A 51451-nucleotide genomic window follows, 5' to 3' on the forward strand; every position below is an offset into this window, starting at 1 on the left:
GAGTTGGAAAAGTAGTAATCAAAAAATCAGTTTATAGGTAAAAGGTTAGAAGCATCAGTTTGTTAAAGTAAAAGCGTAGCTACAGAGGGTCATGAGGAGAAGAAACGTTGCAGGCTGAGGTTTCACAGCAACACAAAGCTCAATGTGGGTACCAAAAATCCAGAGCTAATTAGGTAAAAATCCCCAAAGTCACTACATGGACAGGCTGACCCTTTCAACATTACCTTGAATACCTGTACCACATTCAGCAGCTTGGTTCCCACAGGGCTACAGTCCCAGGAAGGACTGGAAGAAAACCACTGTGAATTTATGAAGGTACAATATATATAAAATCAGACAAGTATCTGAATATTTATTTAAAATACACAAGGGAAGTGCTGAGCTTGAGGTGGTGATTAGGCAAAATCTGGCAATTGTGGCTGGCACAGTCAGCAAGAGAACTGCTGGGGGCCAGTTAAAAGTCACAACTAGAAAACACTGATGCCCAGATCCAGAGCCTAAGGACTCAGGTGATGTGGACAAGGATGCATGTCCTCGTTCCCCTGGAAGTTAAAATACAAGTTTTTCCCCTTTTGCAATAATAGGACCAAGGCAATAATCAAAGACAATGCACACTTGCAGCACTGAAAATTAACTGCAGGCCTTTTATAGGAATTCATAACGACTATGTTCAAATATTTCTTCCAGGCAATGAATCATGATTTTTCATTACTTAGAACCAGCTGAACACCATTTAAACATAACCTCTTGCACATTTCATTTACATACCCAGCTTACTGTATCAAGTAATTGTTTTTACACTTTCCTCGTGTATGAAAATTTTGCACCAAATAAGATTCCAAACTTGAGCAAGCTCTAATCCATGCATCCTTTATTCCATTACAATCACTGTGTTGCTTTCTAGCAACAGGACACAAACTGCAATCAATCGCGATCAATTTATACAACAATCTGAGGCTTACAGTACATTTAAGGCCTTTAAATTTGGAAAAATTAGACCTATCCTAGTAGTGTAACAATTTTTAAGTGTTTTGCATTTCTGATGCATAATCTGTGCGATTCCAGTGTCAAAGAATCAAATTACTTCTAAACTAAAAAGATCAGCTCAATGAAAATTTAGTTACATAATTCATCAAAACATAAATGTGTAAATTTTTTTTTTTGTCCTGGAAACTTTATAAAACTTTAATAGCAAAATAATATAGGGATAAAAACATATTTTAACAAAATGTATTCAATCATATACAAACCAGAATTTTGCAGTTTATTGTAACTAGACTTAAATTAAAACTACCAATTAAGAATCTATGCACAATGTAAATTCAAATATGTACAGTACTTTTAAAAAGTCTACAGGAATGCTTTACAGAAGGAAATGTCTGTTATGGCTATTATTCAGACAATCTGAATATTAAAATGAGTTTTCTAGTAGTAAATTTACACATTTATTTTTAAACAAAAGCAGTTTTGTCCCTAGATCCTTTAAGAATATTCCAGTTATGTTTATACAAGTAATGGAGAGGTCGTTACAGAGTTTAGCCCCATATAGTAGTTTGTTTATTTTCAGGTAAAAGTATATTTAAATAATTTACTTGGGAAGATCAGTAAGTTAACAAAAGAACACTAGAAGGGAGGAGGGGGAACTTCATCACAATAACTTTCCAGTTACAATACCACAGCTAGAAACTTCACAGAGAAAGTACTCCCTTAGATTGAACCCATGATTGTTCAGAACAAGCTGTAGCTCATAACAGTTGTGTTCTCCACTCTGAGAACACGGTGGGAAAAGAGTCTTTGTAGGACAGAATTATAAATGATCTGAAGTGAGACAGAGAAAACTGATCTTCAATTAATACAGCACTAGGTAAAAAGTGTCCCCATAAGCAGCTAGGATTCCCACTTCCTTCAGGGCAATGAAGCTAAAAATTGTTGGAATTACAGTAGTTGACCATATTTGTGTGCATTAGTAGAATCATTTCCAGATAGAAAAGACAAATTTCATCAGATGTTTGATTAGAACACCCTCAAGACAGGGTATTTCTTCATAGTATAAAGCTATTACAGCTATCCAGTTAAAGCATGTGCAAAACCAGGTAATTTCTTCCGTTCACAGTAACTGAGGTAAAATCAGGTAGGCTTCTTCAGGAGTTGGGAAGTTCATGAGATATGAACTGTTTTAGTCTCTCTAAGTACTGTGCATAAAGCTCTATGTCATTATGCCCAGCCCCTTCCACCCAGAGGGGCTCCACTGCTCGTGGACATCGCTCGTACATGGCCAGGCCATGGGAGAAATCGATCACCTCATCTTCGGTACCATGGATGACCAGCACAGGAGAGGTCACTTTAGAGATCTTGTCAATGCTGGGGGAAGGAAAAGAAAGACACAGCTCAGTTTGGGGCTTTCAGTTTCACATCATTAGAGAAAGCAAGCTTAACTGTTGACACCCAACCCAGTTGCCACTGCATGTTTTTAAATGGCTGCAGACCACTGGAATTGCACAAGTGATATGGGACAAGGCTCATTCCCAAAACACGTGTGTAAAAAAAGAACCTGCACTGCCATCACCACCATCCCACAAGTGCTAACAACAACAAGTTTGAGTGGGTAGCATGCAAATAAAGTTTGGGACCCAAAAAACCCTCACCAAAACAATGACTGCATCTATCACACAAAGCACTGTGAGGCAAGTGAGATTCCATGGGACATTCTGCAAGCACAGACTCTTCTCACATGACACATTATCACCTTCCAATTTAACAGCTTAGGAACTAATTAACTACATTCCAGTCATAAGATTTCATTAACAAGACAATAAAAAAGGCCTTGGCTCATGGAGCTTGAACCTGTCTTTGAACTCCCAAATTAAGCAGATTCAGCTAAAGGAAAACAATCTGTTCTAAGTACTGATTCTTTAAGTTCAAACAATGTACTAGAAAACCGTAGGAGAAGAGCATTACACAGGGCTATCTAACTGCAAACCACAGAAATTACAGGATTTTATTTTATGTAACCAGCCTGTTTGCCAGCTGTGACTGCAAAGTGGCCTTAGAGTAACATTTTTCCTTTTGTCTAGCTACCTTTAGCAGACCAATATTGCCTGAGACTGTCACAGGAAAATGGGTTCTGAGGGAAGGGAAGAGTGACAAAGGCACCTTCCCACCTAAAAGGTCAGGCCAGAAAACCCCAATTATGAAGCATCCTGGTAGCACATGAACTTGCAAGCAGTGAACAGCAGCTTTCTCTGACTTTCCTCACACAGGCCCCAGCTTTTATTTCCAGACAGACATTTCATGCTGGTAGTTACCAATGATTCCAAATCTGTGTAGAGACATCACGTGCTAATGAGCTCTCAGCTTCCTACCAGCTCCACTTCCATCAACACATGGAGGAATGTGGAAAAATGAGTGCTGGTACTACTCAATTTTATGGGAGGACAAATCTATTTCTTTATGGTAGCTAATAAAATGTGTTTGGATTTTCCTGCTGCTGAAAAACAAGAAGGCATGCAATTTTAGCATGACCACTGATTTTAAAAAATGATCAAGACTGCTTAAAATTATTTCAAAAATACAGATGCCAGCATATCCTGATTTAAAACACATTCAAAAAAGTTTTATGAAAATATAAAGTTAACTAAAAAGATGTAAACTGAAGCACTAAGCCTCACACAAACCTCAGCATTTAGTATTCTAGAGAACTGCCACTGGCATTCCAGTGAACAGCTGGGTGTAAACACATTTCTTTCTCTATCTCTCAAAAAAACCCTCATGTTTCATGCCATTTAAGGTACTATTTAAAGTTAAAATGCAGCCTTATTTCATTTTTCCTGTATGGAACTTGATCTGTGTGCAACTACACTGAATTAAAAAAAAAATCCCCAACATAAAAGTGGCATCAGAATAATGCAGATTTTGTTTTTCCCCATAATTTTAATCTCAAAATTAGTATCATAGCCAAATGTAAATACTTTATAATCAATATGCTGTATAAACTGAAGTTTTAAGCCCATGAAAGGCCTGGTGTAATAGACCTATCAGCTACATACAGCTACAGAGATGTTTATGCATAATTTTGTGGCTAGACACTAAGTTCTCATTTATTGTAGGAAACCCCTTTCACTTCAGTATTCATATAATGAAACAATTTTTTTTCACATATATTCACACACCATTAAGCCAGATAATATTTATATTTTGCAGAAATTGGAAGGCGTCCCATTGCCAACTCAGCGACTCATAAAGCAATGTTTAAACTGCACATTAGCCTTACTTAGTATTCTCAGCCACACAGCTCTGCAGCTAGAAAAATCTACTGAGACCAAATTCTCATGGAGTCCCAACATAAAATGCACATAATAGCAATTCACTGTAGGTGCACACAGAACTATTTTGTTTCCCACTGTGAAGACACAGTTGAGCTGCACACATTCAGAAAGTGCACTGCTGTTTATTTTCACTGCTCCCAGTACCACGGAAGTCAGACTGACAGCAATGAACAGCTCAGTAGGGCAAGAACAAAATACTCAAGTGCTACAGCACATCTGCTGTCACTGCTCCCCTTCCCACTTCTCTTTTTAAAACTGTTATTTGATTTGGCTGTTAACAGCTGATCACTGTTACTTCTGTAATCAGAGCTATGTTTAAGGCTTTAAGGAACACGTTTTACCTGTGCTTCCCCCTGCCCAGCTATCGAGAGACTGGCTTCCCCTCTCATATTTTTCCATAACTTAAACTGGCTCAAATGAGAAGTTCTAAAAGATTCCTAGAATATCTGCTGTTCCTATGACCTCTACCATTTCCAAATATTTGGGTACTCCAGGTCTGTTGCAATTGTTTTTCCAGTGAAAACTAGACTATAAAAGTGAATGTTTTATCTTAAAACCAGTTGTATAGTTTTCTAGAGCTTCATAAAACAAGCTTAGTATCTTCTAAAAGATGGGACAGGGACTTTGTTTTGGTCACAAAATCAGGATCCTATAAGATCCCCACCAGGGAGGAACAAATAAGTCTGGTATCTACTTACAACACCAATCCCTTTTAAACACCTACAGAGCATGGTGAGTATAGAAAACCCCCCTTGCAGCAGTGATACATACCTTGGGAAAGCATCAAAGCAATAGGTTTTCCTGGTGTCAGGAAAAGCTACCCGTAATCCAGACATCAGGGGAGAATGGAGGATCACAGCTGCACACTCGTACCGAGATGCCAGGTCTACTGTAGGGACAGTACCAATGCTCTGACCATACAGGATAATGTTCTCAGGACTGACACCATACCTGCCAAGAAAAGAAAGATCCCTTTAAAACAAAAAAGCCAAAACATAACACATTTCACATCAATTTCACATCACAGATGCAGACACCAAACCAAACCAACAGAAGTAGAGGGGGATGAAACCCAAAGCATCCCTCCTTATCCTCTGTGGATCTTTAAAATCTGTTCCTAGGAGACATTAACTTTAAATTTTAAAACACTTCAGCAAAGTAAACAACCGAAATATTACACAGGCTGAAGAAAGCTGTCCTCAAAGAAGGAATGGCAGTTTGATCATTAATCTTCACCTCTTTCAGGAACAGATCTTGTCTTTCACTCCACAGCACAGAAAACTATAAAATCAGACTTCCCCCCCTATCCAGAGTCACTCTCAGGAATTTTAGCTGGATGTCCTAGAGGCTAACAGCCCTTCCACCATTAAACAAGATAGTTACTCCTCTGTCCATCTTTAGTTCCATGCAGTTGGAGTAAGAAGACCAAACTGCCTTGTTAGTGACAGCAAAGACAACAGGTCTGTTCATTTTTCCAGTTACTGATCAGTATAAAATATTCCTCATTTTTCTTTGCCAGTTTAAAACAGGTCAAGTTTATTTTGTAACTATAAAAATACACCATTCCAGAAAATACAGGGTTCACAGCAGATCCTGGATGGTTCCCCAACATTCTCATCCAGTCTATAAAACTGTCCCAGCCTGTGTGCTGCTTTACACTGCAAAAAAAGCTGAGAATGAGACTAATTCAGTTTTCATTTAACGTATGCAAAACGGAAAGGAATTTGGAAGGGGCACAGGAGGAGGTGACAGTGGATAGGAAGAAGTGAAGAATATGTGGCCACCAGAACTTGTTAGGAAAGCTGCAAATCAAAGCTGTTACTCAGTTATAAAATATTTACCCAGAAGATTTCTCTCTGTTAACTATATCTCCCATGGCAAGCTGTATAATCGAATACAGTTGAACAAGAAGAGAACACATTTCTAGTAGAAAATAATCTGTGTAAAGCATTTTTTTTGACAATCTAAACCATCTACAGTCCTGTGGTCACTGCTGTGACAATGAAAAGCAAACCGTGCAGTTTAGGCTTTACCCCATGTATACCTGGAAGGTTTCAATTTCCTTGCAAAGCTGCTTGCAAGGTGTATAGCAGGTCTGGAGAGTACTCGATTTTCAAGCAGCTAAATGATTTGGTGTGTGCAAAAGAGAAAATTACAATAGAAGAAAGATCAATTAATAATTAAAATTAAGAATAATCCAGTACTAATTGTCCAATTACAGGCTGTCAAGACTGCCTTGTTTCATGATGAAGTATAACTAGACTGGATTGTAGCCTCTGTGAAACAAATTTTCTTAATATTTTTATACCACTGAGCATAAGGGTGCTTTTGGCATCTACAGTTATATGAATAAGCAACTGTATAAAAATATCTCTCAGGAGTAAAATTTTATCCTCTTGGTAACCAAGCAGCAGCTGATGCTGGCAGTCTGTCACCACAGCCACAGCCTGGTGTTTTTAAGCAGATGTTGTGCAGCTCTTTTAGCAGATTTTTTTCCTTTCTTAGTGTTAGATATGGTCCAGCACACAGGAGGGCCTGTTTGACTCAGTTAACAGGACTTGGAACAAAGTCTTGTCATCACAGACTTCATTCCAGCTGCTGGGTGGGGAGGGCTGGAGGCATGCACCCCAAAGGCACTACATGCACCCAGCCTATCTGCCAGCTGTTGCATCACATTAGACAGGCAGAAATGCATCAGCATCAGGGATACACAAGAAAACAGGACTGGAACATGATCACCTACATGGCATTTCAGTGGGGATGGAATGATACTGATGCTGGTAGGTTTTGCAACGCCATCCTGAACTGCAGTATCACGATAAATGTCAAGTTTCCCTTCTAAAAGGTTTACAATAAAAGAAGAATGTGGAAACAGATGTTTGAATGAGAATCACAGGATAACAGGACAGCACAGGGTGGCTGTCCAATTGCCTTAAATGATCTGCTTTATACTCATTCCTTTTGATGCCATTTTGTTTCTGAAAACATCTCATCTTCTTAGGGGAGTACCTTGCTCTTGTGGCAATAGGTACTCTAGAGAAAAATCTGTTTCACAGTATGCCAGGTCAAGTCAGATACAGTCCATAACATCATTTAAAAAGCCCAGATATGTCTAAACTTAAAGTAGTCCTTCATCACTACAACTATTCAGTATCCAACTCCACAGAAAGGAAATGTGACTAACTGGATAAAATTAATAATTGTAAAAGGGTATTAGGACACTGAGTTAGTGCACTCTTAGACAAATGTCTTTTCTGCTTTACATTCCCACTGACAATAAAAGAATCTCTGGGGCTGCTTTATTTAGGGACAGTTCCCCTTTTCAAGACAGAAGAGTTACTGTAATAGATTTATCTTTTTAAGCCCTTTACCATTAGGTCATCTCTCAGCTCTCAACTCTCATCGAGCTTACCGCAAACATCAGCACAAACAATCAAACATAAATGTAATATTTATTTATCATGAGGCCAAAGGACACAGGACAACTCATGAGTGAAGGCCATGAATAATTGAGCTGTGCAAGGTCCTCAGAGCTGAGGCCAGAGCTTGGTTCCGAGATCCTTTGCATCCTCACAAACACTGCCCAGTGGTGATTCAGCAAGCCCTGCTCAGCCCAGGTACAAACCCACCCGGAGGCTTTATCTTTAAAACATAACACTCTGAAAGCAGAGGCTGGGTCCCTCTCTGCAAACTTCCTTGTATTAGATCCTTGCACAACAGGAGCAGTGATATAGAAAGTGAAAGAGGGGAACAGCAGACATGGGTAAGAAGGTAGCAATGAAGCCTGACTGGGTGACACAGAAAAAGGGGAAGAATATGGTAGAAAAAGGCAAAAGACACTCTGGAAAAAGAGGAATCCTGTTACAGTCTGCTCTCCTATTAAGGAAGAAAGTCTTTCCACCAGCTAAACAGCAGCTCCTAAAAATAACTTCCTTGAAACACACAAGCTTTGGTCTCTGTGGAAACAGAGCTCCATCCGACAGAGCAGGAGAGCCAACTAAAATTTCTGGATATGCTTGGGCACTTCTCCTGTGAAGCCCCATCACAGAGTTCTAACACGCAGGGCAACACAGCAATGTGGAAACCAGCCTTCAGCAAAGCCACAGCAGGAAACAACTCAGTTACCATGGGCATATGCAAAACCCTGCTTTGACAGGAAAAAAAAGAGGGGAAAAAAAGAGAAGAAAAAAGGGCAGGCATGCTTTTTATCCCAAAGGGAACTCCATTACTGCAACTACTGCTGTATAAATGATGCAAGCATTTCTGCTCCCCCTTACTCACAAACACAGGTGGCAAAGCTCAAAGTTCTCCAGCCTACTGCAGTCTCAACAAGCCACAAGTACACGGTGTGGCTGACACATTCCATTTGTGTGTGCAGAAAAACCCCCAGCAACCTTCACAACCTTCACAGAGTATAGCTCTCTGTACCTAGGGCTTCAGGCCAGGTCTAGCTAAGGCTCCAAAATACCCCACAGTCTATAACTATAATAACAGTAGTTTGGGGTTGTTTGTTTTTTTTCCCCTGTATTACTGCCTCAGGAAATCCAAATGAGGTTTACCAGCAATTCTGGTCTCCCCATGCTAGCATGAACTATGTGCACAGAAGCTGGTTATTAAGAATCCACATCCCAGACTCTTCTACTTATTCCTTCACAGAGTAATAAGGGACTTCAGTCATGCCAGCACATCAGTGGGATACAGGAGAATGGGAATATTGCTGACAGGGAGCACAGCAGAGGAGGATGAGATACAGTTTCTATTTCCCCTGCTTGGCTGTGTGGCTGTGGCTCAGGCCATGTCCCTCCTCAGCTTCCTCATACAACACCGATGATGGCATCAACTGCCATGCAAAGCACCTCAGACTTTCTGGATGACAGCACTGTGCAAACTATGTATTATCTCAAAGCATCTTTAATTATGAGCCTAAGATACTGAATCCCTCCTCCCTGCAGGGCTCCAGCTCTGAGCAAGAGCTGGAAAGTTTACCATGGCTATTTTTACTCTCTCCTTGTTCAGTGGAGAGTGCCAGTGGAATGCTGCTACAGGGACTCCAGACGTGTCACAGCTGAAGCCCTGCAATGTTCATGGCCAAAGCTGCCAGTCTTCAAAAGTGCCAAATACATATTCATTAGCGAGGTCAGTACTTTTCCTGACTTACTGAATCCATGAAGTTAATCATATCTTGTGTTTTCAGTTTGAATTTTTATATTTGCTGTCCCAGTATCCCTTACCTGAACAGAAGAGCATAGAGAACAGCCTGTATAAAGCAACAACAATAACTTAGTTTTCAGAAACTGTCTATGCAGAGTACTTGGGTGGCAAAAATCCCACTCCACAACACTGTTGAGACTTAGTGTTTGACTGCTACTAAACTAAGGCAGGGACTGATGGGCGAGTTCTTCCTTATAACACAAAGTACATAAATTTACAAGGCCAGGAAAATGAGGTAAGCAGCTCCTGCATTCTCACAGGGGGACTGAGTCTGAAACTGGGCACTCCCCTCTCCAGCAAATACCAGTGAAATAAATCATTTTTAAGACACAAAGAAAATCCAGCATACATCAGGAATAACACAAATCATGCCCCAATTTGGAGGAAACAGTGACTTCTGGAGTACCTCTACTAGAACATACATGTGCTCAGCTCTTCATAAGCTATTCAAGTCTGTTTCTTTCAGTTTACACAAACCCATTTGTCACAATATACTATTTGTCACCCTTTCAAAATGCATTATCTCTCAGTTCAATAATTCAGAGAGATTTAGATCACTTGCTAAGAACCATAGATAGATATTCTTTAGCATCATGATACACTTCCATAAGATATCCATGTACATTTTCAGAAATAACTGGCTATTTAATCCTGTATGAATCTAAAAATCTAATTTTGAGGTTAGAAAGAAAAACAAAAATCCTCAGTTAAGTAATTAACACAGCAGACTGCATATACTGAGTATGATTTTATATTGTGTGACTTTTACATTAAAATAAATCAACACTATGCTGTGATTTGTAAAGATATCCTGAAATTTTTACCTGCCAAGACCTAGACAGCTTTCAATAATGATCATTGCAAGAAATTTACAATATCAGAACAAAACACTGAATTTTACATTGTGTTTCAGCAAATACCACTCCAGGATGCCAGCCAAAATATCAGAGAAATTACAGCAGATTTTTCAGTCTAAATGCCAACATAAAATGAAAAGGAAAGTATTCGATTTAGGATTTTGTGAGTTAACTGTAACAACTGTCAAATGAGAAAAATCAGATTTTGAGATTCACAGAAAACCCTGGCACACAAAAAGTGTCCCTGTGCCAGTTTCTCCAGTTTCCTTGAACTCACACAAACATAGGTCTAAAATTCTTCACTGTTTTACTGACACTGACCCTTTAAATCATGAGATTTCCTCCTTCTCTACCTTCTTCCTCTCCAAGCCCACAAGTACTATGCAATTCAAGTTCAGGTACACCACACTCTATTTCACTTCACATTTTCGTGGAGCTAAGAGCCAAAACTGGTTTATGAAGCTGCAAAAGAGAGAGACCAATTTTTCTGGTGTATGTCCCAGCACACTGTCAAAGGAGCAGACAAATAATTCCACAAATATGTTCACTCTCAAAATAATTTAAATGGCTGACAGAGAAATTTAATCAAGGACTCCACCACAGTTTTATATCACTATTACTTTTACTAGTACACCAGAGAGTCATTTGATTATGCCATGGAGAAAACCCAGTGCTAACCAATATAAGCTGATAGTGGAACTACAGAATGAACCTATGACTCTTGAAAATGCCCTCTTACAGGCAATATTGGAAGTTAATAGCAAATATCACACTCCTACAGGCTTGCTGGACCCTGTGACTGCAGCACTAATTCAGTGGTGTACCAGCTCCTCTTTTCATACCAATAATAAATGGATCAAAGGGAAGCAACTTCCAGGCACTTCTGAGGATGATCATTTGCCCTGCAGTACCTCAATTATACCAAAGCATGAAATCACTGCAACTGGTTCTTGATTACTGTCCTGGATAATCAGCAATCTGTTATCAAACACTGAGAACTGTGCTCACAGTTCAACCAAGTCCTGACAAGGATATTGAGTATCACTGGAGAGCTCAAGCATCCATGACAAAAGCAGGGATCCACACACTGCTGAGTAGCGAAGCCACTGCAAGTTTGCCCTGAACAAACAGGGTAGGTAAAAGTAAATGGTATTTCATGGCATTCTCTTGTACAAACTGTAATGAGATTACATTTTCAATAAATTGAATTACGCTAATCTGCACTGAGTGGCTTTGGGGTGACAGTTGGATGACTTTTTTTAAATCCAAATAATACTAGTATGTCTAAAAATTGTTCCTTTTTGAAATACAGCTTTAAGTCACCTTTTGTTCATCTGCCTCAAACACAGGCTCCTCAAGTTGTCATATTTCAAAGTGGGAAAGACCTTCTCTGACTAAAGTAAAACTGCTCAGGACACAGAGCAAGCCAAGTGCTCTTGAACAGTAAATCCACTCCCCTCCCTTTTTCCCCCCAGTTTCACCCTTACCAGGAAGTTCCTTTTCCTCCAGGCAAAAAATAGGCAACCTGTGTTTAGACCTGTGCAGATCTATTTATGTCTTTAAGAGACTAAAAAGTAAAACCTCCTTTGTTTTCTCTTCTACTGAGGGCTCAACTGTATTTATAACACAACTTTTCTCCACCACAATAACCCAGGATACAGATTTTGGTGTTTGGTTTATGATACATTGCTCATTTGTCTACCCATGAACTAGCAGTTTTATGTATAAACAATAAACAGATTTGCAACAGTTGCTTCTGCCTGACTGAGGGTTTGTTGTTTTTTCTTTTTTGGTTGGTTGTTTGGTTTTTTTATTTCCCTAGATAGCAGGGAAGCAGGAAATAGAGTTTTCATTAAATGTGCACTGAAATTTAAGCAGGAACTTGTGCCACAGGCATACTGATGTAATAGAATAACTTAGCCCCTACAAGCATTAATTCTTTCATATTGAGTGAAAGCAAGAAGGCCACTGACAAGCAAAAAGGAATTCTGTAAAACATCCAAGAAAAACGAGCAATGATGTGGCTCAGCCATCTGTTGAACTCCCACCTTCACCATTCCACTGCTTTATGACAAAAGGAGAATAACACTCCAAACTCAGTGCACACTCATGCAATGAGAGGGAGTGAGCACCTTCCAAAATTAATTCCTAAATAGCCATCTCTAAATGTTTGGGGCTGTTTTATTTCTCTAATCACAGGGGCAAATACAAACTAAATCCACTGTAAGTTGAAATAAAAGAGGCTAATGGAAATAGGACCTAAACACTATAATTCCCAATGTCCCCAATTTTCTTTCTTTTAGCACCCTTAAAAATCAACTGGAGTTCTGCAGACAGCACTGGCACAAAATTACAGTTTTGAATTTGAACAAACATGGAAGCTCTCTACTCATCATAGTTTCCTGCTTCTTCCAAAGTGGTTTCTTAGACCAATCTTGATTCACACCATTTAGTCCCACAACATAACAGGTAAATGGCATATAAAATTAATTTTTTACTCCAGTTATTTTAAAAATAGAGCACTAGAGCTAACTTTAATGAAGTATTTTACATTTCATTAAGATGCTCTGTAGCAAATAAACCTGGAATATAGAAGACTGGAAACTTTTGCTGGCCACTGAGCACTCTTTATGACCATAGCATCAATAATTCACAAATACTCACTCAGCTACGTCTAGTATATATTCTTTACTGCAAGCAGTGTACAAAATCTATACAGTCATTCTCTGAGGTACATTTAAATAAATAGAGACAGCAGAAAAAATTCAGCTACTTTCAAAGAGCAGCTCAGTCTATAGTATCTTCTGAATGAATCCATTATCTTCACCCTCAGTGTCTATCTCATCTCTTTCCTGCTGGGGTATTTTTACTTCAACTGCACACATACCCTTTGCTCTAACACAGCAGAGCTAAGATAGATGAGTGTACTCCTCACAACCCTTGACATAACATTAAAACTTCATCTTTTTACTATTGCAAAAAGGCTTCACTTTTGGGTATCCTACACTCAAAACTTGAAAACTAAGGTAAAACTACTCCCTAAAATTGCGTACCTAGTAAGGGCTGTTAAGAAAAGCAAGATTTGATGATATCTCCATACATTACCACATTATCTTTTAATGTAAAAACTTCAGTTAAAACAAATATGTGTCAGCTAACCCAGAAATTGATTCCCTAGAAGACATTAAGCAAACCTGAGTGCAAATACTAATACCAGTTGTGCATTCCCAAAAGTTTTGTCCTCTCTATGCTGTTTCTTCGATTTCAGCTACTTCCAAACTGGAGACCCTCTCCTTATTCCTGAGGCTGAAGTTTCACAGTGAGCCAATGCATTTTGGCTCACCTCCCAAGCCCATCACATAACCCTCCTCACCAGCCTTGGCTCAGCACTGCGAAACTGAGGGTTTACAAGCCAGGAGGAAACAATCTTGCATGTCCTCCACAGTTCTCAAAGCATTTTTGTTCAGGAGCACTGTCTTATTCTTCCAGTATTTCCACCTGTTCACTGAAGCCCCTCTGACACCTGTCTCGAGCACTGCTCTTGCCAGGACTCTCCACATCAAACCCCAACTTGCTGATGTATTTCCCTTACCCCTACACACCCAAAGCACCAGGCTGAGGTGAGGCCACCCTGCTGTGGCACTAATTAATGAGCTGCACCTTGCAAGGCTTAAGTCTCTGACTCATGAGCTGGGATTATTCATGGGAGGAGCTCAGTGGCTTTTGACCAGAGCTGCTGCATGTTCCACCCATCTCAAACATTTCTCCCCTTTCACCAGCTACAGCCCAGCTGCCCACAAAGCAGGGAATAACTCCAGTGCACAAACCAGGACAGTCAAGACGAAAAGAAATGGCTCCAGTTGAGTCTTCCTTCAATGTATCGGGCTATAGTATCTAAGCATAGAACAAAACAAGACCAGCTTAGATTGTAATGGATCAAACTGCAGAGCTCACCAAAAATGTCTCACCAGAAGGTTTGTACAGCTGGTTAGTCACACACACTGTAACTTCATAAAAAAGGTATTCCTGGCCTAAGGATCTTAAACTAGAAGTATATCTGTAAATTTGGCTGAACACAGTTGCCTGGATGCTATAGCAGCATTAAATGGTTTGTTCATGCTGGAATTAATACTTGGAGATTAATATTTGGAAGATTAGGTGAAAAAAATTCAAAGCAGAGCACTCAGAAACTGATATCTATAGATTTGACCCTTAAACTGTTCAGGTAATGAATCCCACCACTCTGAATTCAAAATATTTTCTTTTGTGTGTGGGGCTTCTGTTTTGTGTTTTGTTTGTGCCTTTTTCCATTCTTGCCTTCCTTTTGCATGCTCTTTTATCTGTTTATTGCAATTTTGTTTATATTCAGTCTCTAAATTAAAGCTACTTCATCTAGAGGTTTTACTAAGAACTTCACATTCTCAAATATTAGCAGCATTAAATGACTTGGTTTTGCTACAATTATTTGATATAGCTGACAAGCCATTAAATGTGAAATACATGGCACTGATACAGAATTTTTCTTACATCACTCACAGACAACTGTAGCTGTATCTAAAACAGAAGCCAGTAAAAAAAAAAAAAAATCCAAGTGTTACCTCCCTAATACTAAAAGAGGAGAACAAAGAAAAAAATTGAACTGTCTACACAAACAGCAGGTGCTCGCATCCAAAATCCTATTACAGCCGACATTTTCATACTGTTCTTCAAAGACCTCTGCAAATCTGAATGCTGTCTCTCCCACAGAGCACCAGAGCTGGAGTCCAAGAGGATTACACTGGAGCTGGAATGGATAAGGCCTTGCAGGAATGCAAGCAGACAAACTGGATGCAGCATTTCTTCCATGCAGAAGCATTAGTGTAGCTCAGGGAGTGATTTGAGTCTCCAATAGAAAAAAGACGAGAGAGCAGAAAGGAAGGATTGAGAACAAGGATGGCAGAGAGGTCCTGATACAAAAGTGATCCATGGCAGCAAATTGGTCCAGTGTTCCTAAAAAGAATCAACAGCAGATGAAAGCATCTGTCCCCAGAACATGAGTGTTTCAGCATTGTATGAAGATGACTCAGCTGGCAGTAGGATTTCTCTCTCTTTTATAAACTTTCATTAACATGCTCAAGCACTGTAGAAGAACCAAGTTATTAGGTAAGAATGAGCTCCTCTCAAAGAAATGCAGTATCCCATAAACACTGAAGGGCTCTATAGAGAAGTCCAGCACAGAAGTGTCATGGTTTGTGTTACCCAGGAGGCCATACATCCCACTTGGATAGTCCTCCTTCAATTCCCTGGAAACATTTCATGTTTCTCTGAGTTACTCTAACCATTTCCACAGACTTGAAGAAAGACAGTATTTTCTTTTGATTTAAGCATCAAAACAATAGGCACTTCCTCTGCAATGACATGTCTTGTGAATCATAAATAGGTAAAAATCCTACTTGTATAAATGACAGTGTAACCTCTATTTTTCCCCACCTCATGGTAAGTGGAGAAAACCAATTTTTTATTTGCTCAAAACACTGAGCTTTGTCACAGTGTGACTCTGCATACGTTTAAACATCTGCTTTCAAAAAGTGCCAAATTCACAGCCTGACAGAGAAACACAACTCTCCTGATGAGTCTCTCCTGTCTCTCTCAATTATCCATTTTCAAGTGGATTCGTTGAATATTCCAGCAAATACCAAGAACGATAAGTGGCAAATGGAAGATGACAGTCATTTCATGAAGGCAATTTATTACCTGAAAAGATTCACCAAGTATCTTTCCAGAGACAAGAAAACCTCAGTGTTCTGTTTTTTCTGTGCCATTTTAATATTGCAGTCTTGACTTTTAAATCAGACTCATCTATTCCTTTCTTCCCAAGCATCCTCATCTTGCACATGTTCCTTTAATGAACTTTTAGCACAATCAATGTTCAACCCCCAGTAACAGTCAATATAAACCTAAGATGATTAAAAAATATATAGCAATCACCAGGATTAACAGTACCATATGTTTTAGAACAGAAGACCACAGATAACTAGTTCAGAGCTTAAAAATCAAATTTCCTAGCCACAGCCTTTATCACCACAAACCCAGGGGCTAAATCCCTCTTCACTTCTCCCAGTAAATACTACTTAGAATTCTGTACAATAAAATTTAGCACAGAGTCGAAGTGTGTACTTCTGTTTGGTTGAAGTGCTTATAAAACCTGCCTCGTGCTCACTAAGAAACTGAAAAGATAGCACAAAAGAAGTAATTTATTACAGAAACATATCTGCATTTAATGATATGTAGAAATATTAAGCATCAGTAAACTCAACCTGTCTTAAAGCAAGAAATGTTATTCTAAAAAATGAGAAGAGTATGTCTGTACATCTAGAAAAGTACTAACTTTCTGAAACTCAGATGAGAAAATTCAGTCCTGAAACCAGGTCATTTATACTTGTTCAGCTTATCCAGCTGTCTTATCTGGGATCATGAGAGTCTGTGGAGTAAAAGACATTTTGCCCAGATTGTGTAAATAAAGAGGTTTTAACAATGATCAAACAGCACACTTGGAAGCTACGTTTTCTGCCAACACACCTAGTTAACAGGGCCAATTGCTTTTGTAGTTTTTTAGTGAAAGATTTCTTGCTAATCAACTTTATCCACTCAAAAAAGGATGCTTACCAAGCAATTACCAGCTATGCCACAAGAAGCAGAAGTATCTCAAAGTGGATCAAGGACAGCTGTTAATGTAATCACTTAAGGTCATTATTTCAGCTGATGCTAAAGGTAGAAACTGATCTGCAGCTGCATCTTAGAAATGTAAAAAAATAAAAATTAGAAGAAAAGCAGCTTCCAGATGTTATCCATGCCCCTATTTGCCTCTGTCTCTGATGCAGTCCTTGTAAAGCATGTGGGCTCCCTACTTGGCTGCATGCAGTATCACCACAGAACAACTGGTTATGCAGGAAAAAATGTCAGCAATTCCAGTCCATGCCACACCGGCACTTAACTGCCTCCCAATAAACCAGCACAGCACAAAGAAGTCTTGTACTGCTGGAGTTTCTATTTTTGAAATAACAGATAACAGCACAGTGCTTGGAAAAGAAGTGTATTAATGTCTGTGTTACTACCCAAGCTGGCATTTGGCCATGTAGGTTTTCTGCAGTTCACCATTTCACAACATGGACACTTTCAGCTACAAGCTACTACTCTTTACTCCCCCAACACACATTTTTCCTATTTAGCTCTGCACAGTTCCATTTTACAGTTCCAGTGGATATAGTGTTTCCCTTTCTCCTAATACCATAAAGCTTCCAAGAGAGAGGCAAAAGAGAAATATGAAATGAGAATTTTAAAAAAAAATTAAGGAGGCAGTCTGGCCAGTTCTACAGTGAAGAACAGGAAAGCACATACTTCACACAGCCCAGAAATACCAGGAATAGTGGAAAGATGAAAAACAGTAACAGACAACAAACAATGCCTGCTAAATCCTCCTCTGCCCCTCAAAATTTCAGTAATTAAATGAACTAAGTTTAAGCTACCTTTATTTCAAATTAACACACAAATTAAGGTACTAAAAAAGAAAAACAGAAAATTGTTGTGAAAGTCAACCAAAGAGAATAATAACCTTTAGTGCAATTTCTCCTGATGCTGAAATACAACAAATTTAGAACTATATCCAGGCAAGGAATATCCATGATACTTAGGTTTTCTGTTCTTTATTATGAACATTAAAGTGGATTTTTGGATGGAAAGAGTAATTTCCTGAAATAATTGGAAGGTGCCAGATCCTTATTTGTATCAATAGTGTCTGTTTAATGCTCTACAGATCTTAGATGAGCTTTGACAGAAGGACATCCAGTTTGGGAGGGTGGGATACCTGGCAACAGATTCCCTCATCTCAGGATAGAAAAGAACTCATAAATCAAGGAGACTTTACAATCCACTCGTTCTCTACAAAACTCTATGAACATTTGAGATTTATGACAATATTATCTTTCAAGGTCTATCAAAAATTCAGATCCAAATTATCTTCAAGTACATTCCATTACCTTCATTTTTTATTAATGTAAATACAAATCAGAACAAATTCTTTCTCTAAAAGCCAACTTTGTGCCTGTATTCCTTTACAGATAGTAATTTCTGCATTACCAGATTGATTTTCAGTACAAATTTCAAAGAGAGGATAAAGAACTGATTGTACTGGGCCTATGCACAGCAGTCTTTCAGAAGCGAACATCACATTACACGAATAATTAGCAAGAGTTCAGGGGAGAGGGCAGAGGGTGCTGCTATCAGAGAAACAGAAGGTTGGAAGCTGGCAGAGATAGAGCAAGTCAAAACTTTTCAGGCACACTGGACAGGCTTCAGGTTGAAACCTCACTTAATATGTTAACCTGCTGCACTGACTGCTGAAGGCGTGCTGCTTCTTGCATCAGAAAGTGCGGCCTGCAACACATGGTTAACTCCCAGTGTATTTATTAACCAGTGTGAGCAAAGGTTACACGTTCATAAACCCCTATGCACAAAAATAGCAGAACTGTGGCTGAAACATTACCCCGCCCCTTCCCACTACTCCGGTACTTTTACAGTTTGTTAAACTCGATGAGATGCTCATAGCAGGCTGAAACAGTAACTTTTTCTGTAACATTAACACACATTAAAGCCCATGCTTTACCAGAAAGAGACAAGCTTTTTGCAGTAGGGAGCTACAACAAAATATACGACACACAAACTGTGTAATACAATTAAATATGCAAGCTGAGGTACATTTCAGTCTTAGCGGAAGGAGGAAACTGACTGGCTCTTGAGTAGCTGCCTCCAGGTACGAATTGTCCAGGGAACACCTCCAAAGCAAATATTAAGCAAAATTAGCTACTTCTTTCATAAATCATCCAAAACGAAACTTAAACATACAAACACCTTTGTGAGAAATTAAATTCTAAACAACAAATAGCATATCGGAAGAGAATTTTGTAAATTTGCCCTGGAGAACATGCTCCAAAACCAAGAGCACTTTCTTGGAAGATGCCACTTTCCCCACGCTGTCCTACAGCAAAAATCCTATTTAAACAAATTCATCAGATATTGGGGAAGACTATACAGAGTTGGGACAATGATTAAGTTCTGCTCAAACTGGTCCAATGCTTAATGCAGCAAGTCAACTTCTCAAACTTCCCTTTAAAGTTGAAATGGTTCCATAGACCATTTTGGTTACAAAGTGCTCAACAGAAGTTCACTTTGTATTGCTGTTGGCTTTTATATTTTATGTATTATTAAGGGTCACAATATATTGTATAGTGTAACAGTTAAGACAAAATGTCGTTTAATTTGTTATAAAGAACTATTAAGATGCATGGAATAATGCTAAAATAATCTGAACCTAATCTCAGTTTATCTGCACACTGGAAAAAAAAAAAAAAAACAAATAAAAAAAACCAGCTGGTTTTGCTCCTTTGCTGATGATGAACATAATTTTTCCAGCTCTGTAAGGACATTCATAGCAAGGCTAACTAAAAGTTAGGAGGAATGTTTAGAAAGAATCTCTAATCTGAGCAAAACCCATTATAAACAACCCTACTAAAGGAGAAACATTTCAAGTCATACTACTAAAGGGTGCTTCTCTGAGAAATGTGTTGAAGTTGGCCTCAGACCTTTCAGATTTGTTGGCTCCCATTATCCATTACTCCACAGTTGTTCTGCTGCACACAAAAAGAAATGGCTATGCCATAGCACAAAGTTAATTTTAACTGGCCTAACATACTGGGATCTTAAGAAATGTGGAAGTATCCTGTAAAAACAAAAATAAAAAAAAAATATCTTAGAGCTTCTAGCTGGCACTGCATGCCTTGAGAAGGGTCACTTGCCAGACACTGAGCTATGCAGCTCATTTAGCAGCATGCCTTGGCTGATAAATAAGGCTCCCATGAGTCAAAATTCTTCAAGTAACATTTCTATATGTAAGCAGACTTTTTAAAATAAGGTACAGTAACATTAATCTTCCTAAAAACATAGCCCAAACTGTCTAATGCAAACTCCTAATCAACAGCTGAAAACAGAATTTTCATCTTGAAGGTACACCTAAAAAGAACTTCAAGATACTGTACCAATAAATAATATTACTGTCAGAAAAGCATATGTGAAGTTCTTCTAACAAATCTGCAATACAAAATAAAAACCAGAGGCAATACTTTGAGATTACCTCTCATTTAAAATTTTCCCTCTAGACTTTGAGGCAAGTATACTAACTTAAAACTTCATCTTCCACATCAACATCATTCTTCATTTGTTAAGCCACATGGAATTCCCCTTTTTGAAAGTTGAGAGGTTAGAGATTTATTTCATTGTAGGGATTTTCCCAAAGACATGTGTATGCTTATCAGGAGACATGAAACCAAGGGTGGGAAGCTGGGTGAGCATTGATCCAGATCCTGCTGTTTAGCCCAATTTTGTGCCTTTGTATTACTTGGTCTCATAGTCAGCAAATCCAACCACAATGTTTAATTCTAACAGGAGAACCTTTGTTCTGTAAAGCTAACAAAGTGGTCAAAAATATAAAGATATGGATACAGATAGCCAGTATAACTCTGTCATTATACAACTGACCCATGCCTGCACCTTTCTGTGATTGTTTGCAGGCAGCAGAGCTTAATGTGCAAATAACAGTAACCCATTTTTCTCAAATTAGCCCTTGGAATAAAGAATGCAAAGATGTTCCTCTGTCCTTAAGCTGACACTGTGTACTATTCATCCATCCCATTCTACATTCTTAGCCTTCTGTTAAAAGCATCTTTATTCCTCTGTGTTCATACAGCGTTTCCTGGGTTTACAATCCAACATTTCCTATTGCTCCCAAAACCTGACACATTGAAAAAAAAAACATTGCCAGCAAAACACTCAGTTTTAGTCAGGAATGAAATTGAGCTTCATCATCAGATGTCAGGCTGAGCATGCAAGATCAGTGTAAGTCATCCATCTAAAAACTGGGAAGCAGGACAGTCAAGATGAAACAGCAGCAAATGGGTCACTGCAACTGCTTATTCAATTCATCAGTGCTCGTCTGCAGCAATCTCAATTATCCACCACCAACTGACACAGGAGATACAGGGAGATACTGCCTATCAGTTGGTTTGGTTTTGTATTTTAGGCCATACACACCCAGGCTTTAAGAGTCAGACAAAAACCAATTCTTAATCTCTTCATTTCAGACACCTAAGAGCCACCAGTATTCAAAAATTGTAACAAGATTTTTTCCTAGATTCAGGAAAACACAAGGAACCCGTAATCTTGTACACAGGTGGCTTTAATTCCTCTCAAGTTCAGTGGCAATTGAAGCTATATCCTAGTCCATGGAAAAAGATTTCTGTTCTTCTTAGGGACTACTTGGCAAAAGCAAGCTGTATGTACACAAGAATGTAAGACACAACACATCTGCACCTTGTTTTATGACTCCTTTCAACTAATTCCAATGCAGCCTTGTAATTGATTTACATTTGTGAAGGAGGGTAGAAAGGATTCTTAGTTATTCATTAAATTTATTATCAGCTTTGGGAATAAAAACAAACTCCTGTGTTATTTGTTAATTTTCTTTACTAGTGCTGTGTAATTTTGAGACTGCTAGCCTTAAAACCAACAGAGAATACAATTGTGGAACTAAAAAAGTAGGTTTGGGGCAGGGATGAAAAGTTGGTATCATCACATTGGCACATCATATTTAAAGGAAATAGGTAATTCAGACCTTAGTCCCAGCAGTCAGGCTCCAAAGAGCCAATACTTGGCACTGCCCTTGTACTACTCTATCTCCAAATGAGGAAACATCACAGGACCCAAAAACCCCAGAAAATTGAAAAGGACCTGTTTTCTTCATTCAGTATGGAAACGGAAATATCCATTTGCTGACTGTGAGTTTTTCCCACAAAGCCAGCTGCTGGCAGATAACCACTTGCATACCCTGAAATGGTTTCCATCTATCCATTCCCACAGCTATCTACAGTCCTGGACAGCACTGCTACTTTTTTGTTCTTGTTGTTCTTTTTACTTATGCTCACAAGTAATGAACCTGCATAAACTTAGCCCAGCACTTTGGAGTTGTTTCTAAGTAGCAGAGTAACATAGAGCAAAGGGTGAATTTTGGGAGGGTTTTTTGGTTTTGAGGTTGTGATGGACTGGAGACTGACCCTGGCTTCAGAGCGAAGCCATTGAGGTTCACACAGTCCAGCTCAAACTCTCCTGTCAAGAACAAACTGAACAAATCCAAGAGCTACCAGCAACATGCACAGGTCAAACAGCCGTGGCAGAGCAGCCATCAGCTCAGCCTCAAAAGGTGACAATTCTATCTCAAGAGAGAGAAAAAGGTGCTTTTCCTGTGCACTTCATGTCATTTAGTGCTAAAAAGCAGACAGTTATTTCAGCATGGAGGGTTTAACAACATGTTCCTCTAGGAATCTTTTATGTTCAATGCTTTCAAGATGTTGAGAACCAGGTCTTACAACCTTTGTACGTCAGGTTAAACCAATATCTCCAGTTCAGGCAGTTAACTTTCTGGACTATCCACACTCAGGAGAGCATGTACTGTTAGCCAAAGGCTCTTTGGCAGCTAATTTTTCTTTCCAAATAACACCAGTTGCAAAACATTCTCGACAGTGAAAAGTTTCCTCTTTTTTTTCTTTTTAAACAAGCTTTGATCTTGTAGTCCTGACAGAAGCAGGGAAATATTTAACAAAACTACTTTTACTTCAGTGACTAAAAGATGTAATACAACACCAAAGCTCAGTAAACATTTTGAATAACTTTGAACATCAGAGCACCTGTTTTGAACAGTTGTTGGTATTTGTCCCAGGGACACTCATCATCTGAATTAATCTCTGCTCATTGCATAGACAACAACAGCAGAGGATTGTGTATGCATCTGTTTTTGCTCACAGTTATATGCAGCCTCTCTTGAAGTGTTTGCTGTGGCAGGTAGAATAAGTTAAGTTTTAGAGGATAACAGCTTTAAATAATCCTTTGGAGACATTGTAACAACATTATGGAAAAGCTGGTATGACTGAACAACCTACCAGGTGATGCTCCATGAAGAAAGGAAACCCTATTACTCCAGAACTATTAATTGTGGCTCTGCCAAGCACTGCCTTTTGTCATGTCAGGATTTAGTTGGTAACTTCTGATAAAAACCTTCAAGCATCCAATCTAAAGAACTTGGCATCTGTCATGAACAAAATATGATGCTGGCAAAAGAAGATACTGTTGCAAAGAAAACTGGAGTAGAAAAACCTTGAAGCTATTATTTACTTGGAAGGCTGTAAACACCTCATCACATCGGAACAGAGACGAACTAAACTGACACAACCTCAGAAGATTAGTTATCACTCTGGCATAATCCAATTAGGTTTCCTGATTTTACTCAATGTAAGACTTCTCCACCAGCTCCTACACAGGAAACAGCAATCCTGATAATCTCATAATAATCTCCTGATAATCAGCACCACAAATGATAAAATTCCTGCACAATAAAAGGTTTGGTGTGCATTCTTTTAACAGTAAATTTGGCAAAATACTATTTAAAATATTTTATCTGCTATTCAGTGATGAAAAGCCAGTGGATTTTACTACAACATTTCACAATTCAATTCCTTCCATCATACTGTATTGACCAAGAAGCATAAGGAAAACTAAAAGTGAACCAATGCTCTCCAATGGATTGAAAGACAAATTCAAATGCACCTTTTTTGAGGATTAAGGATTTAAACATTACAATAACATCTATAATTTACTAAAAGTTTAAAGAAATAGTTTATACTGTACACCATGAAAAACAAATTCAGCTGTATCTTGTTAAATGCAGCAAGAACAGCTCTTCTAAGCTATTTATTAATTATATTTTCTTCACCTCCTTTCAGGATCCAAAAGACGGACTAACAGGTTCTGCTCTTTGATACTTTACTACAGAATAGAGGGAGTGGGGCAGCAGTGCCTTCCTTCTTTTGACTGGGATTTTAAAACACATATCAACCTTCTCCAAATTTTTAGGGAACATATAAATGGATTTTAATATAAATAGCATATGATCGACAAAGCAGCCATGGTTTTGTGCTTGAGCACTGAACCCAAGCCCTACATGTGCATCCTGTTTTTAAGTACTGTACATTGTCTTAATGTAAAAGTGTTAGAAAGTTCAACCTTCCCATGCGGGACTCAGGAAAGGGGGGGAAGAGGAGGACAATCAAGTCATTTTGCACAGATGTCGAATTAAGACAATTAAGACAATTAGGATAAGAGACACATCCGAACAAAAAGCAGTAACGTAAAACCACATGGACAATGAGAGAAGGCAGTCTGCTACACATTCTCTACAACTTGGTTCTGATTTTGAAACAAACAGAACAAAATCAGCCCAACCTGCCTAAAATAAAACTCTTAGAAAAATATCATCCGTAGCAATAAGACAGAAAATTATTTTTGAGAAACATTGAGATGCCAGATGGAAATCTGTTAATCAAATGGGAAAAAAACATATAAAAGACCAAATTAATCACTAATCAATACTTGATACTGGAATGAAACCAATGCTACAATTACTGCCTCTGAAGAAAAACCTATAAAAATTCATTTTAAGGGAACAAAATTGTATGTCAACATCTTTACTGGGCTAAAATAGAGAATTCAAAATTAGTAATTAGTAAAATTATATTTTAAGATATAGCTTATTCATGAGAAGAAATACTAAATTCCTTTAAATTAAGGAAAATAAGTTTCCTTTACAAAGACTAAAAGAATGAAGATTAGTTGAGACTGATTTTGCAAAGACAGGCTGATAACTGAAACTAAACACAAGAATTTTATTATTTTATTTTTTCATCCACTGCTTTCAGATAGTTTTATAATCATTTGTTGTGCAATGTTTGATTCCTAAACGTGTATGTGATAGCAAGAGCCTTGTTTCAGGACCTTGAAAAAATACAGTCAGAACCTGAAGCCAGGATGGCAACCCCTGCCAGCTCACCATCGTTTCTAAAATTTGACAGCTTTCTCCAAGCACAGGGTTAATTCTCACCTTCCTCAAGGCAACTTCCAAAACACACTGAGAAATTAATGATTGCTAAGTATCAGTGGTACTTCAGAGGCACAATTTAAAAGGAAAAGAGTCTCAGACTTCCAGCATTTTAATGATTCCTTTCTGCTGCCAGGTGGAAAGTCTGGTGGATTCAGAAGAGCAACAGCTTCCCACGGAACCTAGCACAGATGACTAAATGCTTTTGATGGCACAGTGAACCTCTATTTTAAGACTTCACTTTTAACTCTGTGTTACAGTTCACTACCATATGACTGAAGGCCAAACGCCAGGAATTTGCATTAAGAATGAAAGCATACACAATCTCCTGGAGCTACCGAGGAACTGCTGCAGCAGGAATGCTCAAACATGACATTTTACCTCAAGAGGCATATTTGTATTTTTGCTGCAGAATATTTCACTTAATTGTGAGCCACTTGGACTGAGGACTAGCAAATGATCAGTCTTGTAGAGTTCACGCTGTTACTTGGAGAATTCATCAGCAGAAAGACTAAGGTTTCAGCCCATACCTGTTACCATCATCTGTTAATAGAATTGATTAGCTTCCAATTGAAGTTTACACTTTACAGTGACCAACCTCTTTACTTGGAACCTAAAGTACCATACTCATAAAATCACAAAATTATTAACATTGGAAAAGACTTCAAAGAGCATTGAGTCCAACCACTAACCCAGCACCACCATGTCCACCACTAAACCACATCCCCAAGTGCCACAATCACATTGCCATTGAATTATTCCAAGGGTGGTGATGCCACCACTTCCCTGGGCACCCAATTTCAATGGCTTTTGAATTGGAATTTTAGGTTAGAAACATAACCAATGCTAACTACTCTAACTGTACCCTCAAGGTACACTAAAATGTGGGATTAACAAACATGGCAAAGTAAGAGCTGGGAAATTTCTACCCCTCAATTTAAGGTGGAAAGCAAAGCCTAGATCTTGTATAAACCACTGAAGGGACACTAATGGAAAACTACAAACCTGTCCAGTCATGTATTTATTGAAGAAGCCCAATCATCTCAGAGCAAGTTGTGTTGACATCACCCACTGGGTCAGGTTTCTTAAAAGATTTAAGTGAAGGAACACCTTGTTTCTGGGCCTACATGGAACTGAACCATACATTAAATGCCTATCAGCACAGAAGCACCTCCAGACAGATGTGAAAGCACTTTTTCAGAGCTTGAGAAAGTTTAAATAAAACAATATCATCAACTAAACATCAAGTGAAAGAGAGAAAACACAGCAACTGAAGGACAAACATTAACGAGCCTAGGTTTAGATGTAGCACTTTTCCTCCCTTGAATCTTATTTACATCACCTGTATGTGTTTGTAGTGGCACTTAATAATAATTTATTATGCAAACAGCATATCAAAATCACTTAATTACATAAGACCATGTTATTTATATTCAAGGAAATAAATCTTTTTTAAAGTCCTGGAAAACAAGCCCCAAATCTGGTTTGCTCACCAAGCAGACAGAATAAATGCTATGGAAGGGGAACTTCCCCCTACACTTTTCTCCCCCTGCTCTTGGCTTGACTTAGGCAGAGCAATGTCAAAAGGCATTTGGACTCCACAACTAACCAATCCCTGGATTCTTGCAAAGCCAATTATCTAAATTAGTAACAACTCCTGTCACTATTTCTGAAGCTGGCACGTATCCCCAAGATAGACATTAAATACGCATTTCACACAAGCCAAGTTTGTCTATGCAATGCCAGAGCCAAGAACTGAAAACGTTCATCACTCTTTTCTCTTGGCCTACTACAATTTAAGCTTTTTAAAGCTCTTTCTTTCAGGACATGTTCTGTGAGGTCATACTTTAAGAACCACTTATGCAACAGCAAAAGGAGCTCATGGTTTCTGTGGACAGAAGTGAGAGGCCCAGGGACAGCCATCAGTTGTAGCAAGGAGCCAGAGCCAGCAGCTCTGCTCAGGGTTTTCTAGAAGCCAAGGGCTCACTGTTTCCACTCGCCATGCTGCCTCTTGCCAGAGCCTTCTCACTGTTGCTCCATCCCTTTGGATGCCACGTATTTTGGCATCTCCTGGCAGAAACCCCAGCTCTACTTCCAGATGTCAACACTTTTTCCTTCCAGCCCACCACCGTACGCATTGGATAACAGTGGTTTGGAGGCCAAAAAAAAAAGACGTCTATGTTGCAGGAGCTTGCACGAAATCCCAAACGTGTCACACAATACCAGTGGTTTCCTGGTAAGCCATAGCTAAGGCCACTGCCAAATTGAGTCAGAGCTTTGGCTCACCTGGGTTACCTCTAAGGGTAGACAGTGGCAGGCAAGTCTCGAACAACAGGTTTATTGCAGTCTGCAAGCTCAAACTGCAACCAGTGCAATACGTCCTACTAAAGATGGAGATTTTCAATGGTGAAGCAATGGCTAACACAAATTACAGCTGAATAAGCCTCTAAATCTAGAAAAAGCCGAAGAATGAAGGTCTGCCCATCATTTCAACAAATGAAGCCATCCAGTAAATCACACTTTAGCTGTTTGCAGAACATCTGGTGAGGCCACCAAAGCAACTGAAAGCATTTACAAACCCTTCCACTCAGCAAGGTTAACCGTGCAGACTTATTAGGATTAAAGGGAGATACAGAAATACCTTGTCCCCAATATCCATTTACCTTGTCCTTAGGGCCTGCCAGGCTGCATCAATGTCTGCATACAGGTTTTTCTCAGAGGGCTTGCCGGTGCTCACCCCGTAGCCGGAGTAGTCATAGGAGAAGACGTTGCAGTTGATGCGGGAGCCAAGGCCAATGTAGAAGCTGCACATCTGGCCCAGGTCCACAGCATTACCGTGCGAGAAGAGCAGCGTGTACCGGCCAGTGGGGGCACAGCGAACGAACATGCAGCCCAGCCTGTTATCTCGGGCCGTGCGAGAGAAGAACACTTCCACGGCATCCAGTTCCCGCTGGGAATACTGCCAGTCGGCCCGCTCGCTCAGGTGCAGGCTGCAGGTGCCCGATCCCGTGGGGGTGCCCGCCCCGGCCGCCGCCCCGGGCTCCTGCTGCTGCTCGGGCTGCAGCACGGTGTACGTGGGCTCCGGGGGCAGGAAGGCCAGCTTGGCAGCGATGCGGCTGGGGCAGGGCGGGCAGCAGAACAGCCAGCACAGCTCGCCCAGAGAGAAACCGTTCATTCTGGGGCCTTGTTCTGGCATCAGAGACGCCGGAGAAAAGCTAAACCTCTCCTGGAAAGAAGTCACACGGAACCGACCCCGAGCCCTCCTCCGGCGCGACCCGCCGCCTTCCTGCGAGGCCACCGGCTGCCCTCCCAGAACGCAAACAATGGCAACCTTGGAAGAACTACAGTTCAGCAACAGCAATGCAGCTCTTCAAAGCCTGGAAACTGCTTATACAAACCAAAAACACAACCCCACGAAATGGGCTACAACCAGCCCTCAACCCACCCCCCCCAAACTAACGCTACAGCAAATGCAACTCTCTAAAACACGACCCTAGACCCTCTCACAGCACATGAGCCACACGAACACATTTACAAAATGAATTCCCCGATGCCGCGGCTCGGTGCGGCGCCCCAGCCCCGGAGCCGGCCCCCCGCAGGGAACATGCAGGATCCAGGGAAGCGCGTTCCCGCACACAGCGCACCACGCGCGGCTCCGCCCGCTCCGCCCCGGCCCCGGGACGCCCCGCAAGGCAGCGAGGGGCCCCCGCAGCGCCACCGCCCCCGGCCCGGCCCCGGCCGCGTCCGCGGCAGGAAGAAGATGAGAAGAAAGAGGAGAGCGAGGAGAGCGAGGAGCAGGATGAGGAGGGTCCAAGGGGAAGGGGAAGGCAAGGTCGAGGCTCAGCCGCGCGCGGCCGCGGGCAGGGCCATGCCGGCTGCGGCGCGCAGGCAGGAGCGGGCAGCGGCCATGTCCCGGCTCCCCCTCCGCACCGCCGCAGCGCTTCCGGGTTACGGGCGCGGAGCGGCGCCGCCGCAGGTGCCGGGGCGGGTGCGGGGCTGTGCCGGGCCGCGCCCGCAGCGCCGCCGCCTGGGCGGGGCGCTGGGAGGTGCGGGAGGTGCGGGAGTGGGTCCCACAGCACCAGCCAGGACGCGGGAGCCACCGCCGGGCCCTTTAAGGGACCCCCCCAAACCCCTCCGCCGGCCGCCCACCCTCGCGCGTGCGCGGCGGGGCCGGGGGCGAGGGGCGGCGCGCGCAGGGGCCATTTCGCGCCCTCAGAGGGGTCCGTGAGGGGAGCCGGGCTCGGGTCACCCTGAGCGGGCACACCTGGGGCAGTGACAGCCCTCGGGGGATCCGTGAGGGGAGCCGGGCTCGGGTCACCCTGAGCGGGCACACCTGGGGCAGTGACAGCCCTCGGGGGATCCGTGAGGGGAGCCGGGCTCGGGTCACCCTGAGCGGGCACACCTGGGGCAGTGACAGCCCTCGGGGGATCCGTGAGGGGAGCCGGGCTCGGGTCACCCTGAGCGGGCACACCTGGGGCAGTGACAGCCCTCGGTGAGGGGCTCCCCATGGCCCCTCATTCACATCGCTCCTCGAATCACCCAAGCTGTGCGGCAGTGCCAATGGAGCTGCTCCTCCGCAGTGCCCAGCGCCTCGCTCCCCGGCTGCTGAGCGAGCTGTGCGTCCCAGGCTCAAAAGCTCTGGAGGATCTCTGGATTTGCCGGCAGTTTCAAGAGATACCATGGAAAACTTAAAATGGTGCAATTGCAGAAGCCTCATTTTCTTAGAAAATCAGGGTAGTGATCCGTATCCCAAATAATTCATTGAATAAGAAAGGAAATTGCTTAGTGCATATGGCAGACCCCATGGACAAGTGGTACTGCATCTCTAACACATGCTTCGACCCTCAGAGCAAGTGCGAAGACTGTGGGCAAATGATGCTTGTGCTGTTGTGTTATGTTGTTAACATTCTGTTGGTAACACAGGGTATAACTACATCCCTTAATTAACCAGCATTGCATGCTTACTGAGAAAAGAAGTCACATAGCCCAAGTGAAAATATAAGGAAAATTACACCTGTGCAACTGCACTTATCCTGCAATTCTTACACTTCCAACCAGTGTCCTGACTTGAGGCATGGTGAGCATGTTCACCTCCTTTGTGTTGCTCTCCTAAGGTTTGGCCGTTTCCCTACCTATAAGGAACAAAGTTTCAAAAACTCAGGAACTGGGGTCATTTCATAAGTTGCAAACCTGAGATGCCCTTCCCTTACATGTTTGTTGGGTAGCACTTGCCAACCCTAAGAAAACTCAGTTCAAAACAGGGGTACAAAAAGTTGGTCATGTGTGATACTCCTTTGTCTTTGGAACTAGAACGTCAAAAATGAGCTCAGCCCCCATCAACAGCAGTCTTTAGTTTTGCTAACAATGGGAATTTTAGAAATGCTAAAATCAGCAAGCAATAATTGTGTCTATGCTGACTGTTAACGGAGAAAATGAAAGGGAGAAATGTGTTATCTCCATCCAGCTTGAGCTTGTGGCCTCTGGCATGGACAGACTGTTCCTCTGGAGGACAGAGAATACCCCGTTAATTACACATGTCCCAGGCATGTCCCACTGGGAGGGTGACAGGGTCCAGAGATCAGGCAGGGTAACAAAATGTGTCCCATCTACTTGATGCTGGGTTCCTTTGGGTGGCAGATACAGCCAAGGCACCTGTGTATGGGTCAGGAAATTATGAAAGAGACTCCTACTCCACAGACTGTGATAGGAAAACACTGAATAGATAAAGGAGGGACCCTGTGAAATTCCTTGAGGGTGACAAACGCCCTCAAGCTCCACCTCAGCTGTTACAAGAGACACTATTGATAATCTGTGGGAAGACTGATACAACCTTGAGAAAACCCTGAATACAGCCTGAGAAGTGATTTGGCTGAGGAGAGCTGCTAAGAGCCTGTCTAGTGCTGTCACTATGTGTCCCTCTCCCTGCACACACACTGAAACTAAGATAAGAGCTGGAATCTGGGTATCAGTACCAATTGCAACTAATGTTTCTCAGAACCCTTCCAAAGGCTGTAGGACTCGCCCAGAGCCAGACAGCAGAAGTTGTTACATTGTAAGTAGATTGCTACTACAAAGAAAGGGCAATTAAAAAGATAATATTTTCCATGCGCCACCCTGGCCCTTCCTTAGGTCATGTTTGCAGTACTGAAATTAAAGAATTAAAGTGTCCTTTTTAAATCAAAGGGGAAGGGTTATGAATTTGCTCCTTGAGCTAATAGGCTGTGCAAACCACATTTACCATCAGCCTTTAAGTAATTCTTGATGGACCTAGAAAGATGCCTCAGGTGAGCAGGGAAGATCTTCAAATAGCTACCAAAAAGGCAAATACAATAAACAGAACACACTGTAGTTGGTTATGTCTTGATTATTTCCATGTCCTGTAGCCTTACCATGCCTATTGTAAGGGTCGAGCACTTCACACCACACTTCCTTTTCCTGAACACTGGATAGACAAAAGAATAGGCCAGAAGACAGCGAGACTGAAGCCAAGGAAGACACCTGGGCAGCAGTTCTGTGAAGATTATGTATCCTAAATGTTAACCATGCCTGACTTCCTGCTGCTGCTGGCCAACTGTGTGGCTATGACAGCTGGATAAACACTCATCTCATACCTGCACACCTGCAACTACGTCTGCTTCAGGACTGGCTACAAACACCAGACTCAGACTCGGAAGTTCCTCAAAGCATTTTTGCTTATTTCCTGGGCAAACAGTGCATGAAGAGTGCAAGTATTCTTTCTTACTGCTCCTATAATTTAGTAACTATGTATCCCAGGCCTGTTCTAGGATATGTTAAAGCAGTAGCCGCACTGACAAGCAATGGCCCTGTCAGCTGAAGCACAAGGCAAGAGATCACACTGGACTCTACCAAACTCAGGTGCAGGGCAAATAATGAAGCACTATTTATGAGCATACATGGCTGTGTTCTCGTCAGCCATGTCACTGTCAAGTTCTTTGCAGTTTCTGGTGTGCTTGAAGGAAGTATTTAAAACAGAAAAATTATTTTGCTTTGGGAATGGAAGAAGACCCTCCCAAACACAAGAGAACCAAATGTAGTGGGAGGTGGTGTGTCTGGAAAAGAACGCATAGGCAACGGAAGGTGCCATCAAGAACTTACTGGAGACATACCACTCTGGTGCTAGTGACAAGATCATAGAATCAGAGAGTCATTTAGGCTGGAAAAGACCTTTAAGATCAGAGTCCAACCATTAACTCAGGACTGCCAAGTCCATCCCTAAAACATGTCCCTTCATGTCACATCTACACATCTTCTAAATGCCTGCAAGGATAGTCACTGAACCACTTCCCTGGGCAGTGTGTACCAGTGCTCCACAACCCAATCCCAGAGAAGAAATGTTTCTAATATCCAATCTCTCTGGCACAATTTGAGGCCATTTCCTCTTATCTTATCACTTGTTAGTTGGAAGAAGAGGCCAACCCGCACCTGGCTACAACCTCCTGTCAGATAGCTGTAGAGAACAATAAGGTCTCTCCAGAACCTCCTTTTCTCCAGCTCTGGTCTCTGTATAGTCAAAACTTGAAGATATGACACCTAAATTAATCACCCAGGGTAAGCACACTAAATACAGCCTTCGGTAGATGGCCCATACTTATGTTTTTTCTGTTGGGTGTATCCTTCCCTACATTGTGCCAGCGGAAAGAACTTGGATTACTTATTTCTCTTTCTGCAGCTGAGCAAGACTGTAGCAATTTTCTGCCACATAAACCCATGTAGCATTAAACTTATAGGTCTATATGGACAAAAATGTATCAATTACTTTACCAGAATGAATAAAAAAAGGAAAAATAGAAAATTCATGGAGCTTGAATGATCAATTTCTTCAGAAATATGAGTCTAAGATAAATTACACTCTTCAGGGTTTAAAATAGCTTTCTTCTAGGTCTGAAAGGTTTTAGTCAAGACTCAGCTATCCTCAGATTTGCTGTGAATACAGTATGAGAAGAATGTGGAAAGGAAAACAAAGATGTACAAGCATCAAAACTTATGGGAGGGATGGTGGGGGGAGGGTGAAGTGGCATCTATGTGCTAATATACAATGGGGGTTTAGAGTCATGATTTGCAGTGACTGCACTTTATGCCTGTCACTGGCAAATTGACATTTTAAAGATATGTTCTTGACTGCTTTTTCATGTCAGTATCTTTGTTCAGGCTATATCTAGGCTGATGAAAGGAATTTCAATTAAGGATGAAATCCTTTCCATACTGTATTGAAATGCACGGGGTGGGAGCAGAGGGAGAATGGAGCAATGAAAGCTCTATAGAGAGTTCTTTAAGGCATCTTGCTGACACAGGACAAGATAGTTTAGGAATGCCTGGGGCAGTGCACTCTGTAATGGTTTACTGTGCCTTTACAAAGAAACAGTGTGCATTCACCTTAGTGCCTACTGCCCGAGGCCATATATCATTCAAACAGGGGGCTACGGGTTTAATAAATCCCAATCTAGTTAAGTCCTCAAGGGAATAGCAGTCTGGAGTCATTCAGGAGTGGCAGGGGGGGTGGCCACATAAGCTGGCAGGAAAAGGCTGATTTTCACCCTCTGTATATAAGCAGTATCCTGGGAAATGAAAGGGGTTATAAATCTGCATAGTGAAAGCCTTAGGGAAAAGAAGTGTGAAAAACAGTAAGACATGGATGCGAAGACAGTTCATGAGAGAGAGAGAGAAGAAAAGAGAAAGACAATAGAAAACTGAGAGCAGGGGAAAAAAATGGAATACTAATTGTAGGAAACCACATCAAACTCATTTTATCCACCTACCTTGCAATCACTTAATATTTAGGGTGAAAGACAAATTAGCTCCCACTGAGCACTTTCACGGAGATGTTTTTCTCTTTTCGTGCTTGTCCTTGTCCACCATTTTTCCAGCCTATGTCATAGTGAGAATTTTAGTTTGCTGATATATCCAGAACACTCACCGAGCCTTTCCAGCTGGGCTCCAGCTGTCGTGGTGACCTTCAGAGAGCAGCTGATCCACACTCCACTCTCACCCACACATTCAGAGTGGGTGTAGCAAGTGCACTCCAAAGGCTCCTCGGGACCTCTACATGTACCTGTCAGTAGTGCCTTCATTCATGTCTGAAGCTGGGCATTGAGGCATTACTGCTCAACAAAATCTGGATAGAGGCAGAGCTCTGTGTCACTCTGGCCAGACCCACAGCACTACAGACTCATTAATGTCACTGAGGCATAGACATACATTTAATTCTCTACAATAATTCATCTATTAAGATGATCTGATTTATCAGCAAGGGCCAGAATGACTGTTCACATGGTTTAACTGTGTTCAGTTATTCAGGGCTGAGGCTGTCATATATGAAATCCCGATCTGAGCATTTTCATACAACTGCCAAATCCCATGTATGCTACAGGAACTGAAGTGGAAAACTGCCAAATTCTCATGAAATTATGTGGGAGCTCTGATGGTGTATAACACTGTTCCCTGGAAAAAATTAAAACTAGTCTGACTGGTTTTTGTGTTTTCCCACTTTCCAGAAATCATCAGAAAACATATGCTTCATTTCATCATAAACCTCCAAGGCATTTTCAAGGTCAGTGGAGATGGAGTTCAGGCTCCAATTCATGAGTACTGGCCATGTAATTAAAATAGAAAAACATATTTTGGCTTCTGCATGCTCCTGTGTGTCAGAAATCAGCAGTGCTTTCTTGAAGCATGTGGACTCTTCCAACTGTGTGTCAATCTTCACATCCAAAGTCTGTAACACATTTTTCACCTGGAATAAACCTATGATAATCAGCTTGAATTTAATTTTTAAAAGCACAAGCACAGAAGGGCCAATGGTGATTATTTAAAGTCTGTGGAGATCTATCGATTTTTTTCTTTTCAACATCACTTAAACTTGGTTTTCTGAAATCATGCAAACCAAAACCACCATTAGTCTGAGGCCATCCCTTGACGCCCTGAGAGATTTGAAAAGCAGGTCACATGTTTTCACCTGAAACATGCATTTGAAAACCAGAGAGCCCAGCTGTCAAGCATTACCTACTCCTCCCTTCCTTCTCTTTAAACTCTTATCTCCCCTATTCTCCCTGATAAAGCCTGTTCTGTTAACATGCTTTTATCAGTGCATGAGGAAGCAGAAAACTGAACTGTGGAGTATATTCCCCCTTTGGTGGTGCTGCTGGGGGTTACTTTACCAGTCACTAGACACTGGTGGCACTTTCTGCCTCCTAGGGCAAAATAGTACAGCATCAAGCTGCCTGTCCCGAGCGTGTTCTTCCATTTTGTGGCACTCATCTCAAATTCTCCACTGTGATGTTCTGAAAGTAAATAGGGAAAACTTTGAACAGATGCCCTGTCACAACGAATCTGGAGGGAAGAGGTGAAGTTACCAAAACTGCTGCAGTAAACCAGCATATACTCCACATGCAGCGCTGGTTGAGTGGATTGGGTACAGGGGCTCAGTGGAAGAAGCAGGGTTAGAGACGGATGAGCAGAGATGCTCCTCTCTGTGAAAAGAGTGGTAGGAGGCAGCAGAAATTACACATTCTGGCTTCAGTCCTCACCAACTGCCTACAGCTATTACCATTACTTAAAACTAAATATTTTTCCTTTTAGCTCAAGGACAAATTCTGAGAACAGAAGAAGAGGAGACAGTGAGCTGAGAGTCCTCTGTGCTGTCTCAGAGTCATTTTATGGGCAAACTCAATTCCTCCACATTGCCTTGCAGTCACTGTGGTTTCCAAAAGGTCAGACCCTGATGTTCATAGTCTAGGGGAAATTTCCTAGAGAAGTCTTTTAGGTTTGGTCCTTAAGGTCTAAAAAAGCACTACAATTACATCCAAGCACAGAAGCACACCACTACTTTTCCATTAACAACCTTAAGATAAATTTCTTTTCCTCTTTTCTGCAGTTATTTACATATTTATCATTGCCTCTATTCTGTAATTTCTTCAGATAATTGCAGTTCCTTCTACTTTTTCCTACTTCTGTTTCTGAGTCATTCTTATTCTTCATCTCTCTCAAGCTGACCCACAACTATTCTCAAATGCTGCACGCTGGATATGGTACCCAACTGTGGCCTTACTCATGGTGAGCAGAATAGGAGGATGAGCTCATAGCTTGTAGACTGCACTTTCACTGATCAACCCCAGTATGATGTTTGCCTTTTTTTTCTTATTTTTTTCTTTTTTAAGAAGAACACTGCTGGTTCCAATTGAGACTGAAGTTCTCTCTCTCCCATACCTTTTCGGCTAACTCCTGGTTGCTTTGTTGGTTCTTTACTCCATTTCTTTGCAATTGATTATTCCTACCAATACACAGACCATGACAGTTGTCCTTATCAGATTGCAGTTACCCACTTCTAACACAATCAACACACTCGGCACCTAAAGAGCTGCAAACAAACACAGCGCTGAGCACAGAGCCTTGGTCAGGTCAGCCTAGCCTTTTTAGGAAGCACTTAATAATCTTATTTTCAGACCCCTTCTTGTCTACAGAGAGCAAATGTTGCCATGGCTGTTGGCCAGCCAGGATGACTGAGAAGGTTTCCCTGGGAGTCTCTTATGCTGCCATGGGTGGGCAACTGCTGTGGGGCAAAGTGCCAGCCTTAGCTCTGCACATAACCCATGAGCCAGCATCTGCTTCTGAGTTTTGAAACATGACAGGCAGGATCAAATCTCACATTTGTCCAAAGAGAACAAACATTTATTTTCTTTTTGACTCACCGTACCTGAAAATAAAAAACAAACCATAAAAGCTATTTACCATCTGATGAAAAAATAACCGTTTTCCCTTTTTTTGCTGAACTTATGATGCAACATCTACTGATATATATGGGGTACTTCAGGGCATATGTGCTTACTCAAAAGATAGTTTTTCCTGACATGTATAAAGCTTTCCACAGATTTTTTCCCCCATCTTCCAAAATCTCACACTGTTTGATACGTGATTATCAGACTGTACACATGTGAGGGCTGGCAATACAGAACAAGCCTCGTTGTTCTTCATACCTTTGTCTGACAGGGGTGTTTAAAGAGATGTGCTGTTAATCACTTTGACTGCAGGGGTCCGGGTATGTAAGTACAAGGAGACTTACTACTTACTGGTGAAGCAGATGTAATGAAATCCAGTGACAGTGACGTGGAGGCTAGACTCAAAAAGAGAATAATCCAAGCTACTGTGATAGAAGATTGATGTTAGGTATGTAATTAGACAAAGAAAAATGAATGAAAAAAGGAAACAGATGTAAACCAGCTTAATAGTTATTTTGTATCTTCTTGCCAAATTCATCTTATTACAGTTCAGTTACTTCTGCTTTTAAATCTCTGCTAAACAAAATGTATCAGATATGGAGAGCTGTAATATTTTCCTTCAGGGTTACAACGCTGGTGATTCTGCCAAGCTCAGCTCATTGCAAGAACCTGCCAGGATGCAAAATAGTTAATGAGGTAACAATAACTACATTTATAAGAAAGAAAAAATGGTAGATGGTCAGCTCCTTTGGTTTTAAAAATTAACACCACGGTACTGATAAAATACACGGTAATTTCCTGAGGAAAGATTAGAGGCTTGTGCTCAAGATAAAACCTCCAAAGCATATGTTTCCCTGCCTGGGCTTTCATGTATTAATCCTATATGGATTGATGGTGTAATTAGAACAATTCTGTGACAGTCACAATTTGATGAGCACCATCGTAATAGCTAGGCACATGTTCCTTATTCTCCCAAGACCACAGGAATCCGAATATCTCACTCCTTTCACTTTGTCCAGTATTAAAAGGGAGTTTGGTGCTGCTCATGTCTGTCAGCAGGTAATAAAGAGTGGATTCCACAAATCCCATAGAGATGATGCCTCGCAGCCTTCCAGAGCTGTGACCAGGGTGACAGATCTTTGTGCAGTGATTATCATGAGATGATCCTTCCTTCCCACAGCCTGATTCACATCAGCAAGGCTTCCAATGACTGCACTAATGACAGAGCTGCATCCTAGACCAGCCTCGTGTTGGCTCTGAAGTGATTTCTTCAGTAAAGGCACTGTCAGGAGGTGGTCCAAGACTGGCTCATTGCTCTGTGTATCTGCTGGTCCAACTGCACCATCTCTTTTCAGTCTTACCAAGGCCATTCTTGGCTGGCAGGACAAGTATTGCAGAGCTGGAAAGCAGAGGAGGAAGGTCTGACAAGTTCAGACAGATACAGGAAAACTTCCCTTGTGAAAGGCAGTGTTTTCCTCTTCCTGCACACTGGTCACTCAGGGAGAACAGAGGAAAAAACCCTTTTGTCTGAGTCATTCAAACTATACTAAGAAAAGCACTTGGAACTGTACTCCAGGGAGTAGCATTACACTAGCATAATGGAGTACTTGGGTGAAGTCAGGTTCCTTCGTTTTACAGCAAATATCACTACCTGAAAGCTGTTGTTCATTTCCAGGCATTTTGGTGATTCAGCCAGGGAGGTGTCTGTGTTCACAAATTGCGAAAACTGTATTTCAAAAGGGAAACGGCTACAATGCAGTGCTTTAGTTGCACTGAAATGGGATTAGTTTTTTTTTCTTACAGAAATTGGATGAATTTTAGCTCTGATTAAGTACTTAATCTGGTGTTTAACTTGAAACAGTTCAGTACTTCCATTGACATGAATAAAATTGTCCACATCCAGCTAAGTAACTTTCCTGTTTTCCTGGATTGTGTTCTTTTAGAATTGAACAGTTAGCTTAGTAAATACTAGTCTAAGCATAACTGTAATCTGATCTAAAAAGAAAGAGTGTTTGAAGAGTAGATCCTCTGGCTTCTGTAATTTTCGGGGTTTTTTTAAAGAAAGCTTTCTGCCTCCCACTTTGAGCCAAAATGCGATTTTTTGAGGTATGGAATTCCACTCTCAGGGTTCAAATATCAACAGCAATGGCAACAGTTGCAATTCTGTTTGCAGTAGTTTCTAACAGAAGGATTACTTCTCCCTCTTGGATGCATTTGTTTCTTGTAACACTTGATGCAGTGCATCCGTTTGGCAATAAACCCCTCATTGGGGAATTATAATCTATTGGGTTTTTTTCTGTCTGAAGTTTCTCAAACAGAATAATTCCCAAGTTAAATTTATCTGAACCAATATGAACATGATTCACACAGATGTTAAGGCACCAGACCCTCCTTTTTCTCACAGCAATTCCCAGGTGTTCCTCCTACAGAAACCAATCCTAAGTCTGGTGAAATTGGGGTGAAAATGCAGTTTCATATGTCAGCAAAAAGCCTCCTCTGTTAAGAGAGAGTTGAGGTAACCTCCTGCTGAAGCCTCAGTGTACATGATGGACGGTGACCCACTTCTCCAGCTTGGGAGGCTTGGCCAGTCTTCACAGAAATCAGTGAAACCAGGTCAATTAACCGCAGTGAAAGAACTGGCCAAAGGAACAAACAGGATGGAAAAGGGATAAAGTGATAAAGGAGCTAAACACAGCTTGAGCTGAAGTGTTCAGGGACCACAATTCATGTGGTCAGAGGATAAAGGTAAAGTTCAATGACAAGGTTCCCTGGATCCTCTTTTTTCCCCCATCTGCACACTCTTTAGCATGACCCAGTTTCCCTTTGGCTGCTGGCACTGGGGACAGTGTGGTCCATTCTGATCAGGATTTTATTTCTAACCCCACTGCACTGAAAGGAGGATCCCGATTTACACTGACAAGGTAAAGGCCCTTGGGGTTAGATGGAGGCTCAACACCCCCTTCCTCTTCCCAGCAGCAGATAGCCCAGCAGGAAAATGGTAAAACAATTGGCTGGGCTGACAGATGTTCAGTCTGACTTCAGATGATGTAGGAAAGCCTGGATCTGCAGATGTTGATAGTTTTCTGATTGAAAATCCTCCACTGACATACAGACAGATTAAAAAAATAATTCTTTAAAAGCACAGCAAAACCTTGATTTATGTATGCACACAGAAAAGTTGTCACCAGCTTTGATATGCATTTCCTTCCCCAGAATCCCACCAACTGTGCAGGGCAGAGATCCAGCCTGTCTTCCCCTGTCAGGGAAATGCTGGGATCTCATTACAGCTCTCAGGTCGGGGCACGGGGGCTGCTGTCAGTCCCTGCTTCAGCACCCTGACAGGAACTGCACTGCTGAAACCCAAAGATGATTGAAATGTTAATAGCTTGGAGGACAGTGTCAGCAGCCTTGCCTGGCTGAAAGAAAAGCCCTAAAGCATTTACCTGAAGGCAGACGAGGATCCTCCTTATGCCAGGTCAAAACAGACCAACTCCATTAATTTCAGCCATTTGGGCTTTTGCCTCTGGAAGATTGAGAGCTCAGAATCTGTTCTCAGTTCATTAGTAGAGCCCAACATGGAGAAACCAACTCTGCAAGATGGGAAGTTAGCCATGAAATACACTGTTAACATAAGTAAGGGAGCAATGACAGACATCAGAATTACTCTGCTATGCTTATGTTCTGGGAGATGCAGAATCCCAGCAGATCATTAGCAGGGGGCAATGAAGAAGTCCTTGGGCAAAATTTTGCCATTGCTCCCAGTAATTGCCTTTTAAGCAACTGGGAGTTTTTAGGTGAAAGGTCTTGTACAAGCAGAATGAGCAGTTCGTGACTTAATTTTTATGACTCTAAATCAGAAGCACTGAGACCCCAAATACTCAGGGTTTTGCTAATGCTAACAGTCCTTCAGAGGCTACTTACCTTCATTTTGTTTTATGTTGTACAGCCAATAGACAGATCACACCAGCTTATTGCAAAGATGTATTTTCTTACACACAGATGGTATTATAAAACAACTCTATATATAAATTCTCTAAATACACAATAAATTAGTGATCTGATACACAATAAATTAGTTTTCTGTGCAATCCTGTCAACAGGAAGCAACGCATGTCCAGTGACTAAAACCAATATTATTACTTGCTTAAATAGAGCAATACATCCTGTTGTTGTGAAGGATAAGCTTTGATTGAAAAGGTCTGTTTTGGCAGCTTCAAATAATTCGAAACACTTTAAAAAAAGGGAAAAAAAGTTTTATTCACTTCTAAGCAGCAACTCCTGGCATATTTCCTTACAGAAGACACTGTTGTGTCCGGCTATTACTCAACCACTAACATTAGAGACATTAAAGTTGCAGGAAACAGAGTTCATCTTTTGCGTCGTTAGGAAGGAGTTGGCTTCCCAATTACCCTGGAAACTGGACTGGCTGCTGGGCAGAAAACCACAATTCACAGTGGAAAATAATAGTTGATATAGGAATATCTACCTAAAGGCTACTCAGCAAAACAAACAATGCACAAGAAAGATGACCCACATTACGTTGTTTGGAGGAAATTAGTAATCAGTATTCTCTAGCTTCCTTTTGTTTTAGAACATCAAATCACTGCTTCTCATCAGTTTAGATAAGAATGGGTTAATACAATCTGTTGAGGATTAGAAATCAAGCTGTTTTCAAGGGCCAGGCTGTATTTTACAATTGCCTGCTGTTGACCATGTGCCTGTCGACTTCCAAGGGTCAGTGCTCCACGCTAGTCTGTAATTCCAGATGTTACTGCACATCATGTGGTGCTAAGGGTCCTAGCAAGCATTGCCATCATGAAAGAAAGACATGAGAAACTGAGGGTAGAGTTGGATCAAGTTGGTGCATGGTCTCAACATATCTTCTGCAGTTTCCTGCTGTATTTAATGAGCACACCTCTAAAAGTTTTCTTTCCTCCCTCTTCCGGCTTCATTGCACACTATTTAGGGAGGACAACCAACTAAACAGTCAAGTGAGATAAACCTCTCTGCATCTGAGGTAACTGCAGTAACTCTGTTTGATTTCCAGCTTAATTACGCCAATGCTCAACCAAGAGCAACTGCAGCCAGCTGTGTGATGTAGAGGCAGTAACTCTGAAAGGGTCTGTTTGCTTCCTTCTCCATCGAGAGACTACACATACAGCATTCCAGAAACCGAGCACTACAGGACATGCTTAACAAACAAACAAAAAACGCCAGGAGTCCAGGACCCACTGATGTCAATGGAAGTTTTTGCTGTTCATTTCACCTTGGCCAGTGTTTTCCCTGTCTCCAGTCTACAGGCAGGACAGAACAGAGTGAAGTTGGTGCTTAGAACTTCTTGGATGATGTGACTTCTCCTTCAACATGGTTAACTCCTGCTTATTTTCAAAAGCTGGTGCATCCCTTAGTTGTCAGTGCATACTGCTCTGAGGCTGGTAGCCCCTTTGCCTCTTACATTTTAATTAGGCTCTAAACTCTAACAAATAAACTTGATAGCAGATGTCCATTTAAGATTTAACTAAGACATTGTATTTACAGCTTTCTGGCCAAAAAAAGATCCAGACTCACCGCTGTTTCACACTAGGCTTCCCCAGGTCAACACATAAGCCCTGGAGGCAACTCAAGGCAGCTTTGCCCTAGTCCACTATAGTTCAAAGGCATGTGGCTCACACTGAACTGGACACTGCTGCTAAAGCAGTTCATTTTGATGTGTAAACCAGAAGAAAGGTCACTGTGCTGAGAAGCAGACAGGCACCAATACCAGTGACGTGCAGGAGCTGGAAAAAGCATCAACCTCTGTGGGCGAATACGATGACAAGACAGTCTGGAGCTGGGCTGCTTTGGCCAGTGTCACCCTGTACACTGCTTTGGGCTACCTAGTATGGACAATCTGAGCAAAGAGCAACTCTGGCACATATTTAGGGGTTGTCAGCCACTGGCTTTGGTTTCCATACTTTTTAAATGTAACTGTTTCAGTGAAAGAAATTGAATAACCAAACAAAGAAAGAAGCCTTAATCCAAACGCTAAAATTCTGTTTTAAAACTTTGAGCAAAACACTACTTTCTTCCCACCCCCCACCCCAGGAAATGACTCAGTTCTAGAGAAACATCCAAAAAAATCAGCTTGTCTGTTAGTGTAAAAACCAATTAAGAAACCCCAAAACACAATATGAGCAGCTGGCTTGGCTGAACGTGCCTCCTAGCAGTGGTCTTCCCTTGTCCTGCCTGTTTCTCCTTTGGCCTCCTACCCCACAGCTGTATCTGCTCTGCTTCCTCTCCTTCCAACTGCTACTTCTTTGAACAAATCAATGCTACTGAGTCATGAAAAGGCCAGGCTCCTACTCTTTCACCTGATGTCAGAAGCTCCTGTGGAGCTGCCTCTCCGAGCTCGCCTCCTCCTCCTTCAGCGACAGCCCCCAGCATTGGAACCACAGTCATCTCTGTCCTGCAGGAGTTCAGGACAGTCAGGGCTGCTGCCAGCAGACTTACTGGGAACAGGATCTTCTTCTCAGTTTGTCCTGAGGCCATGATTTGCCTGTCCCAGCACCAGGCTCTCTTAAGCAACTACTTGCTGGTTGTACTCCATGGATATATCCTTTAAACCCCATGATTTCCATGGACTGATAAACAATGCAAATATTTTCTGTGATCACTACCCACTCAACATTTTCAGCCTTGGCCATCCATCAGCCCCACACAAGGCTGGGCAAGATCACAAGAGTCCCTAAGGACCAGCATGCTCCTGCACTGTGCTGTGGCTGGCTGTGCAGGGATAGTTGTGTGTAACCCACGTAGCCACCACTGCTCCACACAGGGCCCCGGGGAAGGGGCTGCCCTACCCAAAACAGACCTCTGGGAACAGGCTGGGTCCATGCCAAGTTTGGCAGCTCCCCCAGCAGCTGTAGCTGCAGACCAGGGCAGCCAGTCAGGGTAATGGTCAGGGGTAGTAAGCTCATGTGAGTGTGCATCTGGTGTGGATGACAGGCTGACTTCACTTCCTTCCTCCTGGCTCCCTTGTCGTGCTCTGCCAGGCCATTTGGGCCAGCCTGGCTGTTATCCAGCCAGCACCTAGTTTCATCAGGGCAGAGCCACAGATAGTACTGGCTTCCCAAGGTGTGGAACAGATAGTAATCACTCCAGTGAGCCTTTGTGAGCCTATTTTCTTTGTCAGGAGCCACCAGGTCTCCCCAATGGCATCTGGAGAACATCCAGAGCTGACGGAGCAGTGAACAGGCGCTTCCCTGTTATACCTGCCTGAACTGGAGACCGCAACCAGTAACACAGAGAGGAAGATTTCCAGTCCCTTGGCCCATGAGGCTCTCTTAAAAGCTGGAGACAGGAAACATTATCTGTTAGGGACTGATCAGTATTTGTACTGCAGTGGCTCTGGAGGCTCCCACTGACATCCTGCTCCTGTTATTCTGGGCACAGCCACCAGATTGAAAACAGTCCTGGCTGCAAAGCCTTTGCAGTTGGACTCACCTACGTGAATAAACCAGACCTGCCCTACCAACAGACCTGCAGCTAAGGGCTTGGCTCTTCCTTTATAATCAGGACCACGAGGGATCTGTGGAACCTGCCCAGCCTAGCCCAATGTACCCATACCCAACCTGGAGGATGCTACTGAGTACCTGGAAGGACAGCAGCAAAGCTGAAGGAAATGCAGCCACCTTCAGGCCTTCTTTTCCTCCCCAATAGCTTCTCATTTGATGGATGGTTCTACTCTTAACTCCATCGCATTTAGTAATTCGCACAGGTAACAACGTGAGACAAACACCAGGGCTGAGAGAGAGAGACAAGGATCTTAACTCAGGGTCACAGTATGCAGGTCCACAGCACAGCCAAGGGCTGTACCTAGGTCATCTCAAACTCAACCCTGTGCCCAGTCAGCTGAGCAACACCACCTTTCATGCTTTTTCTTCTTGTGTTTAAATGACAGGAAAATTGTTTCATCAAAGTAATTTTCTGGTGTTTTCAACTTGGAATAAGAAGCTTCCAAACTGTGCAGACCTGCCTATGTGGAACAGAGTGCTTCTTGTTCTTGAATGGTAAAGATGAAGTTAATTGCCAGGAAGTGGAAACTGTGCTATAATATCTTGGCAAAAGCATATATGATGAAGAGCTGTTTGCTCTGCTGGACTTGCAATGTTAATAACACACATGTGTCTGCTGGACTCTGTGCCATCAGGAATCAGCAGGAACTGGATGACCTGCGTGGTGTTGGATCAATCATTAATCAAAACCTGGCAGCCGAGCCTGGGATGGTGCAGTGAGGAGTTGGCTGGGACAGGCAGAGGGATACACAGATGGACATACAGAGGGATGTACAGAGGGTGTACAGAGGGATGTGCAGCAGGATGTGCAGTGGCATGTGCAGAGGGATGTGCAGAGGCTCTCCCCAAACCAAACTCTGCCTGCACTGATGCATCCCTGCAGGCAGTGTCAGTGTGAGCCAGATCCTGCACACACACAGACCTGGGAATGCCTGGATCTGGTATTCTTCTCTGGACTGGACTAGGACACCAGGACAGAAATACCTGACCTTGGGATCAGTCATATATATGCATCTTAATTAATAAACTGTAAAGTGCTTATCAGCCCCTCATTATGAAAGATTACTCTCCAATGTCTGCACCACTTGCAAAACCTGGAACTGGCTGGGTTTGTTCCTCCCTTATTCTTCCCAGGAAGTATATGTGCAGTCAGCACTATTTAACCATTCCCAGGAAGAGATGAGCTTTCCTGAAAGGAAATCAGTGTTTCATCTCCACCCAGAAAAATCAGCAGGATTGGATAAAATCCACAGTCCTGTAAGTAAGCTCAGGGGCACAGCTAGAGAGGAAGGCTTGTACAAGCACTTTTGGTTCAGATGAAAGGTTATGAAAAAAGACTTTAGCCTCTAAGCTTCCGTACTTCCAGTGTGAAACAGAGGATGCCTAGCCTGGTTCTGCTCCCCCTGATCTTTTTCTTTCCCCTTGGCTTCCTGCCATTGTCTTTGGCAGAGCTAGGATGGCTGTGGGAGCACAGGGAAAGGGGGCATTTTCTTCTCTTGCCCATAAGAGCAATTATTTGTAGCCCTTTTAGGTATTTTCCACCTCGAATGGAGCTCAAGTCTCCATATACACACAGACATGTGTACACATTTATACATGCACACACACCTAGTTTAGATATATGTTCCTGTATGTGCACAGATTTTTATGGTGACCTTGGCCCATCAGAAAGTGTCTTAGACTCGTTTCTGCCATGCTCATGTAATTCCATCCACAAGCATTCAACTCCTAACATTGTTCCTGCAAAATGACGACACAGAAGGACAGGATGAACACACCATGGGAGTATAGCCAGCCCAGTGCTGCCTTACACACTGACACCACAACATGAAACTGGGGGGCAATGGGTGGCCAAACTGGTTTGATGGTTGTGTAACACAGCTTGTCACAGCCCAGATCATAATTGCTGTCCCCATCCAGGAAGGACTCGGAACACCTACAGGACTTTTGCAACAGCTGGCCTCTAGGCCAGGCTCTGGGCTCACTGGGGCTTTCCTTAGTGCACCTGAGTTCCCTGAAGCAGCCTTCATCCCCTTCCTCCCCTTCTGGCCAATCCTGGAAGCAGTTCAGCCCCAGAAACTGTTTTATTTTGCGGCAGGAGCTCCAGTCCCCTCCAATGCCTGTACACACCATGTTTTGCTGCCACAGACAAAATGTCCTTCCTGGGCTTTTCTATTGTCTGAGAGATGCTGTATGCTGGAGCAGGTTCCTGTAGCTGTAGATTTTCAGGCTCCTGAGGTTGACTTTTCCTGCCTTTCCCATGCCTGGGACAGGCCAAGGCACCTGGCTTTCATTAGTTTTGGTGCTCTGCTCTAGGAAGCAAATTCTAGTTTGAGAAGGACTTCTTTCTTTTCACATCTTGCTTTGAAGAAACTACTGTCTGAAGAAAAATGTTTTCTCATCCAATGTCATCACGGGTAATGCTGAAAGGCTGCTTTCAGCCTGCCGGAAACTGGCCTCAGGGAGACCTCAACACCTGCTAAAATCCTGCCTGAGCTGAGGCCTCTACAAAACTCCTCCACCACAGTCCTTGTCAGCAGAATTCAGAGCCAGTCCATCACCTCGGACAGGCTACAAGGCATTTCTTCCTCCAGCCTCAGCATCAAGGAGAGTGGAGGAGCCCTGTGTGAAAAAGTCTGGCCTGAGGGACCCACCTGCAGGCTCACACAGCTGCCAACAGCTGCCTGCTCAGGACAGGGCTGGTGAAGCATCTCCTCGTGAGCCTGGCAGGACACCCCAGCTCCGTGCAGGGCTCTGCTCCTGTGCACAGCTCATCCTCATTCCTGACTGTGGGACAGACCCAGAGCTGCCCACCCGGGGAGCAGAACATTTCTGCTGGTGCACTGAGGCCAGGTAAGAGTTAATCCACCTCACTGCTATCACTGTCTGTGGTGGCTAACAGCAGGTCTGTAAGAAGCCTCAAAGACTGAATCCTGACTTAATCTGAGAAAGCTACCAGCCTCTTTTAAGAATAGAACCCTGCAATGGTGAAAACCAGCCTGTTTCCCTGAGAAAGAATTCTACAGATCAGGACTGTTTTCTGCACCTGTGTCAACTATTGCCAATCATCAAGTAGAATTAAATCAGTATCTCAAAACAAACTCTTCCCCACACATACACATCTCGGCTGGACAGGTCAATCATCATTACTGACCAACTGGGGATAGACATGAGACATTTGTAAAACTCTATATAAAGATGTGTGAAATAAACCTGTAGCTTCTTTTGCTCCATGAAAAGAGTGTGTCTTGTCTCTCTAAAACGAGGTCAACAGTGACAGCTGTCAGCTCCCAATCTTTGTAGGTGGGGCAGGTACCACACTCAACAAATCCACAGAGGCATTTTCTCACCCACTGGGTGGGGTCACCCCCTGGAGAGAAATCCAGCCCAGAAAGGGCTGGGGATGGGAAAGGGAAGGGCAAGGAAGAAGGGGGAAATCGTGGAAGCAATGGTCCCAGCAGGAAACCCAGATAAGAAATAAGTCATGAGAACTCCCTACCCATGATTTGCTCTGTGAGAAATATCCGCTCTCAACATTGCCAACCCGGGCGTTTTCTTTAACATCCAACACTCAAACTTTCTTCCTGCCTGTACCAGGCATTCCTCCTTCATTAGAACACCTGGAATTTCTGAATCATCTGTGGTTCCTTTCAAGGTGACAGAGTGTCTTTGGATTTCTACTATCCACTGCCCAACATGATAGCATAAGTAGGGATTGCAACACGATCCCCTTGAACAAAGAATAAAATAATTCCTAGCAATGCTCACAGCCCCAGCCTGAGCTGAGCTGTGCTTTTTGCAGTGCTTGGCTCACTACTTACTGCTGTCATTCAGACTCCAGCCCCAGAAAACCTCTGTGGACCTTGAAGATTGTCAGACAAGTTTGCTGCAGGTGACACAGCAGGGGAATGTTTCTCTTTCCTGTTGTCACCGTGCAGTCAGCAGCAGAGGAACAGTGTTGGATCTCCAGCCCTGCATGGGTCCACATCTCTGGGGGACCTGGCTCTGCATGTAACTGCTGGAGAGGAACAGAGAAAGTACTACTGATAAACACTGCAGAAACAACGTGATACATGTGTCAAGAGCAAAGCTGAGAGCCAGAGTCTGCTCCTGTGGTGAAAGCATTCTGGTGCTGTGGAGAGGAGTATGGGGCAGTGGGATCAGGGAAATGCTGTCACTTAGCAACTGCATTAACACAAGAACCAGAACCAAACTGTGTGAAGTGAGAAATGTCACTATTTTTTGGTGCAGCTGTGCCCACACACTGGAGCAAAGGGAAGCAATCTGAGTCCTGGTGTGCTGGTGCCACCTACACAGCCAAGAGAAGGGTCTTTGACAGTGAACAAGGGAGAGAGTACAGCAGAGGTTTTCCTTTAAAGATGTGAGTCCCACTACAAACTGAAACATTTTGTCAGAGGAGTCAGCTCACTCAAGTTCTGAGGTACTTTACTTACCCCAACCCACTGCTTTTTATTCTCAGAATGGTAGTAAATGGCAAGTAATCCTCTGGTTTTTATAACAAAACCCAACAAAAATTCACTGTATTAGATGCTGCTACAACTGTGTTTCGGAGGATGGGTCACATTAGTGTTAAATACATCCCTTGTTCTTCTGCACCCTGCAATGCACAGACAGAAAAGAGGCATTTTAATAAAAGAATAAAGATCGCTTGTTGGGTGGCTGGCTGTGTCCTACACCAAAGTTTTATCTTGTCATAATACAGGCAGAGTGAGAAAACACAACACTGAGCATTGAGGGTGCTTGGAGTCATGAATTGATAGCTTTGATTCTTACAGCAATATATTTTTAAGCAGGGGTGGGTGGTCATCAACTGAGGAAATCTCATAAGGTGAAAAGAGGTGCCTTTCCTACCTGTCATATGGGCACCAGCCCATCTGTCCCCAAAACCAGCTCTCAAACCAGGAACCAGGCTGGAAAGCAGAGTCTGGTAGAGAGGAAGAGGCTCACTGTTCCAGGGGAAATGAACTGGTCATGTCACCCATAGCCTCAAACATCAACATTTTCTCTAATGCTTTTGTTTTTCATTTCCTTACTTTTTGTTTGTGAAAATATCATCCTAGAGGAGGGATTTAGGATTGTGCTTACAAATAAAATAGACTATAACTTGCCTAATGGGAGCAGTTCAGTTTTACATGGTTGTCTCTTGACATGTTTACACAGCTGGCCAGATACCATTTAAACATATTTTCTCAGGAGGCAGTGTGGTCTAGAGGAATGAGCACGGGCCTAGCAGTCAGGAACTCCCACGTTGTCATTTTGGGTCACCAGTGGTTTAGTTTGGTTTGGTGCACAGAGTCATCTAGCCCCCGTGTATGTCAGTGACCCAAAATTACACCCCCTCATCACAGCATGATGCTGAAGATCCACGTGTTAGTCCTGGGGTGGGAAAGGATCAGAGCCCTGATGTGATACCCAGAGTCAGAAACACCCAGATAAAGACTGTGGAGGAATTGATTGGAGATGCTTCTCCATCCTCACCTCTGGGAGGTTTGGCTTAGACACTCCCGGGATCAGAGATGATGCATCTGACATGATCCTGTGCAGGGTGTCTTGATCCAAACTGAGATCATCCATGAGCATTCTTGCAACAACTTATCCCTCTTCCCAGCAATGAGCACAAACTTCTTGGAGAGACCCCCAGAGCTTTGCAGATCCTTAGTGAAGTGAAAAAGCCAACAAGCAGCAGTGCTAACTTTTAGTTCAGGAATATAAATGGCTAAAACTCATCAATTTCCAAAAAGCTGATGAGCCTATCAAATATTACATCTGAACAGAAGCTTGCACAACAATAGGATTTTAAGTACCATGGAATGACTGCCTCTAGTTCTAGCTCAGGTGGCTAAAAATCAAATAGGAACTAAACTGATATAATTGATATTCAATGATATTGAACTAGGGCCTACACTGACACCACTGCACTTACAGCCTTCCTACTTAGGTTCCTTCAGTCCAGGATCCTTTTACCACACCATCAAGGTTGGAGAGTAGCCTTCACATTTGTCCTACAAACTGCATGAACACCAATCTATAGTTCTGGGTGATGATCGTGGAATTAATCCAACAGGAAAACGTTTTAGCTGGTAACTAAATTGTGAGCTTACCCATTAAAGATCCTCGTTTACTTCTCCCATTGGTCACATCTGGTAACTGCTGTATTTGTGTTTGACTGCTGTTAAAAAGGGTTTTATCTGATGGGATACAGGAAATTCTCCAGCAAAACAATCAAATCAGGCAACAGCTATTGTGCTACATCAAGATGGTCTCTCCTTTCTCGGTGTCTCAGGGCCTGTAATAAAAAGTTGTTTGCAGAATTCAGGGACTGGCTATGCCGATAGACTTTGTCTGGGCTTTTGTCAGCAACCTCAGGGGACTTTTGTCAACAACTTGAGTCACTTTAGAAGAGAACTGCTCTGCTCTTCAAAGAAGGACAGGTGTGAGAACAGCTCAGCAGCAGAACATCTGAGAGGTGGTGTGGTGCAGAGCACTTTCTCAGGAAATGGGGAAAGGATGAGTCAGTGGAGGTGGTCACAGCCCCAGTCTTGTGGCCGTGGATGTTCAGTTCTGGGGCAGCTCTGCCTGGCTGAGGAGGCCACAGAGATCTTTTAACTGGCTCAGGGTCAGTGACCACGTCAGGGACTTTGTGCTTGTCTGACACCATGGCTGTGCTGAGGGCTGGAGCTCACCCCACTGGATCCCAGGAACACTGAAGGTACAGCACCACAGGGACCTCCTGGGAAAG

At 42.3% G+C, this 51451-nt stretch overlaps 1 protein-coding gene across 1 annotated transcript; it reads right to left on the reverse strand.

Annotated features, from left to right (window-relative positions):
• Nucleotides 1–854: 854 nt before the first annotated feature.
• ABHD17C (abhydrolase domain containing 17C, depalmitoylase) lies at nucleotides 855–29021 on the reverse strand. The gene is made up of 3 exons (XM_014889729.2): nucleotides 28070–29021; nucleotides 5097–5276; nucleotides 855–2361 (listed from the first exon to the last, which is right to left on the reverse strand). Exons 1-3 carry the CDS (start codon nucleotides 28600–28602, stop codon nucleotides 2142–2144), a joined length of 933 nt encoding a protein of 310 aa, XP_014745215.1. The 5' UTR covers nucleotides 28603–29021; the 3' UTR covers nucleotides 855–2141.
• Between the last annotated feature and the right edge of the window lie 22430 nt (nucleotides 29022–51451).

The sequence above is a fragment of the Sturnus vulgaris genome, chromosome 13 (genome assembly GCF_052056855.1).
Source record: "Sturnus vulgaris isolate bStuVul1 chromosome 13, bStuVul1.hap1, whole genome shotgun sequence".
NCBI classification, from domain to species: Eukaryota; Metazoa; Chordata; class Aves; order Passeriformes; family Sturnidae; genus Sturnus; species Sturnus vulgaris.

What these genes read in the sequence shown, in the direction of transcription:
- ABHD17C (XM_014889729.2), bottom strand. Translation starts at nt 28,602, where the DNA reads ATGCCAGAACAAGGCCCCAGAATGAACGGTTTCTCTCTGGGCGAGCTG. An exon ending in TGGCAGGCCCTAAGGACAAG is followed by an intron (nt 5,277 to 28,069) that starts GTAAATGGATAT and finishes TTTTCTTGGCAG; the next exon opens with GTATGGTGTCAGTCCTGAGA. An exon ending in TGCTTTGATGCTTTCCCAAG is followed by an intron (nt 2,362 to 5,096) that starts GTATGTATCACT and finishes TCCTTCCCCCAG; the next exon opens with CATTGACAAGATCTCTAAAG.